At 37.8% G+C, this 72089-nt stretch overlaps 3 protein-coding genes across 6 annotated transcripts in view; 1 reads left to right on the forward strand and 2 right to left on the reverse strand.

The window, feature by feature from the left end:
- dlst (dihydrolipoamide S-succinyltransferase) overlaps positions 1-9278 on the forward strand; it is an 18017-nt gene extending 8739 nt beyond the window's left edge. Inside the window, exons 11-15 of the mRNA XM_059519475.1 lie at positions 5096-5226; positions 5768-5841; positions 7341-7424; positions 7797-7964; positions 8719-9278. Of these exons, the coding sequence (XP_059375458.1) occupies positions 5096-5226; positions 5768-5841; positions 7341-7424; positions 7797-7964; positions 8719-8853 (592 nt within the window). The 3' untranslated portion in view covers positions 8854-9278. The remainder of the gene's footprint in view (positions 1-5095; positions 5227-5767; positions 5842-7340; positions 7425-7796; positions 7965-8718) is intronic.
- A 3406-nt stretch (positions 9279-12684) lies between these two features.
- On the reverse strand, positions 12685-51389 carry rps6kl1 (ribosomal protein S6 kinase-like 1). 4 transcript variants are annotated; one of them, XM_059519480.1, is made up of 13 exons: positions 51326-51389; positions 49518-49616; positions 40476-40779; positions 34524-34648; positions 19798-19890; positions 19637-19684; positions 18860-18992; positions 16996-17259; positions 16039-16842; positions 14082-14171; positions 13890-13972; positions 13567-13662; positions 12685-12856 (listed from the first exon to the last, which is right to left on the reverse strand). In XM_059519480.1, the coding sequence occupies exons 3-13, from the start codon at positions 40609-40611 to the stop codon at positions 12734-12736; spliced, it is 1995 nt and encodes a 664-aa protein (XP_059375463.1). In that variant the 5' UTR covers positions 40612-40779; positions 49518-49616; positions 51326-51389; the 3' UTR covers positions 12685-12733. The 4 variants fall into 4 exon arrangements, with proteins under 4 accessions (XP_059375463.1, XP_059375461.1, XP_059375460.1 ...); XM_059519478.1 differs by adding an exon at positions 50351-50374 and having other exon boundaries at positions 16039-17259; positions 51326-51362; XM_059519477.1 differs by having other exon boundaries at positions 16039-17259.
- An 8274-nt stretch (positions 51390-59663) lies between these two features.
- Positions 59664-63008, reverse strand: olfm4.2 (olfactomedin 4, tandem duplicate 2). The gene is made up of 5 exons (XM_059519729.1): positions 62955-63008; positions 62679-62846; positions 61828-62040; positions 61607-61751; positions 59664-60546 (listed from the first exon to the last, which is right to left on the reverse strand). Exons 1-5 carry the CDS (start codon positions 63006-63008, stop codon positions 59741-59743), a joined length of 1386 nt encoding a protein of 461 aa, XP_059375712.1. The 3' UTR covers positions 59664-59740.
- Between the last annotated feature and the right edge of the window lie 9081 nt (positions 63009-72089).

Here is a 72089-nt window from a genome sequence, read left to right on the forward strand (position 1 = left end):
GGTATTTAATAGGTCAAACTGGCTTTTGGTTATTGAAAACATTAACCGTAACCATCTGTAATTAACAGCAGTAACTGCACAGTAAGTAGCCTACATTCAATACAAACACAGACGGTACAGACATCAGCATTTAGCTTTTGTTTTTGAATTGGGTTGAAACTACAGAGAACTGGCCTTAAATTAAAAGATTAAAGGTCCTGTGACATGAAACTTTTTTTTACCATTAATATGACTTCCCCTAGCCTGTATATGGTCCCCAAGTTTCTAGAAATGTTAATCGGTGTAAATCGAGATTTTGCTATCTTTCTCTGCCTTTGAGAAAACGGAAGCTCAAACGGCTGATCTTGAATCTCCTCTTTGTGACGTTGTAAAGAGAAATGTTACCTCCCCTTTCTCTGCTTTGCCCGCCCAAATATTTACATATAATTCAGTCGCAATGTCAGCACAGGCGTTACAAACAGACTTTTATGATATGGATTCGACAGCACCGGCACAAACAGTGAGTAACAGTGTTCATTAATACCTGATCTGTGATCAGTGATTTCTGATGTGTAGTTAATCATTCAAGTTCACACAGACTTTCTTTCTAAATCGTTTAATACTGTTTATGCATCAGTGAATCAAGCCAGTGACTAAACGATCAACTTCACGTCGTTTCTCTTAGTAGCATGAAACAAATCTGTTATTTAAATTGTGATTTAACTACAGAGAGCGATCAAAGAACGCTCCCTTTTTTTCGGAGCTGTCACACATCGCGAGTATATATTATCTGCACTCTTGCCCAAACTGCCGTTACAATGAATGACGCTGTTATGCTGCACAACAAAGCTCTTACTGTATTCATGTGTTTGCTGTTAGTTGTGGTGAAAGCATTTTGTGAGAGAAAAAGTGTTGCAATAGTGACGAGATCACTGCATTCACGCGATAAACAGACTCTGTCTACTCAATGCTGCTCATCACTGCAGCCGTTCATGTGATGGGAAAAGATCGAAAAAATAATTATGTAATCAACAAATCCACGATTCGTTAATCTCGACAGCTGTAGTATATATATATATATATATATTTGAGAGGGGTTCCACATGTAATACGCATTTCGAATGCAAAGATGTCAGCCAATCACAACAGTTGTCGTTTACTCAGAGTCTCACAGCAGACACGCCCCTTCAAACAGAGCATTCAAGCCAGAGGGCTAATATCAGGATATAAAAATGCTTTTTATTTCTAAATTTTAAATGTAAAAATCATACTAACAATATAAGCACACCTAAGGAAACATTAAAAAGCATTTAAAGAAAAGGAAATAATCCATGTCATGGGACCTTTAACTGTAACCATGTGAAATTAAAGGCAATAACTGCATAGTTCTACAGTCCAAACAACACAATCAACACACATTCAATAAGAGGTTTCTTAATCAGCATTCAGTATTTTAGTTTTTAAATTTGGTTTTAAATTTAAAACAAGGTCTTTACCAGTGAGACTAAATAAAAGTATGCTATATGAATACATTATTCCAAAATGTTAAAAACAATTAATGTTGGTGCGAATAAAACTAAGATTCAAAGTGTTTCATTCATCCAATTAAAAAATAAAATAAAAATTAAGGTAATGATTCACATCTATATTTTTGTTACTTGACCCAATGAAAAATAAATAACTATTGTCTCAAGTTAAAAAATATAGATGTGAATCATTTCCCTAAATTTATTTAGTTGGATGAATGAAACACTTTTTCAGTGTGCTACAGCAGGTGATTTTAAAATCAAATTCAGTTGATATAATTTTAAGGTAAAAAATAATAATAATAATAATCCTATACAAAACTGACGTTTACTTCTGGCTTTTCAAACATGTATGCAAGTTCTGCTTTACAAAAAAAAAAAAAATTCAGCTTTGTCACGGTTTAGTCTGCTTCATTTCTCATCCAACACACGAGAAGTTGAGCTGAACATGCCTTCACTGTCTCTGCGTGTGCAGGGACAGATACAGTACGCTCGCGCAGCTTCAGTGAGTGCTGGAAAGGGACTCTTATTTTGTGCAGTCGGCTGTTCACTTCCTGCTATCTGTGCCTCAGACATGAAGCTCTGCAATTCCAGTGCTGATCGGCTGCCTGTGTCCTGCGCACAGATTTCGAAATACTTCCACACAAATGACATGATAGTGAATGATTACGATGCAGTCTGTGCACGTGGGGCGCATTTCCGGAAAAATCGGCCAAAAAAAGATCAAAAACCGTCCGATTGCGTATTTTAAGCAAAAACCGTCTGGTTCCAATTTATGGCGGGTCAACCGGTGCTTCCCTAAATAAAAATGTATAAATAAAATTAATGATATAATTTTGTCTACACCAGTTAGTTGTCAAAATATGAACATTTAATCAGTGGATATCATAATGGATTTATGTAAACATACATTAAATATTCAATAAAAAATACAATACAATAATAAAAATAGTAAAAATATTAACATAGAATATGCAATATAATTCATATATTCATCAAAAAGAATTCAAAGTCAAAACGTGGCATGAGTGTTTTATATTAATTTATCTTTGAAGAACACAGACTGTATTCAGAATAGTTTTGATGTGATTTTGATTTCATCTTTCCTATAATGCCTGATGAAGCAGCGTTTCTGAGCACAGCTGCTTTGTTTACAGCCGTTAACAAGGAAACATTTATATTTCTGATGCTCCAAAAGTGCCTCCTGCTGGGAGAGAATTCATTAGCATTTTCTGCCTCTGTAGAGTTATTTGTTTTTTCTATCTGACTAACAGGTTTATGGACGTTGAATGTCTTTTCTGTGATGCATGTGATTTTGTATGACTATCGATCACAAGCTGTTTTACTGATTTTTTTCGGCGGTTGAATCACTTATTACAAGAAACATGATTCTTTTCAGTAAGTTATTGTGTTTCTTTCTTCCCCAACCCTTGATGTTCATGTTTATTCTGTGCTGTAAGTAGTAGTAAAGAGGAAGAGGTGATCGGTTCACACGAGGCTGCACATAGCTTTTAGCGATTATTTGATGGCTGGCGTGCTACAAATGATGTTTAGTGACGTTTTGATAAACATCAAACTAACTTTCCTCTAAAATTGAGGAATTGATATTTTCAACCCAGCCCTACGTGACACACATAGTTTGAGCTGCTTCTTTGTCTAGATATCTGATCCAACTCAATGCATTCAAAAAAATAAAAATAAATAAATTATAAAGTTACACATGCATACTTGTTTTTTTTTACTTGTAAGCCTAAAACGCACCAATTCCGGTAAACGTGTCTAAACGTCTGCCAGCTAGTGTGCAGTATAGAGACACATGTGTGTGTTGACAGCCCTGTGAAAATGTTGCTTATTGGCCAAACCTGATTAGAAGCTGCGCAATGCCCATCCAAATGGTTATAGATTGGCATCTGGCCTACAGGAAGAGATTTCTGAAACCCAATCTCCACTTAAAGCGCCGAATGTAAATATTTGGTCCTAATGTTGGTCAAAACAAAGATAAGAAGGGCAAAATGGGCTTTATTAATTTACAAGGAAACGTTAATGTCCACAACCTCCCTCGCTAACCCCTGAAGAGGACACTTTGAGGATTTCTCCCCAGCGCAAATGGCCGTATTAGCTTTCAGCTGCTCGGGGTTGGTGTTCTGCCGCTAATCTCGTTGGCATTGATGGGATGGAGGAAGACTCTGCCGGTCTGGAGTCGAAGGAGCGCGCTCGTCTGCGGCCCGCGAGCATCTGCCTCTCTGTCCCTCGAGACGCGCCTGCGGAGGGAGCGTGCGAGACGCCCTGAACGTTATGGGCTATTATGACAGGCCAATAAGATTTGAAGGCTCTGAAAAGTGAAGATTTTTATCACGTCTTCTCCCCTTTCTCTGAGAGCGTGTGTCTTGGGACGGTCCTAATTCCGTTAGCGGAGAAACCGGAGAGGATAAACGGTGTTAGAGACAGGAAAATAGAGAATTACAGTCTCGGCCCTTTTCACTCAAAACCTGGCCAGACTGTCCACAACATCCTCCATCAGTTTGAGTCGGGAGACGGACCGCTCAGACCGAGGAGCTCGCTTGAGGCCCATCAGTGCTGAAGAGGTTTTCCTGAGAGTACTCAATATAAAATAGAAATTAGGAATGAGTATTTTAGTGGGTGTGCGTGTCATGGCGATTAAATGATTTGAATAAAAATGTGCTGTTGATGAGAGAATTTTTTTTTTTTTTAATATTCCAATAAAGTATTTGTGTGGTTAACAGAAATATGATGAGAAACATAACAGATTAGAAATGAAAATATTGTATCAATGTTTTCAAAAGGAAACATCTAAAAGGAATATGATCGTCCTGTTCCAATCATATTCAATAATGAAGGGCTTTGCCGTTGACACACACAAAAAAAAAACTTTACATTGATATGTTTCTAATAATCTAAACTAGTAATTTTTCTCATCAGTTTTGTCAATATTTGAAACCATCGTGTTCACTTTAGAAGTTTCTTTCAAAAGCATTGATAGATTATTAATAATCTAATGTGTTTGAAAAGGTGACATTTAAAACCAATATGATTGTTTCCGATTTTCCAGTCATACTCCATAATGTCCGGCTAAAGGGAATGATATTGTTTCAGATAATCCAAGGATAGTCAGTAATGCTGGCCGTTGCTGAAGACTGGATGAGCGTCTGTAAAACTGAAGCCCTTCATTAAAACTCAACCAAACACATTTTCCTGATTTTAATTATCGAGCTGATTGCACACTTTTGAAGCCATAGTATTTCAGTAGATCGGTGCATTAAATCCATCATATTGCTGAATATTAATGATATTTTAAGTCAATCTCCCAAACGGAACGGAAAATATCTCAACCATTATAAATGCACTGTAACCTAGGTCTTTTAAAGTCATCTGATGATTTGTGCAAAGAACTTCAATTTCAGACTTGAGATGATTTCAGAAGACCTGGAAACAGTGGTGCAGTCACATGCACTGCTGTTTATAACACTTAAAGGTTGACTGTAAATCTCCATAAAGAGCAGCGTGAACATGCTGCTAAACATCTGCTTTTGGAGTTAGTAACTGTTTCTTGTTGTGTTCCTCCATGACAGCAACATCACAGAGATGAGGATGCAGTATAAAGATGCTTTCCTGAAGAAACATGGCATCAAACTGGGCTTCATGTCTGCGTTTGTGAAAGCGGCTGCCTATGCTTTGACAGAGCAGCCTGCAGTTAATGCTGGTACGTACACACACACACACACAGAGAGAGCTCAGCCTCAGCATCTCACCACTTCATGTCAAGCGTGTGTGGTTATGTGGTCGTCTGTTCGAATCTAAAGAACACATTTCACAGATTACCTTTCTGTCGCCCCTCCTCTCTTTCCTTCCAAACCTCATTGGCTTGGCCTACATAGACAGGCACGTTTAACACGGTTTCATCGGGACAGTGTGTGTCTATATTTGCCCAGAGCCTCTCCATTTCATGTTCTTCATCAGAGACTTGCATGTTCCTGCGGGTCGCTGCGCCCTTCAGAGTCATAGCTAACTAACAAAAGATTTGCTTCCAATGAAATAAAGGTTAACTGAAATAAACAATTCAGCTTATTTTATTTCAGATAGTTGTCTAAAATAAAATAATAAATCTTAATCTGAAATATGAAGACCAAAAAACTAATAAAAATGACGAACAACAAAATTAAATCTAAAACAAGACGAGAAAAAAACAAGTTAAGTATTAGACAACTGCCATGTACATTGAAATCTGTTGTTTTAATTTGCAGTCATCGATGACACATCCAAAGAGATCGTGTATCGGGATTATGTGGATATCAGCGTGGCAGTCGCCACACCGAAGGTAAATCCTACATTTATTCCTCTTGTGCAGAAACTCAGCAAGGACGCATTAAATCGATCAAAAGTAGTGACAGGGAAGACATTTATAATGTTACAGAAGATTTCAAATAATTCAAGTAAACGCTGTTCTTTTGAACTTTCTATTCATCTGTGAATCCTGAAAAATAAAATGTTTCCACAGAAAATATTGCCTACTGTATATCAGATTTTTTTGGCTGTCTGTTTACACTTTCCTTCACTTGTGACCCATCTCTGATTCATGTGTTCACACTTGCCATACCATCTGAAACATCACATGTGTTGTTGTCATTTACTGCCTCCACATGTGCTTGTGACCTGTGCTGACAAAATGAGTCACAAAGAGTAATTAAAAAAAGACATTCTCCGTTAAAATACCTTAAATTATTTAGGATTTGTTGGAATCTGACAAAAAATGACTAAGCTACCCCCATTTGATTTTGTTAGTGTTTAGTCCTCTGTCTTTTCTTATTATTAATTACTATATTAATCACAATACAGCTATTTTTTATTTTATCTATGCCATTATAAATTAGAACAGATGCAAGAAAAATAACAAAACAAAAAAAAACCTGTAGAACAAATATCCTAGAAGAAAACAAATAATGCATTACATTTCTAATTGTATATCTAAACTAAAGAATTCATGTAGATGTTAAATAACTTAATGTTAAGTGTGTTTATTAGAAATGAATGGAGTATTAAAACTAAAAAAGCAGTTTAGCGAGTGATTCCCTTTTTTTTCTTTTATTGTTAATTAACATTAATGATACCGATGTACTATACTGTGATGCACGGATCTAATGTAATGTTACACATCAGATGTTTCCCCCAACAGTTCGCCAAGTGTTCACTTAAACAGAATTTGTGAATTCTGAAATACTGTAATAATTCTGTATATGTGTGTTATCGTGATTGTGCGTCGTTACATGCACACACTTCAGATTACAGTCCTCTCAGAAAATGTACAAATAAAGATAATTTTAGATGTTTAATTACTACTAGGAACATTTTTTTCAAAAGCTCAAATCAGCCTGTGTAAATTTACACTCACTTTGCCAGCTCGGGTCACATATGACGTCATTAAACCGTACCAAAAAGCATACTAAAAGTACCAAATTGTCGCAGTTTTAATGACGTACAGAACGCAATGCCTCAGAGAATCCAATCTGTCTGTTTACATGAGTCGCATTGGCACATATCTGATTTATTTCCACATATGAATAAGGCCTGAAAATGATCTTGAAATACCCAAATGCATGTGCTTTTTTCCTGTTTTGGGTCACATTTGAGGCCTTAGAATGATTTCTGAAGATCATGTGACACTAAAAACTGGAGTAATGATGCTGAAAATACAGCTGCACATCACCGAAATACATTACAGTTTAACAGAGACAGAAGAGTGTTTCTGTGTAGAGCAGCTGTTGTGTGTGTTAGGGGTCATCTCTGGGCCGTGTGTGTGACAGCTCTGTCGTCTCTCAGGGGCTGGTGGTTCCCGTCATCAGAGGAGTGGAGGGAATGAACTTCGCAGACATCGAGAGGACGATTAACGAGCTGGGAGAGAAGGTGAACGACGAGCTGCTGTCTGAAGACTCGCTTATTCAGCTGCAAATGGAGCAACTAACCAGAAATCTTTATTTAGCTAAATATGTGACATGACCTAAAAAAACAGCGGTGGTAAAACTGATGTCAAGTGAAGGGGAAAAATCGAACCGTCTAATTTCTGAAAAACGCTGCGGTTTATTCCTCTAATGCTGTTTTTAAGCATGTTTCACATTCATGCACCGAGCAGACACTTTCATCCAAACAACACTAGTTCACCAAAGAGCCTACAATAATCAATGTACAGAACCAGATTTATGAGACGACCATTAGGAAACAAACGGTTTTCTTCAGGTCTGGCTCGGTCTGACTTGTTCTCCTGTGTTTTCTGCATAGGCTCGTAAGAACGAGCTGGCCGTGGAGGACATGGACGGAGGCACCTTCACCATCAGCAACGGAGGAGTGTTCGGATCCATGTTCGGGACTCCCATCATCAACCCGCCGCAGTCGGCCATCCTGGGCATGCATGGCATCTTTGACCGGCCCGTGGCCATCGCTGGGAAGGTTAGAGGTCACGCTCGCGTGTTGTCTGTGTCGTCACCAGTCGCTTCAGGAAATGAAAACCCCATTCATTTTCTCCATAGGGACATTTTTAATAATGATAATAACTGTTCAATACAGAGCTAGTGTTTGAGCTCTCGGGTTGTGAATTAATCGTGTGTGCTTTTAATGAAGCCATCCATTCCTGTTATTTAAACTTACGTTTTTTTTTAAGATGGAAAAAATACGTTATAAATAAAATACCTATGATTGTCCAAGCAGTCTCCACCAATCAGAGACGGGGAGAGAAAACCATGCCAGAACAGCCCTTCAGCCCCAGCCACTGTGGAAGTTCATAATCTCCACCCAAATTGTTTTTAACAATATAACAGTGACTTTTATTATGGGACTTTTTTTCTCACAAGATTATTTCTTACAACTGCCTTTTTTTCTTTGGATTGCAAGCTTATATCTCACAGTCACAAGTTTACATCTTGCTGTTCTGATGTTTGTTTTCGCTCAGAATTCTGTCTGAGATTACATTTATTTATAATTAATAACTTGCAATTATGAAGAAAAAAAAAGTATGAGTTGTAAGTTTATAACTCGTGAATCAAATTCTGAGAAAAGTCAGCGTTTCAAACTAGAAGTTGCAAGGAAAAAAATATTTGTACCTTTTTTATATTTATATTCCATGGTGGAAAAAAAAAAAAAAGTCCATAGCCAAGTCCCATGAAGCACAGCAGTGATGTGATGGAGTCTCTTCTGTCGTGTGCAGGTGGAGATCCGGCCGATGATGTACGTGGCTCTGACGTACGACCACCGTCTGATCGATGGCAGAGAGGCCGTCACCTTCCTCAGGAAGATCAAGTCAGTGGTGGAGGACCCTCGGGTGCTGTTGCTGGACATGTGAGCGTCACACACCAAACACCTCCTCATCGACCCACACCCATCTGTACTCTGGGAACGGACGAGGGATTGATGGAGTGGGGTCTGCTTTGAGTAGTTTCATGTTGAGTTGGTTTACCATGTGTATGTCCTCTGGGATTCACTCTATTATGGAGGAAAGCAGTTCTGTCATTGTATGTACAAGTCAGCGCACAAAACATGCCCTGAGCAATTATTTGTTTCTAAATGGGGACGAAAGGATGGTAGTATACAGTATATCATATTTAATGTCTTCAGCGTAAAACGATGGGAGCAGCTGAGCAGAAACACTATGTTCCAGTCAGTTTTTGTACACGAGACCTGGAGGCGTCCCAGACCATCAGATCCTGTCTGCCTGTGTAAAGAACCAAAACTATATGAGACTTTAAACAATAAAATCAATGAAATGCTCACGCTCTCTGACGTCTTTCTGTGTTTGTGTCCACTTCAAATCAAGATGATACAGGTCTGTTCACACACGCATCAGCATCTCAAGATCATTTTATTAGTTTGGATTAAATAATTCCTTCAGAAATGTAACCGGGCTGACATTGAGCAGGAGGCTTATAGTGAGTTTAATGCTGAACAATTGCTACAGATATCGTTTCTGAATTATTTGCCATGCAAAATCATTTTAACAGGGTTGACAAAACAATATAAAGAATATATAGAGAGAGAAGTTGTACTATTATATTTTTGTGAATATTTTGAATTATAATTTTTATATTGTTTATTTTAGTATTTTGAAATGAAAGTTAGAATTTTAATATTTTATTTCAGTTCATGTTTACGTCTAGTTACAGCTAATGAAAATGTCTGTGGTTTTAGTTTGTTAAAAATAACCCTGGTGGGGACACAACTAGTACTTTATGCAAACTAATACTTATTGAAGTTCTATTTTTGTTTTTATTTATGTTTTTGTTAGTCAGTTTTTTTGTAGTTTTTTTTTTTTATCATTTATTGTTTTTATCTATATATGTTTTATTTCAGTAAAATTAACTGGCAACTTGAAAATTTAAATATTTATTTCAGTTAATGCTTACAGTTCCAGGTTAGGTGTTTTTTATTTTATTTTTTTGTGGGTTTAGTTTTAGCTAAAGATAAAATAAATGTGGTGGGGACACAACTTCAAGTCTTTTTAATGGTGCATTATGCTGACTAAACTGTAAGCTATATAAAACAGGATAGAGGTGGATCTTGTACGAGTCCACACATCTTGCCTTTTTTCTTCTAATGTGCATGTCTACATTAGAAGAGGAATAAAAAAAAAGAGTTGTTTTGTGGAATGATTGAGTGAATGCAGACGCTGCGTTCAGACTCAGATTCACATAAAGCTAAGACTAGAGAAAAATGTTACTGATGCAGCTCATATGAGGTTAACTTTTCCTTTAAAACCAGAGTGTGTGTGTGTGTGTGTGTGTGTGTGTGGTTGTGTTTAACATGCATTCTGGGGTTCTGGAGAATATGAGAGTTAAGTTGCAGTGGAAAAATCTCATCCAAGTCTTCATGTTCAGGGCCGGATGTGGTGACAAGAGCGTCTAGTTTGGACACATGCTTAGGATGCTTTGAGGTCACTTGGTTTGTTATTCTCACACCTGAAAGATTAGAAACCATAAACCTACCCTGCTTTACTATTCCATAAACGTGGTTTATTTAATACTCTTTAAAAAAAAAAAATCAACGATCATATTAATAAAGAGGACATGTGTTACTACTAATCAGACGTGCATGTTAATACATTTGTTCTGACTGATAATATGCATTTTTTTGTGCATTCAGAAGCATTTTTAAGAAGGATGTACGATAAACTAGTAAGAAATGAGTGATTTTATTAAATGCAAATGCATTAGAAATGGAGATGACAGAACACATGACTGAATGGTGTTCATTAATATTGCATTTGTGCAAAGTAATAATGCCCCAAATGTGCGCCGATCGACCCGTCTGCTCTCTGCAGCTTCATGCAGGTCCATTTCTTTACGAAGTGAGGAAAACTGGGACAAAGAACTTCATTTTCCAGACATTTGAAGACAACTGTTTTCACTGCAAGCATGTAGAAAACTGCTGATGTGGAGACATTACTCCTGCTGCCACCAGATGGTGGTAAAATTACAACAATGAACCACAGATGTATAACTGTCCAGAGGTCTTTGGGACTTTTTAACTCCATGATCTTTCAGATCTTCTCGAAAGATTCACCCACTTTCATTGTTTCTGCCCATCAAATTAAAATATAGTTGTTTTACACTTCCATAAGTGATGCTGAAAATGAAATCTTGTTATCTGCACTTTCGAAAAACTCTAAGTCCATGTTCGGATTAACATATTATGGATTATGCATTACGGCCAAATAAAGATTCACAACCAATATTTTCAGGGTGGTAAACATTCATAAATGTGCTCTTAAAAAAAGGGGAAATTCAGTCTCAGAATGTAAACCTGTGCTCGTCTTTAATATCTGGAGGCATGGCTGGACTGGCCATTGGGCATACCGGGCATTTGCCCGGTGGGCCGACGTGCTTTTTGGGCCGATATATCTCTTACTCATACTTTTATTTATTTTATTTTTTTTAACGGCCCATAAAATTTGTACATCGGTGGCCCATTCGTTTTGTTTTGCTTAATTGGCGGCGCTGGGTTTGTGCCGGTGTAATGCATTGGTCAAAGTCAGTGTTAGTTTTTTTTTCTGACAGACCAGCCCATGAAACAAATAGATCAGCGGCCCATTGGCTCTTTTCTTGATTGACACTGGGCTGGCCCAATCACAACTTTAAACGAGTGAGCGAGCAGTGTCAGTGTGTATCTGTAAAAAAAGATGGAGAAGAAACGCAAGGAATGTGCAGATAAATAGCGTGAAAAAATAGAACCAGGCCCTTAAAGCAGACACTGTAAGCTGTGTCAAAATATATGTTTTCTGACCTTCATCAGCTCCTGTGGCAGATGATGATAGTGAGGACGGAGGATCAGGAGAGAGATGAGAAAGTGTAGAGCCTGCGGTAAGCATAACTACTTTCAAAACACTTAGGCCATGTCATAAGTGTAGATTATTACCACATCTGCATAGTTGACGATTACCGCAATTCACTAGAAATTTAATAAGAGGCGTTTGTAAACCATGTTTTCCGCCAAAATAAAAGCATGATGCAGTTTGCGTCAAAATAAAAGATCATGTGCTTATCCCTTTCAAGTATAGAAATTGGTACAACTAATTAAGAAAGTTTCCTTTATTTTTTTGTGCATTTGTTTTACAAAATATGGCTATTACTGTCATTGGATTAATATTATAACTATTTATAGGTGTAATGTAAATAGACACTGTAACTAAAAGAGGTTTGAATTTTTCTTTGTTTAATTTGCACACTGAATATGGGTTGGAGCTTTTAATTTTGAACTCTCAAAGTGCACCAGATTAATGAATGTAACTTTAAACTTTAAAGTTGTAACTTTCTCACGGGGGGGCATGCCCCCAAACCCCCCTAGAAGGACCGAGAACACACCACCATAGTTTTAACAAAAATCCTGTAAGAAACACTGGTATTGCTATGCCAGAGCCGCATATAGCTTGTTTTAGGATTCACCGCTGTGGAGTATAGTTCAACTGTATTAATAAATATAAAATTTTGACTTATTTCATCTGTTAACTCTCTCTCGTTCCTATACTCACTCATTACATGGCATTAGTGGTTTTAATGAATAGGAGTTGGTATGCATATAATTAAGGGCATGCAAAGATGGGTGGTGTTTATGATCATATAGTGGGCCGGTCTGGGCAAAAATGCCCGGGCCGATTTTTTGTCCCAGTCCAGCCCTGTCTGGAGGTGTAGCAGGCAGAAACAAACGGAGGGGATGAATACTTTCAGAAGGCACTACGGCGTCAGTGAAGTGTCAAGTGTAAGCCAAGGGATGGAGTTAAAGAAGGGATGACACTTGATGTCGCTCACTCCGCCGCCTCCTGATCCCAGACGATAACACGCATCGAACTGGAGCAGCTGCAGGAAACAGGAAGAGGAAAACAGCAGCAGCATTACTATACAGGAAATACAAAAATAGAATCGAAAGCAAGCATGAAAAGAATAGAAAGCATAGAAAAAGATTTGAATGCATTTGAATGCAGTGCAAACAAACTGCATTATTAATTGGAAGTCAACACACACAGTAAGGTCTCATGTCAAGCTAAAGATGCTGTCTAAAGTCTTTACTATCAGCTTGAACTTCAGAAAGAAGCTTAATAGCCACTATCAGACGACTCATGGATTGAGGAAAAGGCTCCTGTCTGGTACAAACCTCAAACACAAAGAGTTATGCTGCGTTCATGTTCGGTCACAATTACCATAATTATGCATTTCATTCAACTCAAAATTACAAGAATTTTATGAATGCTCCCATCTGACCATTGTGGCATCATGTAAACACAGAAATGGCATCGGCCTCAACATTTAAAAGCTGTTATTGAGCTACTGATACATATTAGCATTGGATGTCATTTTATTATAAACATGCTCTGCACACATTCTTCGTTTTCAAGAGCTTATAAAGGTGGATTACAGTAGAGATAAAGCATTTCCTGTAGGAAGCATTTTTTTATATATAGTGGTTCCTTAAATGTTTACAAAATCCAGCAAACCCAGCGCAGTGCTGCGTTGTAAACACTCAAGCTCTGTTCGTCCTGTCTATCAGTTTTCATTGAGAGAGCAGTTACCTCGGTGAGAAGCGAAGCGGCTGCAGTGCTGAGGAACTCTGGGATATGGAGCGGAGTATGAGGCTGAACGCCTGTAGGGTGGCACTGCCACAGGGGCTGTGGAGAAAACAATGGTCTCCTCTCAACACGATCAAGAAGACGTTTGTGTATATGTAATTGAAGCAGTAGATTTTTGGGAACTGCTATAATAACTATCTCTGTGTATGACAAAACACTAACATAAAGAAAGGGACTCTCATCCAACAATGTGAACAATTTTTAGTCATTCATAGTTAAGTTTTGAGTTTGTTCATTTTAAATCAGGAATAAAATTAACTGCTTACCGTGCCAGTAAGAAGCTCATATAGTAAAGCTCCAAGACTCCACCAATCACACGCTTCAGTGATTTTCGACGCACCTCCAATTTCTGCTCCAAATCAATGAAAACAATACAATTCTATATTACATCTCAAGAGAACAGAAAGTGTGATAGAAATGCACTGTTGGGATTTGATGTGATTGTAAAAACCGTTCACCTGGTGCACAGTACATCTCTTCCATTGCTTTTGGGTTAATTTCGGGCTGAACTTCTGTCCACAGTCCAAAGTACGTAAGACACGCCTCCCCTGTGTGCAATATGTTTGAGCAACTGTTTGAAAATACTAACAGACTTTCTTTTGTGAAACACAAAAAAATATATTTTTTCCATACAATGAAACTGAAAGGTGATTTACACTGCCGAGCACCCAAAGAGTAAAAAATGTTATAAATCAATGAGTCCTCTATTCCAAGTCCTCTGAAGTCACATGATGCTTTGTATGAGATAATAAATTTTAGTCATTAAAGGTGACATGTTATGCCCCTTTTTACATTATCTAATATAAGCCTCTGGTGTCCCCAGAATGTTTCTGTAAAGTTTTAGCTAAAAATACCTCACTGATCATTTATTATATAATTTTGAAAATGCCTATTTTGAGTGGAAGCAGAAACATAATGTTTATCGTGCCTGTCTCTTTAAATGCAGAAAAGGATGCTGCTCCCTGCTCCCTTTTCCAGAATAGAGTTGCATCATTACAGCTCGTACCTGTTTTGGTTCTGATTATCATGTTTATTGCACTGAAATAGTGTGTTTAAACCATATTGGTTTAAACTTCTGATATAGGGTTTTCTGAGTGCACCATTGGAAGCACATGGACAGAAAGCAGCTGTCACATCATGTGAGTAATAAAACTAACTTCTCATTCACACACAAGTTTACGTTAAAAACACACAAGTTACAAAAACAGTCAGTTACATCTGTGAAAGTTTTAGATCTCTGGTGCAGCAGCAATATACAGTACATAAATCAATAAATCTGCTGCTGTCTTGTTTCCTCTGAGGCTGGGACTCTAAACAGTGTTCAGTGCTCTTCTGCAGACAAAGGCAGAAACTTTCGCCATGGCGTTAGAACTGGTACACTGTTGTCGCTTGCAAAATCAAAATGACGGTGCTATGGGTATAAACTTACAGATTATGGGGCAGTAATATTATATTGAGATCCCTTTTCTACATCACCAAGAGAGCAAAATCAGATTTGCGTGTTTTCTCAGACACTTGTAGAAAAAGGCTTACCAAAACAAAGTTACAGGGTTAACCTATTTCACGTTTCCTAGGTTGGTAGATGCACCGGTGACCTGATTATAGCATTTAAAACCTGGAAATGTCAGATTTTCATGTAATGTCACCTTAATTACCTACAAATTTCCCTGTTTGCTGCACCTCTCAAGTCTCATTTGCAGTCAAATAATACCTGAGGTAAATCCAGTTTAGCAATAATGATGTCGATCCTGGAGTGATGGTAAGGCTAGTATTGGTTGTGGTAAATCTGCCTTTTTAATAACTGAATCGCTGCATTTTTACCCTTTTTGGATATTAAAGTATAAATCACAAATTATTTATTTTTATGGAAAAGATCAGTGTGAACATCTCATTTTCATGGGTTAATAAATGAAGACAAAATTCATTTTTGGGTGAATATTTCCTTTACTATAACAGATAACTAAATAAGATTTTACTTATGATTCTACTTATGTTAAATACCAATGCTCCCATTGTCAATGAAGTTTAAGAGAGTAGTCAATCCTCCCGGTCCACCTCTTTGCAGACTTCAGTTCCAGCCTGTTCTAACAAACCTGTCAGTAACTTTTTTAGTAATCCTGCACACACTGATTAGCTGTTTCTGGTGTGTGGAGCAAGTTACAGCTAAACTCTGCAGGATGGTAGCCCTCCAGGAGCAGGGTTGGCTACCCCTACTATTTTTTTAATTGTTAAGACAACTCTGATCACTGTCCTGCAGAGTTTAGCTCCAACTCCAATCAAACTCATCTGCCTGTAACATTCTAGCAATTCTGAAGACCACTATCAGCTTATTTAGGTGTGTTTAATTAAGGTTGAAGCTTAACTCTGCTGGACAGTAGAGGTCTAAATCCAAGACTAGAGTTAAAGGAGACGTACCACTATTACGGAGTAGAATATTTCGTGGGTTGAGGTCCTGGCACACAATGCCCTGCTCATGAAGACTTTCCAAGGCTAACAGAATCTGAGCCCCCCACAGTCGCACCTCATCCTCAGGGAGTCCCCATCTACCCCACTTCGATTTGGCACTGAAGTTCTTGGCCTTAATTTGGGGGTGATGGCCCAAGCCGTCCACCTTCACCTTCTGCTCTAGTTCAGTCTCACTCCAACAGGAACTGTTTGTGGTAGGTGCTGACAGGCAGGAGATCATGCCAACTTGTGGTTGTTTAGATGAAGAGTTGAAGAACTGCCAGTTCTCCATGTCCTCATTCCCAACCTCCGTCACCATTTCAACAGTGTTTACCCGAGAAGTCATCATTGTAAAGTCTAAAGAGATACTTTCTTGTTTTTGAGGTGTACATTCAAATGGATTGCGATGAGAACTGACTTTGCTCAGTTCAGCCATGAACTGTGAAATCTGTTCATTTCCACTGTGTTTACAGTTAGTGACACCTTGTTCATGAGGAAATCCATCACGTGCTTGGTTTTGCAGAGGTAAATGTGATGTGTTGGGAACTATTCGCACTCTCTGTGGAAGAACATCAACCGTGCTGCAAAGGGTTGGTTGTGCATTTTCACCAAATAAAGAGGCTGGAGTAATCTGAGATGCAATGCTGAATCCTAGAATATCTGAGTTTGATTCTGGTACTGTGAAACTCAGACAGTCCTGAGCAGGTTCCAAAGCATTCCAAGCTTTGTTCAGATCTATGCAAGAGTCAATGCGCTCAATGCGAACATCATTTCCTAGAAGGTCCGAAGTGACATCAAGAGGATCCCGGGTGTCCACAATCACACAGGGATGAATGGGAAGAGGAATATTATCCTGAGGTAAAGACTTGAGACCATTGGGCAGACCAACAGAAGGAAGCTCATTATCTGTCCTTGTTGCATACCAACCTAAAGAACCCCCCTGTTGGTGTCCTGAATCTTCACAGTAGGAGTGAGTTGTACAGTTCTCAAGACAATGTTTAGTTGGGCTGCCTGTACTCTCAAGAGGTTTAGTTCTCCCGTAATTCTCATTGAGGTAAATCTCCTGACGGAGAGCAGGGAGGGTGTAGCTATTCTTCAGATAGATTTTGTGCTGGTTGGGGCTGAAGCACTCTGGATGCTCCCTGACTGCTTCACTTCTGACCCTGTGGAGTCTGGAAAAGAGTCTTCCACCTGTAGAAAAACAAAGACGTCAAACTATATGCCATTGTGAGCAGGTGGGCCACACTTTCAAATGCTCTCCTGGTGTTCTGTAACTATGAAGAGCTTATGGACAGTCAACTTTTTAAACATCAGGGTGGACCAGGGTTCTTCAAATCTAGACCTTGAGGTCCACTGTCCTGCAGAGTTTAACCTTAATTATACACCTAGAGAATGAAAAGGCTGCTGAGTTTGATCGGGGTTATAGCTAAACTCTCCAAGATAGTAGACCTCCAGAACAAGATATGAAGATTCCAGATATACATATTTTTTTCTGAGTGTGTGGAACAAACAACATTCCTATGTTGGAACTCTGCAACTGCAATGCTTAACATTTTCCCTGAGTCTTATCTCTTGACTCTAGCCCCATCCCTTTCATTAGTACTGGTTTAGATACTCCAGAACAGAGGTAAAAAATTATGCTATGGAGGGGCTAATGTCCAGTAGAGCAGGGGTTCTCAACTCTAGGCCTCAAGGTCCAACCTTGATCAAATTCACATGCATGTATCTTTCTAGTAATCCTGAAGACCTTGATAAGCTTGTTCAGGTCTGTTTGATTAGGGTTGGAGCTAAACGCTGCAGGACAGTAACCTCCATGCACCAGGATTAGACACTCTTGTTGTAGAGCAGAACAGAGGTAAAAAAAAAAAAATTCTGCTATGGAGGGGCTAATGTCCAGTAGGGCAGGGGTTCTCAACTCTAGGCCTCAAGCTCCAACCCAAATCAAACACACCTTCCTGTAGCTTTTTAGTGATCTTGAAGACGCTGATTAGCTTGTTCAGGTGTGTTTGTTTAGGGCTGGAGCTAAACATTGCAGGACAGTGACCCTCCAGGACAGAAGTTGCCCATCCCTGGTGTAGAACAATGCTACACCAGTGTTTTGGGAACCACTGGTGTAGAGTATACTATTCTTTTGGAATTGTGTTGATAATAATGTTGGTATTTGTGAATAGGCTTTTGTATAGCCTAGACCCTATCAGATCACTATGTCTATAATCTGATGAGAAGCTGTCTAACCTCAAACAGGTTAAAAAAGGAGTGCCGCAAGTACTAAAACAGTGTATCCCAACCCTGTTCCTGAAGGTACACCAACAGTACACATGTTGGATGTCTCCCTTATTTGACCCATCCACTTCAGGTCTTATACTCCTTACCAACAGGCTGATGGGTTGAATCAGGTGTGTGTGATTAGTAAGAGAATGAAAATGCATACTGTTGGTGTGCCTCTAGGAACAGGGAGAGTCCTAGAAACACTGGACCAAGGCTTCTAAATGAGTGGTCTATGCTAGAGAATGTAGGGTCTTATATATGGATACAAAACGAAATAATGGCCTTTGGTGGTTGAGACACAAATACACTTTCATCTTAAGTGCAGACTGAAAACCCATCTGTTCAACAAGGACAATTCTCAAATTTATTTCATAAGATTGGGTTCCGCAGTGGTGTTTGTTCCTCATTAACTATGTAGGACATTTTTCCTTGCTATTATCACTTTTTGTATTGGATTCTGTCAAACTACTCTGAAACAATATACAATGTGAAAGTGCTACAGAAATAGCCTGAATCAACTCACCTTGAACATGTTCTAGATGAAGGAACACAGTGTCTTCACTGACGTAATATTTTAGCAGCTTCACCATGCAGGGCACTCCCTGAGGAATGATGGTCGACCTCTCACGACTCTCCCAGCTCGACTTTGGTAAACTCTGTCCAGCAAGCAGAAGTTTCGTAGTTTTACAGGTAACACACTAAATTTCATCTCTGTTCCTTAAACTAGTGAGCTGCTCCTTCAAACAGCCTTTTAAGGTAACATTAATGGGCTTATGATGCAAAGCCTACTCCAAAAGATAATATAACTGCATGAAGACTGTTACAGTCTGGTTCCAGAATTTATCTTTACAGAAAATTTAGATTTCTGGATTTTGAAGGTGAAAGAAAGGATTTTTTTTTTTTGTGAAAAAATAAAGTATTTAAACATCATTAGAATTATAGCATTATTATCACACATATCATTTTGTATTTCCTTTAGTCTCTGCTGATTTAAAATTTATTATTTTTTTTTGTCCCTTGTCCACCGGTCTCTGTGATATCTATTTAAGCTGTAGCTTAATATCACCAGATTATGTCTGGTTTCAGTAACCTGAGATGAGTTTGTACTCTGACTCAGGCACAGCAGCTTTTAACAGGATCAATCCAAACAGACTTGCAGTAATAACAGAAGACGTAAGTGTATTCCCAGAGCTGTATCCAGTTGGCTGGCCTGATTTCAGCAGGCACTCACACAGTGGTGTGGTCAGACTATTTTTGAATGGAATCCATATGATACAATACTTCTGTCTCAAATGCCTACCTTAACGATAAATGTCTCCTTGCTTATCAGACTTTCAACCGTCAGTACCTGTTGAAGACATACATTTATAACTAAAATAATTTAATATCTATTAAACATCCAATGACTTTAACCTCCTGGAATATAGAGAAATTACTGACTAGTAGTCATTTCATACATACCTTATCAATGATTCCAACGACTTTGCACTTTGCTAGATTCTCCACCGGTGAACTTAGATGTCTGATTGATCGAAAGCGCAAGCTACTATAACCCTGATGACCAGGAAAAGAATATGTGTCAAGAGAAAAATAAACAGACCATGGCCTGTATGTTATATCTGCCTGAATATTGTTTCATAGCAAAAGTCTGGTTCACACTGCAGCAAAGAACTTCCCATTTAAAGCCTGTTCACACCAAGGATGATAACAATAAGGTTTTAATAGTCGTTCTAATATTGTTAACAATGTTAGAACAATTCAAGAGGGTCTAGCTGCAGACTTGCACTTGCATTCTCAGACTTGCACTCTCAGACACTTGCACTTCCGCTAGTGACATCACTTGCAGTCTTTGTTTTTTATTTTGTTTAAATTTTTATTACTTCTTGTTTGAATTTCCCAACATTTTATAACAGTAGCCAGGTAGCGAAGACAAGAAAAAAGAAACTAAATTACAATGTCACTTGCAATCGCTACTTGCACCGTCCGCTACCTGCGACACTTGCGATCTACACAAATCGTGCGTGTTGCCAATGGAGGCAAGACGCTGTGGTGGTGATTAAACAATTAAACCAAATTTAGTACTATAACGTACAGGATCCTGCAATAAAAAGACAAGACCGGCAAATCCGTGGCCAGAACACCAGAATATGAACGCTTGCGCAAAGTCTCTCGTTAAGCGTTTTCCTCCCGTAGAAAAACATAAACTCTTAACATGGCTTAATGTATTAAGATGCTTCATTATTTTAATAAAAATATATATATCGTATTTTCCTCACATACCGCAAAATGTGGCATAATTGACTAAGATGATAAAGGCCAAACTGAATATGCTTCTCTACATTATTAAAATACATAACTAATATGTACAGGCAAGCAGGTGAGCCCAGAATAAACGCAACACGCAAAGTTTTGCGTTAAAGGGTTAGTTCACCGAAAAATGAAAATTATGTCATTAGTGTCATTAATAACCCTCATGTCGTTCCAAACCAGTGAGACCTCCGTTCATCTTCAGAACACAGTTTAAGATATTTTAGATTTAGTCCGAGGGCTCTCAGTCCCTCCATTGAAACTGTGTGCACGGTATACTGTCCATGTCCAGAAAGGTAAGAAAAACATCTTCAAAGTAGTCCATGTGACATCAGAGGGTCAGTTAGATTTTTTTCAAGCATCGAAAATAAATTTTGGTACAAAAATAGCAAAAACTACAACTTTATTCAGCATAGTCTTCTCTTCCTTGTCTGTTGTGAGCGAGTTCAAAACACAACAATTCAATGATATCTGGTTCGCGAACGAATCACTCATTGTAAATCTTCTTGAACCAGTTCACCAAATCGAACTGAATCGTTTGAAATGGTTCTCGTCTCCAATAAGCATTAATCCACAAATGACTTAAGCTGTTAACTTTTTTAATATGGCTGACACTCCCTCGGAGTTAAAACAAACCAATATCCTGGAGTAATTCATTTACTCAAAGAGTACACTGACTGAATGCTGTGAAGAGAGAACTGAAGATGAACACCAAGCCGAGCCAGATAATGAACGAAACATTGACTCTTTCTTGAGTCAAGAACCGCTTCTGTCGGACACGTCCAATTCAAGAACCGAGGAGCTGATGATACTGCGCATGTGTGATTCAGAGGGAGTGTCAGCCACATTAAAAAAGTTAACAGCTTAAGTCATTTGTGGATTAATGCTTATTGGAGAAGAGAACCGTTTCAAACGATTCAGTTCGATTTGGTGAACTGGTTCAAGAACATCCGGTTACATCGAGTGATTCGTTCGTGAACTGGATATCACTGAACTGTTGTGTTTTGAACTCACTCACAACAGACACGGAAGAGAAGAAAATGCTGAATAAAGTCGTAGTTTTTGCTATTTTTGTACCAAAATGTATTTTCGATGCTGACCCTCTGATGTCACATGGACTACTTTGATGATGTTTTTATTACCTTTCTGGACATGGACAGTATACCGTGCACACACTTTCAATGAAGGGACTGAGAGCTCTCAGACTAAATCTAAAATATCTTAAACTGTGTTCCGAAGCTGAACGGGGGTCTCACGGGTTTGGAACGACATGAGGGTTATTAATGACATAATTTTAATTTTTCGGTGAACTAACCCTTTAAGCATTTTTCCATATAGAATAAACTGTCTACAACTTGTTTATATCACTGTCTTTGTCCTTTAAGCTACATTATGTGTTTTATATATAATGATTTTCTATAGGAGGAAAACGTTTAATGTACAATATAACGCAATGCGTTATGTACTCGTCTGCTTGTCTGTACGGAGTTGATCATTTTAAAATGACGTCACAGGAAACGGAGAGTGCAAGTGGCGATTGCAAGTGACATTGTAATTTAGTTTCTTTTTTCTTGTCTTCACGACCTGGCTACTGTTGTAAAATGTTGAGATATTCAAACAAAAAGTTATCAATAAATAGAACAAAATAAAGAAATAAAGTCTGCAATGACATCGCTAGCGGAAGGACAAGTGTCTGAGAGTGCAAATCTTAGAATGCAAGCCTGAGAGTGCAAGTGCAAGTCTGCAGCCAGACCCTTCTCAAACAATTGGTCCCACTTTATATTGTCCCTAATACCTGTTAACGTACATAGTAACTAAAGGTGTAAATAGTATGTAACCACAATGTAAGTATACATTGGTACATAGTATCTAAAGCTCTAATATTTCTACACAACTACACAAATGTAACCCTGAGGATGGTTTGTATAATTACAAATATATAACAAGACATTGGTAACAACACTTTTTTCACTTCACTAAGTACTAGTGTAACAAGAATCATATAACTAAATTTTGTAACAACATGTATAAGAGTACTGGAAAAATCTGATCCATGGGGTGGAGATGGGTAGGTTTAGGGGTGGAAATGAGATCCTGGGGGTGGAAATGAGATCCAGGGGGTGGAGATGGGTAGGTTTGGGGGTGGAAATAAGATCCAGGGGGTGGAGATGGGTAGGTTTGGGGGTGGAAATGAGATCCAGGGGGTGGAGATGGGTAGGTTTGTGGGGTGGACATGAGATCCATGGGGTGGAGATGGGTAGGTTTGGGGGTGGAAATAAGATCCAGGGGGTGGAGAAGGGTAGGTTTGGGGGTGGAAATGAGATCCAGGGGGTGGAGATGAGTAGGTTTGGGGGTGGAAATGAGATCTAGGGGGTGGAGATGGGTAGGTTTAGGGGTCGAAATGAGATCCAGGGGGTGGAGATGGGTAGGTTTGGGGGTGGAGGTGGGTAGGTTTAGGGGTGGAAATGAGATCCAGGGGGTGGAGATCGGTAGGTTTGGGGGTGGAAATGGGATCCAGGGGTGGAGATCGGTAGGTTTAGGGATATGTAAAGTTGGAGGAGTTGGAACTCTAGTTGGAGTTGGTGCACCACTTGTAATACCAGTGTACTTACATGGTAGCTCCCCAAGAACTGGCTACTTAATATACAGTCGTGGCCAAAAGTTTTGAGAATTACATAAATATTCGTTTTCAAAAAGTTTGCTGCTAAACTGCTTTTAGATCTATGTTTCAGTTGTTTCTGTGATGTACTGAAATATAATTACAAGCACTTAATACGTTTCAAAGGCTTTTATCGACAATTACATGACATTTATGCAAAGAGTCAGTATTTGCAGTGTTGGCCCTTCTTTTTCAGGACCTCTGCAATTCGACTGGGCATGTTCTCAATCAACTTCTGGGCCAAATCCTGACTGATAGCAACCCATTCTTTCATAATCACTTCTTGGAGTTTGTCAGAATTAGTGGGTTTCTGTTTGTCCACCCGCCTCTTGAGGATTGACCACAAGTTCTCAATGGGATTAAGATCTGGGGAGTTTCCAGGCCATGGACCCAAAATTTCAACATTCTGGTCCCGAGCCACTTAGTTATCACTTTTGCCTTATGGCACGGTGCTCCATCGTGCTGGAAAATGCATTGTTCTTCACCAAACTGTTGTTGGATTGTTGGAAGAAGTTGCTGTTGGAGGGTGTTTTGGTACCATTCTTTATTCATGGCTTTGTTTTTGGGCAGAATTGTGAGTGAGCTCACTCCCTTGGATGAGAAGCAACCCCACACATGAATGGTGTCAGGATGCTTTACTGTTGGCATGACACAGGACTGATGGTAGCGCTCACCTTTTCTTCTCCGGACAAGCCTTTTTCCAGATGCCCCAAACAATCGGAAAGGGGCTTCATCGTGAGAATATGACTTTGCCCCAGTCCTCAGCAGTCCATTTACTATACTTTCTGCAGAAGATCAATCTGTCCCTGATGTGTTTTTTGGAGAGAAGTGGCTTCTTTGCTGCCCTTCTTGACACCAGGCCATCTTCCAAAAGTCTTCGCCTCACTGTGCGTGCAGATTCGCTCACACCTGCCTGCTGCAATTCCTGAGCAAGCTCTGCACTGGTGGCATTCCGATCCCGCAGCTGAATCCTCTTTAGGAGACGATCCTGGCGCTTGCTGGACTTTCTTGGACGCCCTGAAGCCTTCTTTACAAGAATTGAACCTCTTTCCTTGAAGTTCTTGATGATCCTATAAATTGTTGATTTAGGTGCAATCTTAGTAGCCACAATATCCTTGCCTGTGAAGCGATTTTTATGCAACGCAATAATGGCTGCATGCGTTTCTTTGCAGGTCACCATGGTTAACAATGGAAGAACAATGATTTCAAGCATCACCCTCCTTTTAACATGCCAAGACTGCCATTCTAACCCAATCAGCCTGACATAATGATCTCCAGCCTTGTGCTCGTCAATATTCTCACCTGAGTTAACAAGACGATTACTGAAATTATCTCAGCAGGTCCTTTAATGACAGCAATGAAATGCAGTGGAAAGGTTTTTTGGGATTAAGTTAATTTTCATGGCAAAGAAGGACTATGCAATTCATTTGATCACTCTTCATAACATTCTGGAGTATATGCAAATTGCTATTATAAAAACTTAAGCAGCAACTTTTCCAATTTCCAATATTTATGTAATTCTCAAAACTTTTGGCCACGACTGTAAAGTGTAACATTCTGGACACCAACCACAATTTATATGTAAAGCCTAACTGGCTGCTGCTGTGTAACATCAGAGTGTTATTATTATATGACAAATCTAATATAAAGTGTAACACTTTCTTTATTAAAAAATGCTTTTAGTCCTATTACACATTTTTACTTTCATTACCAAAAAGTGTTGTTACCAATGTCCTGTTACACATTTGTACTTACACATACCATTCAGTGGGTTGTTACATTACATTATAGCTGTAGATATTGTGTACCAATGTGTACTTACACTGTGGTTACATACTACAGTAGGAGGACAAGCTAAATGGGCTTTACCGCCGCATTAACTGAATTCAGTCGCGTGTTAAAATAATTCACTTAACTATATATATATATATATATATATATATATATATATATATATATATATATATATATATATATAGGAACACAAACACACAGATTAAAAAATATATATTTTCATTCTGGTTTGCTCTTAGCAAAAATAAATAAATAAAATCCTTCAAGTTCCATATGAGGAACGAAATGAGAACGGTCCAGCATTAAGACCGCATTAACGGCAATAATTCTTATTAACTGCTGTTGTTCTTGATTTTTCAAACTGTCTCCAATTATGCCTTAACTGTGTGAGTAAAAATTGAGTATGGTATATTTCAGCTGTTTTATGCGCTGGTGCCTCACGTGCACATATTCATTGTAAACAGCGCAGTTCAACATGAGCAGCGGTCTACTGTGGCATATTTTTGCTCATTATAATATTTTTCCGTCGATACTGAAACACATGTGAACCACTAAGCCTATTTTACCTAATAAATAATAGTTTAGCTGCAAATACGCAACATCACGAATATGGAAACATTTGGATGTGTCCAGAATGAGCGAGGTAAACCCAACAGGTAAGCTAAGTGGATATACTGTATATCAATTTATTGTATTTACTTATTTATTTCGTGTTTATCCCATTTTTTCATTGCATATGAAAATTTAAGAATAAAAAAAATCCTCCTACCGCCTAAAAATTCTCTTCACATTCACTTGTGCGCTCTTGCGCAATACCTTCCTCTCGCGTAGCTCAATTGTGGACGACGTAAAAGTGTTTGATATAAAGGTTGCTGTCCCATTTTAAACATGAATTGTTAATTTTAAAAAAAAATCTAATTATTTTGTTAGTTTCATGGTAACATGCAATCAAGGTCTTCTGTTATTTAGGATATATTTAACATTCACTGTGGCCTTTTCACCAGTTAAAACTTAAAATTCCATGAGATTTTAAATTCAGTTTAATAGTATTAAAAATTCAGATTTAAACTAGTATAAAAATGCATTAAATTGCTTAAATTTTTTCTATAAGTTAAAGTAGCCAACCTTAAAAATGTGTTGTCATGACTTTCATCGTATTTTTTTTTACAATCTGATAACAAGCTGTATTCGTTTTCCTTTTTTTTATTATTATTATTTTTGTTTTAGTTTATTGAAAATAAATTGGCTAAAATAGAAGCAGACACGTTTAAATTAAAACAACCACAAAAACATAACTAGTCTTGAGGGAAATATAGGTTTTATTATTTTTATAAATCGCAGATCTCACAGACAAACTTCTTAATATGATCACACATTAGAAATATTTGGTGAGATAAGATGTGCACGATAACATTATTAAGCAAAAATACATAGTACATTTATTTTTTGTCCCCCTCCAGTACCGAAAGCAGAACCGATAGCGTCAGATCTTACTGATACTACGGTCTTTCATAATTTAGCCCCGGGGCCAGTTTAATACTGGGTTTCGGTACACATCCCTACTTGTACCTGACTTATATTTATTCCTCTCACAAACTCGGATTTATTTTTTAGCGTGTTTAAAAAAAAAAAACATGCAACAAACAGAGAATAGGTGATGAATCCGTTAAAATGCAACTATAGACGCCGTATATATTTTTTCCTCTGACAAACTTAATTAATTTTTTAGCGTGTTTAAAAAATACAAAATAAAGAAGACATGCAGCAAATGAAAATAGGCGATTAATCCGTTAACATTTTATACTTCAGAGCAGAGCTTGGGCCTAATATAGGCTATCCAGGGTTTTTTTTTTTCATTGCATCAGAAAATGACTTTGTTCATCACATTCACTTCACGCGCTCTGGCACAGATCAAGCCTCCCGCGATGCTCAGCTGTGGACGATTTAAAAATGTTTGATATAAAGGTTGCTGTGATATTTAATACAGGAATTGTTCATTTAAAAAAATCGAATTATATTGTTAGTTCTAATTATATTATTAACACAAGTTCATTTAGACTATTTAATATGCCCTGTGACATTTTATCCTTTTTTACTTATAAACTCCTTGAGAATTTAAAGTTAGTTTAATAGTATTTAAATTCAAGTTTTAAAAAAAGGTTTTAATTGCTTGAATTATTTTTATTAATTAATAATATGTTATCATGTTTATTCTTGTAGAAAGTACGTGTTTATTCTTTAAGAAAATAAGGGAAAAAATAAGGGACGATCCGAATATTTGTTTTGCTTCACCTATTTATGTAGGCTACAATTATTAAAATAATAATAATAATAATAATAATAATAATAATAATAATAAAATAATGTCATTAAAAAATACCGTTGGCCTGAGTAATTTTGACCATTATAGAATTGTGACTTTAAAGATTAGTGATTTAGGAGGTGAAAATACTGTGAAATCACTAATGGCATGGATTTTAGAGCATAACAACTGAAGGTTTATGAAACATTAGCCAATAAAGCATTTCTTTAAACAACGGAACTTAAAGTTGTGAACAAAAATATTATTTCAACCATACAGCATGTGAATAAATAAAATGCATACTTTTCATAACATTTCATTATTCATAAAATGCATAACGTTTCTGGTGTTTGGATTTGTACTTCAATATAATAAGCTCCAAGTTTAAGATTAGCCCTAGACTAGTTTCTCTCTCTCTCTCTCTCTCTCTCTCTCTCTAACAGCATAAGCTCAAAGAAATACGTCTTCCTTCTGTTAGAAGGAATTTTTTTCCAGCCTTGCTAAATGTTGGGCTCGTGATCAATAAGTTGTATTCGCCTCAATCTGATTTAGTAAAGTCAAACCACAGACACTGAAGCTGCGTCACTGAGCGCGAGTCCCGCGAGCTGTGAGCCGGGAACAGAGGATACTGCTTGGTCTTAAAGCCTTCCGCAAACATCCACGATCACAAATAACAATGATTTTCGTAAAATAATGATTAATTATTAATTGATGAGTTGTTATTATCATTATGGTCTTGTGAAAATAATAATATGGGCTGCGAGAAAATTATGAATACAGATAGTAGTGCTGCTGAGAGCAGGCATATTTCAGCCCAGTAACACACCGTTCCTCAGAGCCAAAACACAGACCGAATTCTGTTCAGCTGGAGGGGGTTGGGTTTTGGGTAGTTATGTATGGCTTGTGGGGGTCGAGATAAAGGTGTGAATTGCTCTTTCATATGGACAGTGTCTTATGAGGCTTTCACTTGCTGAACTGGTTTATAAAGGACTGTTGTTTTGTTTATAGACTAAAAAATGGTCTGCCCCCACGTAAGATTTTTCTAGTTCTAGTCGTTCGTTTGTCATATTCAACTAATCAGAGGTTTATATTAAATTTATATAATCAAATATTAATATATTCCGTGCTCAAGCACATGCATTAAGTTTGCAACAAAGCACATGCAGAAGTAGCCTAATAATTGTGAAAAATGCGACATTTTAAATTATTTATTAATAAACAAATGTTTTCTTGTCTGCTGCAAGATGAAATTCACTGTGCTGGCTCTCTCCAATGAGAGAAATGCAACATTCACAAATTGCACAATTCGTTTTCGTTTAAAAAAATATTTCAAGCTTTCTGTAGATGTTTTAATTTATGTGATACACCACGATATTATGTTAATTAAAAAAAATATCAATTCATTATCAGGAAAAAATTAAAGTGATGAGACGGCGCCTCCCCGTCATTAATGCACATTAATAATTTTTGCACAAACACTTGAATATGAGCTTCTGGTTTTCACTCGCTTCAAGAGCGCTCCATCACGAGTACAATTCATGCCAACAGCCCATAACATAACTGCATATTCAGCAAGAATTAATGTTAAACATATTTAGCTATAGCTTGATCAGATGGTTACAATGACTGCAAGAGTCGAGCGGGATGTTAAGAGTTTGTCTGTTTCTTTTACTGATTATTTTCGGGTTAAAGCATGATTTAAAGGGGTGGATTGGGATTTTTGACATCGGACCTCATTTTTAAGTCAGCCTGGTTGTTATTCATCAGTGGAGACATTTTTTTTTTTAAATTATCCAGTCTTTATATTTGGATATATAGCCGATGCTAGGCTAGCGCGAGTCAATGGGTATATGTTAGCCAGCCATTAAAAACCGTTTTACCCGCTCCACAGTGCACCAAACGCAAATCAATTATAACACTAGACTATCGATGCAAATGTCCGTTGATAGAATAATGTTAGAAATCAAACTTACCTTTCATCACATTGCATTAGTTATAATTTGTTCCCTGTAATCATAAGCCTTGTCGACAGCAGCAGCGGAGTGATATTGATTACCTACAGTGTTGGGAAGGTTACTTTGGAAATGTAATAGGTTACAGATTACAAGTTACCCTATTTAAAATGTAATAGTAGTGTAACTTTTTTAATTACTTTAATAAAGTAATGTAACTAATTACTTTTGAGTACATTTTGATTACTTTTATAAATTTATAATGAATGTTAATTTGCAACTGTTAATCATCTTCAACCATTTTACACCATGCAGGTTTAACCTTACAGTAGTGCTCAATACTGTCAGACTTTCATCATTCTTCATCACCTGAATTAAGATGATCACATTTGAACATCCACCACACAATCAGACTTTAGTACTGCCTTTTACTTAGAGATTGATCTGAAGTTCAAAGCAGATTTAAAATCAAAAGAAATAGTTTATAGATATATCTATAAACTATTTCTTTTGATTTTAAAACTGCTAAATCTGCAGTATACTGTTTTTAAACCAAATCTTTGCATAACTACAGGCATCTAACTGCATCTAACAATGGTTTGGGGAAAAATAGTTAATAAAAAAATAAAAGCATATACATCAACTCAAATACGGTTATCTAATAAGCATGTGTCCTATTTTGTGTACTAAACTCCTGAAACATTGGTGTCTTTTTGAAACACTGCTGTCTCTTTGTATATGATATGATGATAGTTTCTCAAAATAAGTAAAAAATGCTCATGAGGTGACTGTTCTAGAGATTAATTTCCATGAGGGGCGGACTGGGAAAAAAATAGGCTGGGAAATCTCCCACTCATACACCCACAACCCATTCTGAAACATGGACAACCCTATTATTATTTTTTTGGACCTGACATGAAAAAATGTGAATCCTTAGGTTGGGGGACTTGCAACGTAATTAAGAGTTCTCTCCTGAACTGCACCTTCACTTCCATTATCCATCCATCTCTCTCATGACTTTAATACTGAAGATTTTTATTTGACTTTTACCATGTTTTGTAAGTGCAATTTTGTTTTTTTGGCAAATGAATTACCACTTGTATTTATTTTTACTACAAATTCCATAGTTAAACCACGGTTAGTGCCATACCATAGGCTATATTAATTTTCCTAAGGGTTGTGTTTTTGTATCCACTAGCTCCCCCTAAACCTATGATAAAATATGATGATTTATCTGCTAACTTACTACTGTAACATTACAAAAGATAATAATGACGTCGTTTATACAGTATTTTGAGTGATTGCGAGCAATGTGCTGCTGCTGCTTGACTAAGTAAACAAAGACAAAACTACATTAGCATATTTACAGATGAAACTGACCTGCACCTGAAACCCTGAACAGAAGTGTCTCTTCTCGGCTCCAGCTGTGCGCTTACACAGTTCACTCCGGTCTCTCTCACTCGCATTGATTACTCGGAGTCTGATCCAAACCGTTCGGCGGAGGCGCGGAGAGCGCGCGAGCCCAACCATTGCCAGTCACGACTAACCGATTCATGATTTATTAGAGATTTAATTATCGAATGGCGGATTCGGAAATAATCGCTTTAGTATATTCGGCCTGCAATTATACAATAACAATATTAAAGTAGAAGGCCAAATCGTCTGCCAGGCCACCGGGAATAGTCCCGGTTCTCCCGGTGTCCAGTCAGCGCCTGATTTCCACAGACACGCAGAACGTGCAGGATTCATATTCAGTCTTTTTGCGGATTAATATTCACAGACATCAGTCCATATCGGGTTTTGATTCAAGTGTACTGACCTACTTTTGATTTATTCGTCCTAAATGTGGCATATTGCGTCCGCGTTATAGGCTGAATTCCATTTTTATGACTGGATTCTACGAATGTGTTTTCCGCGTCTCGGAGATTATGGGTCATATGTCTTAGTGCAATTTGGGAAAGAAATAAGCTGTATGTGGATGTGTGTAAATATTCAAATGTAATCCTCTTTGTAATCGTTACAATTTTCATAAGTAACTGTAATTTAATTACTCATTTTTTCTTAGTAACTGTAACTGATTACTGTTACATTTATTTTGTAATTAAATTACGTAACGCCGTTACATGTAACTAGTTACTCCCCAACACTGATTACCTAGGCAACCGAGTGAGCCGGTCCACACATGACGCAAGTGTATTTACCTGCCGCTGGCACACTGATTATCACTAACATCACATAGCAGCGGCTGAGAAACTAGTTCCTTTAGGATCATTGAGATGAAATGTAAGTTTGATTTCTAACATTATTCTCTCAACGGACATTTGCATCGATAGTCTAGTGTTATAATTGATTTGCGTTTGGTGCACTGTGGAGTGGGTAAAACGGTTTTTAATGGCTGGCTAACATATACCCATTGACTCGCGCTAGCCTAGCATCGGCCAACTATCCAAATATAAGGACTGGATAATTAAAAAAAAAAAATGTCTCCACTGATGAATAACAACCAGGCTGACCTAAAAATGAGGTCCGATGTCAAAAATCCCGAACCACCCCTTTAAACAGATTCACACGCAATCGCTTTAGCAATAATGGATTCAAACAAATGTAATCTTACAGTGCTACTACATTATCAGCATGCTATCGGATTTTGAAATCTTGAAGAAGTTAATCGATATGTTTAGATAAAATAACTGACAAAAATGTACTGTTAATCTCATCACAAACAAAATGTTCATAGCAGAAAGCAGCAATTAAAGATTAAATGCTTTTAACATTATTAGTTTTGCATGTGATATAGGGAAAAAAGTTTACACAAAATAGCTTAAGCTATTTTTTATTATTATTATTATTTTATATGCTACGTTATGAACATAACATTTCAAACATACTGAAATACTTTATCCACGGAGTGAAGGCGGAGCGTGTTTCTGGTATCAGTGAGCATGGAGGGGAAGTTGTTGCTGCTCACACACTCTGCTGCGAGTGAGAGAGATGTTTCATCTGACGAAATTAAGACGACCGCAGGAGCACAAGCATGGCACATCCGCAAAAATCAACCTGCAGCAATGCTCGTTGATCGACTCGCCAAGCTTTACTTTTGTAGGTCGCATGGCAGTAAATAATTCGATAATATGACCATGCAGTCAATACAGATATTTAATATAAACATTAAAACAAGCAGTAAAATAAAACAACAAAAACGCACGCCAGGTCTACACCGGACACAAGTGGAGCGATCCAACAAAAGACAACAGAACACAGTGATGGATACATTGGACTCGATCCCCATCAGTGAACTGATGCTCGTTCTGTTTATGACAAAATGTTCTGACACTGTGTTCAGATGATTTGACACTATAGTGTGATGTCATCAAGTTTAGACACACTTTTCGCTGTGGGGCACGGATGACAACTCTCGTGTCTGGTGTAGACACACAGAAAGTGTCTGCTCTATTTACAAATAAGTTCTATAAGAAAAAAAAAAAAAACTAAACCAGCGGCATAACAAGATGGAAATATAGACTAGAAAATATATTAATAGGTCCTCCGTCCATGACACTGACTCACTGCTGAGCTGCCAGTTTAAATCTTAACAGCTCTTAACGCCGAGTGAATGGTTAGATGCATGTTGGGCTAGTATTAAATAAATAAATAAATAAAAATAAAGGTCTTTCCAGCATTAAGGTAATCACATTACTGTTTTTTTATCATATTGTTGCAGTTATAAATTTGACTGCAAAATGAATAATAAAGAACCATGTTAAAACTTGTTTTGTAAAATTTCCTCGTCATTTGAATATTGATTTAAAAATCGGTTTAAATCATAAATCAGTTTTTTTTTTTTTTTAGGCCATATGCTATTGCCCAACTTTAAAAGCAAGTAAAGAAGGCTCCCTTTAAAATAACTTCAGTTGTCAATTACTAAACTATTTTTTACGTCTTGTGTATTTTGTTGATTATAATGAAAGAACTTGAGTTTAATCGTGAGGACAGTTTATTAATCCTTCCATTTATTAGAGTTTCAAAGATTTAATCGTGCAGGTTTAATTTTATTCGTTTCTTGTTTTAGGCTAATTAAATAAATAATGGGAACGAAATTATACAGTGCTTCATGTTTAAACATGCAACAATTTCTTAATCAGTTTACAAACAACTGTTTTTTTCCCAATAAGTTAAAGGACAGGTAAGGAATAACAAAAATGCATGTTGTTTTATTAAAGGAAAAAATATATTTATATTGAAAATATAAATTAAAATATAGGCATAATATATGAAAATATTGACATTTTGCATATTAATCCATGTAGCCTACCCCCCTAAAATAGGCTACCACTTTTAATGCTCCGATGCAAAGTAAACCACAATTTCTTTTGAATAATATAATGCATAATTAATATAATATAAATAATACTGCACACCTTTTAAATGTGTCAAATCTAAAATATGGTTTAATACCATGTAGCTTAGAGAAAATATAAGCACAGGCTTAGGCACAGGCTTGACATTTATCCTGCTTGAATTCGTTCTAAGAAATGCACATAACTTCATAAGTACCAAACTTTCGTCTGTGGATATTAAATATTAAATATATTAAATATTTTAACTACATTGTTTTTCTTTCATTTTCCCTGACTGAAGCCATCAAATCTAACACATCAGTGAGGCAAAACTGACGTCTATTAGCGAAAATGTGCTTTGATGCGCTTGTTTGATAACTTGTGGTTAAAGCGCCACTCAGTGGTCAAAGGCTGCAAATGCACTTTATATCACCGCCGCGTCGGTACGTGCGGCGGTAAAAAGGGCCTTTTGAATGTCTACTTAGTGTATGTACACATCTAGTTACTATGTAAGTACACGGGTATTAGGGATACAATATAAAGTGGGACCGAACAATTCACTTTGAGAGTAATTTTCCCAGCTGATAAACAATCAAAAAACTGACAGCCAATCAGAATCCATCCAACTTTAAAGAGCTCAAGCATTTAAAGCATCATGTTGTTTCACAAAACATAAAAAATGGAAGGTTGAGGAAAGGATAGGATTCTCACTTCTCATCTTACTACTCATCTACATTAAAGTGTGGCCATAAAAGTAACAAACTCAAATCATAAGAAGAAAATCATATTCATTGGAAGCCTAAACGGTTATGATGTCATGCACACTCATCACCTACTCCTAAATGAGTGGATCCTTTAGCAATGTTGTCCTGTAAGTAAGAGATGAAGATCTCCTCGGCTCTCTTCAGATATTGAGTGGTCTTCCGTTTCACGGCTTCACGTCTCTCTTTATTGGGATCCACTGTAAGACAGAAAACTGACATGTTTTTGTTTTTTTCTCATGCAAATCTATTGAAGATCTGTTTAATGGAAATGATCAAAACATTCATTTCCCAGAATGTTCCCAGGATAGAATAATTTTTGTTTTCATTTTCCAAACCATAACAGTTCATGTTGTGAATTAAATTATGTTTCACTTTATTCACAAATGAAAATGTCTGTATAGATGGAGTTGGAGTCAATGAGTTGCATTTGTCAGTATTTGTTTGATATGTATGGCAAAATATGTTGCATATTAGGTTGGATTGCACCTGTTTCTTCCAGAGCTTTGAAAGCACTTCCTCTAATTACTGTACCTCAATGTTTTGGTATTGCTTTTTATATATATTTCAAATGATTTAACCACAGCAGCTGACTTTCTGTCATGGTCCTCAAACAATTTTGGTTAAAGACTCAGCTTAGGATGGTCTTTGTTCATTGGAACAAAAGCTGATCTCTAGTGCTTATTACAAGGTACATGTTCATGGTGCATATCCTTGTTTCTTTGACTTGGTATTTAATGCCAAATGATCGAGACTTCTCAGGGTTCCGCTTTTAGGGCCAATAACAATGGAAAGGATTTGAGTCAGGGGCGTAGCCATCTTTTCAGAAGTGAGGGGGACAGAAATTATATATATATATATACAGTACAGACCAAAAGTTTGGAAACATTACTATTTTTAATGTTTTTGAAAAAAGTTTCTTCTGCTCATCAAGCCTGCATTTATTTGATCAAAAATAAAGAAAAAAAATAATATTGTGATATATTATTACAATTTAAAATAATTGTCTTTAAATTTATTATACTTTAAATTATCATTTATTTCTGTGATGCAAAGCTGAATTTTTAGGATCATTATCACATGATCCTTCAGAAATCATTCTAATATGATGATTCATTATCAAAGTTGGAAACAGTTCTGCTGCTTAATATTTTTTCAGAACATGTGATACTTTTTTAGGATACTTTGATGAATAAAAAGTAAAAAAAAAAAAAAAAAAAAAGAAGAAGCTATGTTTTTAAAATAAAATATTTTGTAATAACAATATACACTACGGGTCAGTAATTTTTTTTTCTTTCTTTTTTTTAATAAAATCAATACTTTTATTCAGCAAGGATGTGTTAAATTGATAAAAAATGATAGTAAATAAAATATCTTATTAGAATATATATATTATTAGAACTTTTTTTTTTTTTGAAGAAATGCAGTTCTTTTTAACCTTTTATTGATCAAATATATTAGACAGCAGAACTGTTTCCAACACTCATAATAAATCAGAATATTAGAATGATTTCTAAATGATCATGTGATCGACTGATGTTACATGTGACACTGAAGGCTGGAGTAATGATGCTGAAAATTCAGCTTTGCATCACAGGAATAAATTATTTTTTTCATGTATATTCAAATAGAAAACTATTATTTTAAATTGTAATAATATTTCACAATATTACTGTTTTTTCTGTATTTTTGATCAAATAAATGCAGGCTTGATGAGCAGAAGAAACTTCTTTCAAAAACATTAAAAATAGTAATGTTTCCAAACTTTTGGTCTGTACTGTATATATATATATATATATATATATATATATATATATATATATATATATATATATATATATACATATATAGCATTACAATAGAACATTTCTGTAATCTATAGTCTACCGGTCAACAGTTTTTGAACAGTAAGATTTGTAATGTTATTTAAGAAGTCTCTTCTGCTCACCAAGCCTGCATTTATTTGATCCAAAGTACAGCAAAAGCAGTAATATTGTGAATATTAAGTTAAAATAACTATTTTCTATTTGAATATATTTTAAAATGTTATATAATTCCTGTGATCAAACTTGAATTTTCAGTATCATTACTCCAGTCTTTAGTGCCACATCCTTAAAAAAACAAAAATCATTCTAATATGCTGATTTGCTGATTATCAATATTTAAAACGAGTAAATTTTTTTTAGCATTCTTTGATGAATAGAAGAATCCAAAGATCAGCATGTATGCGAAATAAAAAGCCTTTGCAACATTATACAGTATATCATAAAAAAATTTTAAAAAAAAGTTTTTTTTGGAAAATAAATTATAGAAATTAATATTATTATTTAGCAAGCTTTAAAATCTCAAATTACATTTTGAAATATATTCAGATAGAAAACAGTTATTTTAAAAAGTCTAGTAAACATATTTCTGTTTACTGTTTTGCTGTACTTTGGATCCAATAAATGCAGGCTTTGTGAACAGAAGAGACTTGACTGGTAGTGGATATTATAGGCAACTTTAATTATTCTCTAATTTATAGCTTTTAATTGGCTTAAATAATAACTGCTGGACAATAACAAATAATAATGATTTTTTTTATATACTACAAACACGTATTTATCACATAATAAGGCAGAATAGTTTGCATACTGTAATAAATCTATGTCAATTAGCACTGTTTTGTTCATATACTGTATTTATCACCTGCTGGAGATGACTTGAAAAACCATATATTGTCGTATATTAATGTCTTTGTGTTTTCATAAGTTTCAGTTCTTCTGTCAAAACAACTGTTTTCATACAGCGATATGTTGCCCATATTAGGAGTTTCCTGTTATGACTTTCTGCGCCAGAGCGCGCTCCGGCTTCGAGTATAAATGAAACACAAACTGCAGGAGTGTTTAGCACTACGTTAAGTTCATCTTCTTCTGGGTCCGAATAAAATATCAGGTCACGCGCAGACTATCCTGTCTCTTTGAGTTTAAATCTTTATTTATTCACACCAGCTCTTGAAAACCTCTATGCGAACACATTTGACTGAACAAGTGCGGGGGTCCGGGGGACAAATTTCCATGATGATAAAAGTGGGGGTCCCCCGCGTAATCTACGCCCCTGATTTGAGTAAAGTAACCTTCATCAGACCACTTGAGATGGATTTACCCTAAACACATCATAAATATGAGATTTATTGTGCAGTGTAGTCAGCTTTAATGATTATAACTGGAGATTTTACAGCAGCCCAGACAGGGAGCTTGCGCTGATAGTAAGTGATTTACAGCTTTGGTGATTAGAAAGGCAGCACTTTATATGTTTTAATTTTTCCTAGTATGATTTTGACATTTGTTTTGTTCTGTCTTTGATTTTCCTTTGGCTTAGTTCCTGTTTTAATGGTTGCTTTGCTTCCTAAGTATGGTCTTAACCATTTCCTCCACACCGGTGTCTTGTTTATTCTGTGTATTTATAGCCCTTGTGTTTCAGTTCAGTTTTTTTGTTGGTTACTGTCTATGCATGTATCTACGTTAGATGTTATGCTCTTCTCAACTACTCTTTCAGTGTGGCAAATGTAAAAATCTACATTTCCACCCTAATTACTTAATTACCATTGAGGCAAGATGACGCTGTCTGCTATCTGTTCTCTTTGTTTTATGTTTAAGCTCCTTTGTGACTCAAATTGTTCGTGCACTGTTGGTGTATGACCATCAAATGGTCCTTAATATAAGGAGCTCGGTTGAAGTTTTATCGAGCACTATTATCCTAACACATTTATTCATTAAGGTTGTGAATGTTATTGGGCCTTGTATCCTGTCTATAATAAGTAAGTCTCTTTGAAGGGACTGTTTCAGAATATTTTAAACATGCAAGAGTCAAACCTCTCTTAAAACAGCAAAATTTGGATGTGACTGTGTTCTCCAATTTTAGGCCTATTTCCAATTTACCTTTTATCTCTAAATGCTAATGCAAATGCTAAGGTATTTAGATTCAAATGGTGTGTTTGAAACTTTTCAGTTAGGGTTTAGGAAACATTACAGTATGGAGTCTGTCCTTTTACGAGTGTTAAATTATATCTTGCTATCAGTTGATATTGGTAACTCTGTAGTACTTTTAGACTTAAGTGCAGCATTTGACACTGTAGACCACAGTATTCTTATTTCTCGTCTTCAGCACTGTGTGGGTATTAATGGTACTGCCCTAGAATGGTTTGAATCCTATTTGAACAATATAACTTTCTCAGTTTGTGTGGATGGGTGCTCATCCTCTAAATGAGTTTTGACTTGTGGAGTTCCTCAAGGTTCTATCCTTGCCTCCATTTTATTTTATTTATATACAATATATACTCCAGCTGAGTTCAATTTTCAATAAGCACAAAGTGTCGTTTCATTGTTATGCTAATGACACTCAAATTTATGTGGATTTTAAGCAAAATGACAACCAGGTTTTGAGGTATTTAACTGCTTGTCTTTCTGATATTAAATCTTGGATGTCTCCTAATTTTTTAAATCTCAATTAGAGTAAGACTGAGGCTAATGAGTTCTGACCTTTAGCTGTATCTACCAACATACAGCAAGTGCTGGGTGATCTGGCCGCATATATCAAGCCATATGTAAGAAAATGTTTTTGTGTAGTGAGAAAAAAAGGTGTTGTGTTTGTTTCTGTTTTGGCTTTTTATAAGCAAATAAATACAGTAGTTAAATCAAGTTTCTTTTAGCTTAGACTCCTAAGGTGAATATTTTTTTATTTTAACTTGTGCTGAGTTTGAGAGACTTATACAAACTTTTATCTCATCTCAACTAAAATGCTGCAGTTCAATGTGTATCGTATTAGATAATGACATGCCTGCAAACAGCAAACATTTTGACTGGCACTCACAAATATGAACATATTGCCCCTCTCCTAATCTCTTTGCACTGGCTGCCAGGTTTTTTTGTTTAAGGTTTTAAATGGACTGGCACTTTTGTATCTTTCTGACCTTTTGGGTTAACACACCCCAGCTGGATGTCTAAGGTTGTCGAATCATAAACTCTTTTTGGTCCCTAGATCTAGGCTAAATAAAAACAGTGACCAGGCTTTTGCCATAGCCGGCCCTAAACTGTGGAACAGCCTTCCAATCTCTATGAGAACAATTGCGACATAATCACAAAAACTAAAACCCTCTCTCTCTCTCTCTATATATATATATATAAACACACACACACATACACACACACACTCAAATTGTTGTTGAAAATTCTATTTTCAGGCTCATGCCACACAACAAGAACATCAGCACATGTGTTTTATTTGTTTTTAATTATATATTAAATAATTTTATTAGAATCTTTTTTAACATTTTATTGCTAATTGTATTTTTGAAACATCGATATGAATATGATTATAAACTCTTTTTATATAAAGCACTCTGAATTACCATTAATGTGATATAATATATAAAAGATTCTCAAAGTATGATCATTTACAAACTAAATTTTGTAACGGCGATTAGCCAATCAGAGCGCAATTTTTTATACTTTTAAGATATGATAGGCTCATACCATACAAGTAAGAATGCTATCTCCCTAATATCAGCACTTGTGTGTGATAGCAAATGTGAAATTAATTTTATAAAACACAAATTCAACAAACAAGAATTTAATTGAGTGAGTTAAATTTTATACACAATATTGTCATTTCCAAACAAAGCCGGAGCAAAACATCTCAGAGCAACACTGTAATGTTTCTTTCTGTTTTTTTTTTTTTTAACGAATCGAGTGAGCCAATGATTTAATGATCTATTTATATTTTTATTTAACTAAATTAGGAGTGAATCAAGGCAACGAGTTTGCACTTTAAGTCAACAAATTAGTTCTTATTGTGTGGTTGACTGAATACATGTGCACAAAAGTGTTTTTCAGCATCAGTGAAACTCCAGGTCCAAAAGTGTTTAAAAATTAGCTTTTCCACACTGTCTGTAATTTTCAGGCACTATATAATTTGATGAGATTTCAATTTTGTCATTGTAACAGCAGTCATATGACCAGAGGACGTAACAGTAAAGTGTTAATTTACCTTGAACTCCATTGAGCAGCAGATCGACCCCATTCTTATAGTAGCTGAATGCCGCCTCATAGTCTTCATTGACTTCTCGGTCCAGTGCCATTCGAATCTGTTGGGCTGCATCTAGCAGATAGTCTTTCTTTGCCATATTCAGTCAGCTGGAGAGAACAGGCATCCACAGGAACCAGAGCCAGGTGCCAGATCTGTAGTTGTGAAATCACATGTGAAGTGGCACATCTCTGGTTATTAAAGATCCTCCCAGCAGGCTCCCGTCTCTCCTGCATTCACACACATGTGAAGCGAGGCCAGTGTCCACCTGTGCAACACAGAGCCAAAATACACAATCACCACATTATGCAAAAAACATCAGCTTTTTACAGACATACATTCATTAGTTAAGGTGGTGCTGTGGTATGTACTATATGAAAATGTGCCACATATTGTATGAAACAGACACACGTCTGTTTTACTGTGTTCTCTCTTTTTTTTTTTATATTTTCAATATTTTTTATTAGAATCTTTTTTAAATCTTCTATTGCTAATTGTATTTTTAAACATCTGTTATGAATATGATTGTAAAATGTTTTTATATAAAGCACTCTGAATTACCAATAATGTGATATAATGTAAAAAATAAAATTGCCACAATTTGTTAAATTGATTTAGAATATATGGGAGCTTATTTCCACCATGGAATATAATAATAATAAAAAAAGGTAATTGTGACTTTTTTCTTATTAGAATTGCAAGTTTACATCTCATTATTCTGACTCTTTTTTCTCTCTCTCTGAATTCTTAGTTCTGATAAGAAAAGTCATAACTTCGAGATATAAACAAACAATTTCAAGATATAAACTCAAAGTCCTGAGAGAAAAGTCACAATTGTGAGACATGAACTTGTGATTTCCAGATAATGTAAAATTCTGAGAAGAAAAATGGTGGAATTTTGAAATAATCTATCATAATAAACGTCTCAGGTGACAAATGTAACCATGGACAAATGTAACCACGGTAGAGTTGTTGTAACCAACAACTCTACCGCTTCACCAGGAGTCGCCCCTGGGACGGTTCGACGGCTGTCTATGACATTATCCCTTACGGCCAAAGGCCTAAGCTACATAGCCAACTTACCTGTAGGGCCCTGGCCCGGGGAAGAGCTGAAGGCTTGGAATCAAAAAAGATTCCTTTAAAGGGATACGGCTAAGAGCCTGGCACTTTCCTCTACCAAGTCTTTGCCTGTCACACAGGGGCTACTGCTAGCTTTCGCAAAAACTTGCCGAAAGAGCTGTCCCAACAATACTCTAGTAGTGGCGCCCTGTTCTAGATAGGTATCAGAGGATACCTAGGTGGAGTGGTGCCCAAGATGAACGGGGCTTTAACCGACTCAAGAAAGGGCACGAAGCAGCCGCGCGAAGCCCTTACTATATAGGATTTTAGAAAGAACGCAGAGAACTAGCGTGCAAACTTACCACAGTGTGGATTTCAGAAAGTGTGCAAAGACTTCACGTGCACACTTACCATAACATGGATTTACAAATACTGTTCTAAGGAGGGGCTCTCGTGGAACTCTGATAGAGCAGCTCGTAGATGGAATGGCCCGGGAGCAGAGCAATTGGAGGACAGAACGTACAGATGAAGCCTCGGCCACGCCTGTACCATGGCGTCCAGCCCCCAATGGAGCTGGATGAGTCAGAGAAAGCCAGAGGGGATAGTGCGATGCTCTCTCGAGCCGCAAAACCGAATCCACCGAAGTCTGGCCAACCTCTCTAACTCTGCCTCAACACCTTGGTGTGAAGGCGCCATTCCCCGAGCCTCAGCCCCTGCCTCAGCAGGATGTCTGCTCTCACAGTGCGTCTCAAAACAGTATGTAGTACTGGAGCGCTCTGAAAGAACCGAGAATCAGTCTCCCAAGAGAGGAGGACTCCGAGCTCCGAGCAGCATGCTCATAGGTGACCCTTTCAGAAAAGGGGAGCGCTGCTAAACTACCGCGAGAATTGCCCACACAGCCCCCCATGTTGAGGGGGCTTGAGGTGTACAATAAATACACACCAGTTGGATGAAGCCCAAGGAACACCGGGGCTAATCATCTCAAGAAAGGGAACGAAGCGGAGCGCCCTTACAGTACAGGATTTTAAAAGGGCGCAAAATCTTGCGTGCACACTTACCACTTTACGTGGAGTTCAGAAAGTGCGCAGAGCCTTCTACCTGATAACCACAATATGTGGGAGTTCACCTATAGAGAGGCCTAGAGAGGCCTACTACCTGCTACCAGATAACCACCTCAAGTGGAAACTGAAAGTAATATGGAACTCGACTCCAGGGAGGCCTGGTGAAGCCTACTACCCGACAACCACAAACAGTGGGAGCTAGCTTTCTAGTGAAAACGCACAGTATGTGGGAGCTAAATCTCCAGGGAGGCCTGGTGAGGCCTACTACCTGGCAACCACAGTATGTGGGAGCTCGCCTTCAGAGAGACCTGGTGAAGCCTACTATCTGAAAACCACAATATGCTATTTAGTGGAAATGCACAGTATGTAGGAGCTAAATCCCCAGGGAGGGCCTGGTGAGGCCTACTACCCGGCAACCACAGTATGTGGGAGCTCGCCTTCAGAGAGACCTGGTGAAACCTACTATCTGAAAACCACAATATGCTATTTAGTTGAAACGCACAGTATGTGGGAGCTAAATCTCCAGGGAGGCCTGGTGAGGCCTACTACCTGGCAACCACAGTATGTGGGAGCTCGCCTTCAGAGAGACCTGGTGAAACCTACTATCTGAAAACCACAATATGCTATTTAGTGGAAATGCACAGTATGTGGGAGCCAAATCTCCAGGGAGGCCTGGTGAGGCCTACTACCTGGCAACCACAGTATGTGGGAGCTCGCCTTCAGAGAGACCTGGTGAAGCCTGCTATCTGAAAACCACAATATGCTATTTAGTGCAAACGCACAGTATGTGGGAGCTAAATCTCCAGGGAGGCCTGGTGAGGCCTACTACCTGACAACCACAGAATGTGGGAGCTCACCATCAGAGAGGCCTGATGAAGCCTACTACCTGATAACCACAATATGTGGGAGTCCACCCAGCCCCTCATGTTGAGGGAAGCGATGCTTGAGGTGTATAACAAATACACACTGGTTGAATGAAGCCCATGGAATCCAGGGCTAATCATCTTAAGAAAGGGAACGAAGCAGAGCCCGTAAGCCCTACCATACAGGATTTCAGAAAGTGCGCAAAATCTTGCGTGCACACTTACCACTTACGTGGATTTCAGACGGCCCCTCAGGGTGACCTGGCCGGACATCCATGAAATTCCCCACAGTGCTGTGCCAGTTCTGACGATCAGCCAGGCTCCTCGGGAGTGGGTGTGGGATGGACAACCGCAGAGCGCTTGCCTCCCACACGCGGGTCCGACTCCGCGGTGGGTGTCGCGCCCCCAGGGGGGCGGAACCCACGCGGTGCGGCCGCCTGCCGAAAGCCTGTGATCTTGGCCACCTATTACCTAGAGCACTGTAAAGGAAACTCACAGAGTTTGTTAGTAGACATATAACAACCAGCAACATAACACCCATAAGCAGGTAAAGCAAGGGTTACGTACTCACCCACCCTCCTGTACTGGAGTCCCGCTTGCGGGGCACCCCCTTCTGGTCCGGACTGTCAATAAGGCGGTTACTATGAACATAGAACCAACCAAAGAATCATAGGTCCAGGACAGGAGACTGTTATGTGAAAAACTTTCCACGTAACCTCGATCAGGTGGAGGGCTGGTGGCTACAGGGGAATTAGGCAGGGGAGGAAAAAAAACAGAAGTTAAAACAGAGGTTAAAAACATCCGGAGCTACTAGGTATCGCTCTGATCCGGGCGAGGACGCTGCCTCGTCTGAATCACATCCCTCAGACCCTGCTTACCTCTCCGTGACCCGCGATTCCCCTTGCCCCTGCCCTTAGGCGGGAGAGGAGCGCGAGCCGCAACACTAGCCTTCTGCGCCCATCTCCAATCCTCAGATCAAGATGGGCCAGGACCCCTTTGTTGTTCGGGCTCGGACCTGGACCTTCGCCTGTATCCAGGTCCTTCAGCAGGCCAGCCTGGTAAGCCTGAAGCACTGCCATCGTGTGCAGGGAGCCACCGCCTGACCTGCTGCCGCGTATGATTTGTCATTTAAGCGGGATGCATCCTGGAGGGGCTTAGATGGCAAAGAAGGAGATTTAAAAGGGAGATTTAAGAGAGGACGTTTCCCCCACAGAGAGATAGCTAGCCAGCATCTCTCTACAGGGGGCATCCTCTCATAGCCGTTTTCTTGCATGCCTTCGATATCAGCATAACTCGTATGCTGAAACCGATGGATGTGAGAGGAAAACGGCCTCTTCCATTCCTTTTCGACTTCTGCATGTAAGTCAGGCAAGAATGGAAGGCTCACCTGGGCTGGAGGGCTATGGTCAGACAAATAACACTCATCGAGGCGACCTCGTGACGTTACTTTTCTGGCACGCTTCCATGGCAAAACTAATTTTGCAGCTAACAGCTCCCCATACGCAGGGCAGGAGGATTGAGAAGGCTCAGCCTCAGCTTCTTCGCCACTCTCAGACATCTCCTGCTCTTCCTGGGTAAAACCCAGCAGAGCACTAACTTCAGTGCAAGAAAGGGTTAATGACAACGCATCTTCCTCCCGAAGTTCACTCTCGTTTGCCGCCGGAGAGTGTGAAAGGAAAACACCTCTCTACACTCCTCAGCGAGATCCACCTATGATCCCCACGAGCTCATCCTCCTCCGTGCCTCGGCAACGGTGGGTCCTGAGCCGCGGGATCCAGATGGCTGTCCCTCTTTCCTCGAAAAGAGAGACAAGCGAGAGAGGAGCTTTTTCACAGAAAAACGCTCGCAGTCCATGCAGATTGCCCCCTCGAGGACATTGCGCGCGTGCTCTCCGCCCAAACAAGAGATGCAAAGAGTGTGTGTGTCGTATAACACTGACACGGATGCACACACTGTTTAAACGCCTGCTAGTGGATGCAGTGACAACAATAATAGATCGCTCTTACCGTTTTGGTCGTTTCTCAGATGCACGCTTCAAAAAAAAAAAAGTCAATGAAGAAGAAGAAGATGAGTGACGGGTCCTACGGGCGCGTATTTATAGTCACGCTGGTAGTGATGTCAGAGGCTGTCGCCGGCCAACACGTTGGCGTTTTTCAAAGTATGCTTCGGACACGGGTGTCTTAGTGTCCCCTCAGAGGACGCAGTGTCTCATTCCCTTGACAGGGAACTCATAGTGTTCCTGTGGCTCAGTGGTAGAGCATTGCGTTAGCAGCACAAAAGGTTGTGGGTTTGATTCCCAGGGAACACACATACTGGTTAAAAAAATAAAATAAATGTATAGCCTGAATGCACTGTAAGTTGCTTTGGATGAAAGCGTCTGCTAAATGCATAAATGTAAATAATTCTGAGGAAAAAAATGGAACGTTGAGATATGAAAAAAGTCAGAATTGCAAGATGTTAACTGCAAGATATAAATTTACAATAGTGGGAGAAAATTTTAAAAAAGGTCTCAGATGTCGGTCACTCTCAACATCATGTCGGTGATGACCAACAAATTAGGATCTCGTCAGAGAGACCAATCTACTTCGAGTATAACTAAACAAGCCAATTGGCATGCAATATTTCGCTGCCACACCCTGCAGCATGGTTATAAAAGGCAGCAGGTGCACTGTCACAATGTGGTGTGGGATAGAAGTATGTAAACAAGGAAGATGATGATACAAAGTCTTTAATAATCCACATGGAGTAATCCATAAGGAGAAGGCAGAAACACACGTAAACGTCGACGAGACCGGACAACCTGAATGCAACTTATAAGGGGAACATTAATGAGGGTAATGACAAGACACACCTGGACATAACGGCACAATCAACACGAGACCGAAACTAGGTCACACAGACAACAGGACGAACAAAAACACAAGACAGTTCTGTGGTGTGACAGTTCGACCCCCTCCCAGGAAGTTGTGTTCTCACGCCAAGGAGATGGAGGGATGGACAAGGGCTGGCAGGAAAACCATACATGGAGGTTTGGGCAAAGGACAGAGTCCCGGGAGGAGGATGACCAACATAATCCAGGGAGGTGACGATGGAGGAAGGAGCCAGGAAGACGACAGGAGGGAGCCAGAGCAGTAGGAGGAGCCAGGCTGGAACCACCGTGGAACCAACAGAGGGAGGGATCCATGGTGAAGGAAGGGCCGACTGACAGCGGCAGAGCAGGTGGAGGAGAGGCCGAGGTGGAGACGGAGAACTGATGATCCAGGACTACACAGAGAATCAAGAGGGCCAAGGAACAGACGGGGATCTGGAAGGCCACAGTGGAACCAGAGCGACAGAGGAATGAGTTGGAGCTGGAGGACAGGAGGAGCCTAACAGAGCCAGAGGGACGGATTGACGAAGGGAAGCCAGAAGAGTGAAAGCCCGCGGAAGCAGATGGTCAACGACAGAGCAAAGCAGAGCCAGAGGAACAAAGGATCCCAGCGAAGCTGGTGGATTGATGGCCCACGGTGAAGAGGAGGAAGCTAGGAGCCATGGTGGAGCCACTGGGTTGAAGGGCCGAGGTGGAGTCCGGGATTCAGAGGCTGGAGGTGGAGACAAGGGATCCTCCAGCCATGATACTGATGGAGAGTGGCAGACCCGCAGCGAATCCAGCACAGCTGAGGGGCTGTCAGGATACAGCAGTGGTGGAGCTAAAGTGTTAGGGATTATAAGAGGAGTGCAGCAGGGAAATGGTGAGCTGGACTCTGGGTCCGGAAATGGCTGGTGATGTATGCGATGTCCACAGTCAGAGGTGATCCACAGGACACCAGCACCCACTCCACAAAGGTTGCAAAATTCCCCTGAGGAACATATCTGGACAACTGTGCTCTGCACACAGGCTGGTCTTGTAGTAAGTGTAGAGGCAGTAGTCTGGGTAGTGGGTTTGGATGGCTATTTCCACAAACAGTTCTGTACTATCCTCGAGGGAAAGGTTCCTCTGCTCCAGCAGGAGGAGGAGGTTTACAAAAATTTACAAAAACAGAAAATAAAATGAGGGGAACACACCGCTTGACATTTTTGTGGTCTGGACTTCTGTCACGGTGTGGTTTGGGAGGGAAGGACGTAAACGAGATGATACAAAGTCTTTAATATTCCACAAAGGGGTAATCCATAAGAAAAAGGCAGATACACACATACACATCGACGAGACCAGACAACCCAACACTGAACTGAATACAACTTAAGGGGAACGTTAATGAGAGTAATGACAAGACACACCTGAACTTAATGACACAATTACATGAGACAGAAACTAGGTCACACAGAGAACATGAGGAACGAAAACACAACAAGGCAGTTCTGGGGTGTGACATGCACCACATCAATTCATCCTTTTGCTTCAGTGCTGAGCGGTGGTGCATTACTACTTCTCTCCTGTCCCTCAAGTTATTGCAACCACGAGTGCAGGCATTACAGCTGCAGTGGTCACAGTCTCATGGGAAATTAAAAAAAAGATTGTCTTGGTACGGACACCACACCTGATCCCGTCTTTTAAAAAATTTCTTATAACCCATGTGTTTCATGGATGTGATCGTTACCTGGCAACTCAGAATGGTCACAATCGCTGTCTCATTTGTCTGGGCGTTCAGCACGCTGAGGAAGCGTTCGTGGATGGTACATGTTCTCTTTGTGGGGACATGACCATCTCAGAGTTGTATAAAATACTTTGGGCATAGTAAAAGTAAAAGACTCAGAAACGTAGTAAGGACATTGGTAAAATAGTCCATATGACAACTGTAGTTCAACCTTAATTTTACTTGGGAGTATCACAACACATGCACACAATTTCACTTCATGTAAACAACTTTTTACACAAAGCAGAATTGCATGCATGTGTCGTGATACACCCCAGAATGGAGGCAAGCCACAACAGACTGGATGAGGAGGAGAAGAATTGTTGAACAAAGTTGACGTTTTTGTTTTCTTTCCACACAAAAAGTATTCTTGTAGCTTTGTAAAATTACGGTTAAACTACTGATGTCACTTGGACTATTTTATTGATGTGCTTACTTTTCTGGACCTTGATCGTTGCAATACCCTTGTTGTATATGGGAGGGTCAAAGAACTCTCAGAATGCATCTATAATATCTCAATTTGTGTTCCAGAGAGGAGCGAAGGTCTTAAGTGTTTGGAACGACTTGAGGGTGAGTAATTAATGAAATCATTTTTATTTTTGGGTGAATTTTCCCTTTAAGGTTTACGTTGCTGCTATTTCTGCGGGGAGGTCGGGGTGAAGCATGATCTGGTCATAACATTCCTTAGTGGGGCCAGGAGGTCAAATCCTCTTGGGCCTCCCTTCCTACCCTCTTGGGATTTGGATTTGGTGCTGAAAGCCCTACAAACTGCTCCCTTCGAGCCTTTGGGGTCAGTTGAGTTGAAGTTTCTTTCTTTGAAAACCCTACTCGTGACTGCATTGGCCTCGATCAAGAAGGTGGGGGACCTGCAGGCATTTTCGGTTAATGGAATCTTGCCTTGAGTTTGGGCCAGCTGACTCCAGTGTAACACTGAGACCCCAGCCCAGCTACGTGCCCAAGGTTCCTACCACTCCTTTCAGGGACCAGGTAGTAAGCCTGCAAGCGCCGCTGAGACATTCCCTGAGAAGCATAGTGAGACACTGCATCCCCTAGAGGGCACTATCTGGAAAGCCTCAACATGACGACTTTAAATCAAATAGAGACTAATAATATCCCATGCTCAGGATACCATGCAAGGAAGCTTACAGAGAGCCTACTTCTCGTAATAGTACCCTAGTGGAGCTCCAGAGAGTGGAGGCCTCAGTAAGATAACTCACTCCAGCAAAAGAAGGTCTAGCAATGCTTGCACTAGCCAAGGATTTCAGTCATTCAGATTCATGCTTCAGACACCAGCCATGCCAGAAGCATTCTCCATTGTGTCCTCTAGAATCTAGAATCCATCAGAATCTAGAGTCTGAACAATCCGTTTTATAAAATGTAGAAAAATTAACATAATGCACTATGACTCACCTTTGCCCCAGAGATCTGTCACATAAAATAGCCATGTGATTCAGTGTTTCCATCTGATCAATGTCTCTCACGGGCCTCCAGTGCGGACAAAGCTTTTACCTGAATAAAACCAGACCCCAAAAAGTTCATAACCACCCTATATCACAGAATAACAGAGACTGTGTGAGATACAGTGCTTTCTGAGAATGAATGTGATCATGTAATGTTAATTCTTCTAACAAAGCACATCAGGACAAATTAATTTTAATTTACAGCGCTTTACACAATACAGAAGACAGCTTAAAATAAAGAAGGAAAAAGTGCTGCAGTACTGATAGCTTAATTCCTACCTAGGGATGGGACGATAACCGGTTTTATTGATAACCGTGATAAAATGTGCTGAAGGTTAGTAATATCGTTTAAAAATGAATTATCATTAAAACCGTGTTTGATTATCGCGGTTTTAATAACTCACTATTAAATCATGTCCAGCCAGCAACAGTCTGATGCAAGCGCAGCGCACAATGTTTTTTTTGTTTTTTTTTCGAGAAGGAATGGCGAAAGTCAGTGACTTTTCTATGCTTTTCTATGCTTCTACACTTTTCATTGTAAGGAAGGAAATGCCACAGAATTTAATCTTTCTTTAAATTAAGTGCATAGAGTTGCTTGTTTTATTAGTTGTTTGTTGATTATTAAATATAAAACTTGCTGAAATGTTTTCAGTGTGAGCATCAACTATTTTTGAACACTTTCATCTCGTTTCAACAAAACCGTGATAATATTGATAATCGTGATAATTTTAGTCACTATAATCGTGATATTAAATTTTCATACCGTCCCATCCCTATTCCTACCTAAAGCAACCTAGCCACTGTCCACTGCCAACAGACATGCAATGTGAAAGAAAACAGAAGATCAATACAAGATATCTATTTGTAACTCTCTCTCTCTCTCTCTCTCTATATATATATATATATATATATATATATATAAACTAAACTTACATTTTATATCAGCTAATCATTGCCATGGCAACATTACTCTTTTTCTAAACAATTGAGCTAAAATATTAAAATTACTAAACTTAATGAACTAACAACTAAATCTTAATAAAAATAAAAATAAATAAATAAATAAATAAATAATAACTCTAATAGTATAGAAATGATACTAGCACTGTATATGAGCAGTTGATAATGTGCCATAAAACACATCAGGAACTAAATATGTAAATAAATCCCCGTGCCATAAATAACATCAGTGTTCCCAAAACCTGTTCAGGCAGTTTTTGTCAAAGGATTTAAAGGAAAGTGAAAAGCAGCGAAAAAAACCCAGCTTAAGTTCCATTAACATAATTTACCAGAGCACTTAGTTTCTGCAAAAAAAAAAAAAAAAAAAAAACATAAATACTGCAGTAAATTACACTCACAAGTAAGCTTGAGACACAGTCATTCAAACATGATACACATATTAAATAGCTGAAAAACAGCTGATAGATTCGTCTTCCTCACGGAGATACCACATGCATTTGAATAACTGCTTTATTTTGTGTGGTATTAAAGGTTCAGTTAGTGTGCATACAGATAATAGATCAGACGCACAGCAGGAACGCAGTGATGGTGAACACACGAAGCCGGTGACGTCACGCCTGAGTCTGACCCCATCCTGTTATTTTACGGCGAAGAGAACACGATGATCTTACACTGCACATACTGTAACGTTACTAAACGGTACCTTTATGCTAGAGAATAGCGTAAATGACAGAGCGGATCAGCAGGCGTCACTAGCACTAATGGGCCTATATATTATATAAAGAAGAGAAAACCAACCTTGCGCGAGACTCCCCTTCTCATCCTCATCCTCCTCCTCAGCATCCGCTCTGCTCTAAACAACAAACGTTTCCTATTGGCGGAGCATGATATCACCCGCTGACATCACCACGACACTTCCCACTCAGGATGCGGTAATTAACTCTTAGTTATACAGAAGATAAATGCTGTAAATATTAAACCTTTGTGTAGGGCAACAGAACTTCAAAATATCAGCTACATGAAATGACAAAATAGAGCACGTATGTGGAACGAACAAAAAAAAAATTATCACAACATAACTGTGACTGCATGAACCAGTCTGACATACAAGAAGAGCTTCAAGCTTTTTCTGGTAAAATCTGCCTTTAATCATCTCTTGTCTGAATATTTCAGTCTGCTTTATTGTTTTGTTGTGCTTTATTCTCAAATTTGATGATATTGTCTGGAGGACAAAATTGACTGAAGAATATGGTAAATATCCTAGTTTCCTTTTAGACCAACATAGAAAACATAAAAATAAATAACCTTCTGTGCAAGTAAGCTGGGTACAAAGAGAGTGCTTGTTCCTCATACGTTGCTTTGATGCTATTACCTTGTTTGTGAGTCAGCTTTTTAATGCAAAATGCTGTTCACTTTTAACATGAAGAATTTCAATATTCCTGTACGTTCATGATTCATTGCATATCATACATGGAGTTCATAGATTTGTATATTTTTTGTATATTTTTTGTATATTTGTATATTTTTCACTATTCTGTTGGTTGGAAAAGTCTCTTTTTCCCTGTAATTATTTATATATATATATATATATTTAGATTTTAGATTTTCCAAAGACATTAAGACTATTTTTTTGTGAATTAAAAGCAAGCAGTAATGTAACTGATATTAAAACAACATTATAGAAGCTTAAATTTATTGAAAAAAAATAAAGTTTAATTAAATAAGCAGTTAACTCAAGCAAGAACATTTCACGGTCTCAGTATTGGCAGTTAAGATGTTCTAAAAAAATGGCATGTTATTTCAAAATACTACACAAACACCACAGGCTTATACATAGTCATTAACGAGTGATTTTTACCTCTATATTGATATTTTTTCTGCTCCTCTTCTTTGTGTCGCTACCTGATTTGTGCCCCTGATTTTTTTTTTCATTCATTCATTTTATTTTATTTTTTAGAAATGATACTTTAAGAGCACATAAATGGCAAAACTATTTTAAATGCATGCCCCATGCATTATTCATGTTTTATTATGAATTTATGTATCATAGATGGTCATGATGCAGAAAGTGTTTAAATTAGCAACATGACATATTGTAAAAAAGATTTTTTGTTGATGTGAAAAAAGAAAAAGAAAAAAACTTTCCTGCCACACCCCCCAGTCATTTTGCGCCCTAGGCAACTGCCTATGTCACCTATGCCAAGGGCCGGCCCTGCTCTCGTTAATTACTCTACGTACGTGAATCAGTGGGGTGAGCTAAACAGGTAGTTAATTGTTATGCTTACACGCAGGGCCGTCGCTAGTGGGTTGAAAGGTGGTGACGATTATAGGGGCCAATGGCTGAGGGGGGCCCCCAGCGATCTCAACCGACTAGCTGAGGCCAGCCTAAAAAGACGCAGTTGATGGGCCACTGCTCTGCGTCATCAAAAAGCTTATAATGTTCACATGTTTTAAGCATTGCCAATTTAAGCATTCAAAAGAGTTTAAAGCATACAATACAAGACTAAGTGCTCGCGTGCCGTGTTCGGTGCGCAATCAGAGAGCCACGTCTCATGAACAGCAACACCAAGCCCGAGCTCTCCTTCGCATCCTCCTGCACCTGAACGAACAAATACAAATCGCTGTTTAAACATGCGAACAGAAAAAGATGTGGAAAAGCCCAATTCAGTACAGGCGTGCGGTGTTCTGTGCAAACAGGGCACATGCAGAGAGATGCGTCTGAAAGCCCTTGAATACTGAATTTGTCTCTTCTTGCTCTTGTACCGATAAATACATACAAAATGATGTCAAAATACCTGTCTTGTCTCGGTTATGTCTTAAGTGAAAGTAAACAGTGGAGAAAGAAATCAGATCTGTATCATTATAATGGATGCATTGTCTCTTAAAGTGACCGCGCCTAATTTTCATTTTAATGTTAATCCAAGAAAATTAAAGACAGAAAATCACTTACTGCTCTTGAATTACTTAGTAGTTTTAACAAGAATTAATCCACAGCCAGACCGAAAATTATTCAGAACAGCAAAATAAAGAGAACTGTGAAATATTATCCAGAAAAACTATTCATACTGTGGACTACCAGTTAAATTGATAAAACTATTAGGGACCAAAAATTATTCAGACACTTTGACCTGACTATGATTTGCTAACGTGTTTTTGTCTTTAATTGCTAATTAACCACAGACTGAACAAAATGAAACATTGCTTGGTAATTGGTAAACAAAGTATTGATATTTATGTAAATAGTGTCACACTAACAGTTGTCTGAAGTGTTTTTTTTTTATTGTAATCCATTACATATCTCTCTAACAAAGTTATCTGATATTATCAAGATGAATTTGTTCTGACACAGTTTAACTCTGAGTTATTGTTCTATTTTATTACCATGTTCTAATCTATAGCAAATAAACTGTGACAATGTAAGAAATGTTGAAGCTATCTGACTACATTTTGGTTTGACTGTATATTAGATTTTACAGTGAAGACTATGCAGTGCTATTTTACATTTTATTGTTCGGTTTCTGTACTTGGACACCTACAAACTTTAACAAGCTTAAACATTGTGAAAATAGCACAAATAAATAGAACAAACATACAAATTAAAAAAAATAAAACAGGGCCCACTGGTACAACCACTGGTGTCAAAAGCATTCACATTCATTACTCAAGTAGAAGTTGTTATGATCATCAGCTGGAGTGCCCATGAACTCTTATATAGGGCACTCCACTCAGGACTCTGGCATCTCCTATTTCCATTAACCACCAGATGTCACCATACAATCACTTGGACACTATCACCCTTCATTCTGTTGCACCACACCCGAACTACATTTAAGCAGCACAATCACTCTCAGTCAGTGTGTTTGTGTTTCGTGTCTTTGACCTTTGTATTTCGACTCTGATTCACTGCTGCCTGCCCCGATCTCTGCTCGTTACCATTTATGATTCTGGATATCCCTGACACACCTGATGCCATTCCTGATTTCTGCCTGTCTGTCTGACCATTCTGTTTAATAAATGCTGCAATTGGGTCCGAACACCTCTGACTCTCTTCATAACAGAAGTATAGATACTAGGGCTTAAAAAAAAAAAAAAACTTTTGTAGAAGTTGAAGTATAAACTCAAGCTTTTTGCTCAAGTAAAAAAAGTAAAAGTATAAAAGTAAAAGCAATGTAAGGAAAAAAAATATCCATTAAGAACAAAAACTTAGGCCATGCCACAGGGGCCTATTGTGCACTACCTCATCTCTTAAAAAAAAAAAAAAAAAAAAAACATTTTTCTAAAGGCCATAGGCCATAATGACTATAATGTTATATTAAAATGTTCCTGTTGAAAAATTTGGGATGCACTAGGCTACCTGTTTCAGCCGCATATATGCCCATTGAAAATGAACGCACTTTAGTACAATGCAAATACATTAAAGAACTAGAGATATGATGACTAGTTGCCTATAACTATTGTAATGGTGCAAAAAGACAAACTTCAGAGGCATGTCATCAATAACCTTTAATGGAATGTAAATGTACATCCAAGCTTATTTCCCAAGTTGTGCTTCCCTTACTCTAAGGCTCATAAATGTATTTCACAATCTGGGTCATTATTTAATACAAAACCACACGTAATGTTTCTACTGTATCTGTGTCAATCTCTGATATTTAGTTAAAATGAGTGCTGTCTGTCACTGTCTTTAATCAGTCCTGTGAATTACTGTATGCTCATTCTTTATAAAGTAGCAACAATGTCGTTTGTAAAGTACAGTATTATGCAAAAGTCTTAGGCACATTAATATTTTCACCCCAAAAAATGTTTTTAAACCAGTTATTTATATATTTTGCTGTAGTGTGTCAGAAGGAAATATCAGTTTGGCATTAATATTAATAATAATCTAGTGCGATTTTGAATGCACAAGCAGTCTGACAATGGCAAAATGAATGTTTGGAAATGTAATCTGATATTTTCTACTGACACACTTCAGCAAAATATATAAATAACTGGCCAAACACCATTCTTTTGGGTGAAAATACTAACGTGACTAAGACTTTTGCACAGTAGTCTATGTATAAAGTACATATGATTAAATTAAGTATATTTAAAGGTACAGGTTGTAGGACCTGCCACTAGACGGCGCACTACCTAAACAATAACAATCGTGTGGTTTGATGACGCTAAGAAGGAGCGTGGAATGATGGGATTTGTTGTCTTCTACCCAACCGCTGACGGCCATCAATCAGACGGAAAGATAAATCATGGATTTTACGGATGATGTAAAGTTTTATGAATGTTGTGTTTGATGTCATAATTACAAACGCGAGTTCAACGATTTGCACGAGAAGATTAACTTTACATACAAAGTCAATGCAAAGACGTGATCAGACTATGGATCAGACGCGATGCACCGCGTTTGGCGTGTATGCCCCATAATACTAATCTTGTTGATTGTTATAATAGCTTACGTTTTCTGTAAAGATACGAATCAAAACAACTCACCTTTATTGATATTGATCCTCGCTCTTTCTCTCCTTTTTTCCCAAACTCTTCTTGGGTCGGTTTAATTGGCAAGTACGCTTATGTTTACGGGAGCTGTCCTTGTCGACAGAACCAGCGGCAGATGGTAAACAGTAATTATGTTCCATAAATAAGTAACACAATCCACCATAAAACGTGAAAGAAGAAGTAAATAAGGAACTGATTGAAGCAAGCTAGTGATTTGCTGGACGCTAGACACTACTTCCGCATTTGTCCACGACACTGTTGTCATGTGGTTTCTATGTCAGTAAAGGCGGTAACAAAGGGGAACTAACGTCATTGACAGGCGACTGCACTGCCCCGTGTCACTGTTTAGAATGGAAATTTTCTCACGATTTACAAGTAGTTGAAAACATTAGAGATATTGTTAGTAATCAGCTGGACAAAATATATAACAATAGCCTAGTGGTTTTGGAATATTTTTCTTCAAATATCTTACAAATTGTACCTTTAAAAAAGTACAATTTAAGTATGCGTTTGTTCATATGTTAGTGTTAAGGGCTTGATTGTCGCTGGAGGAAACAGCTGTGGTGTGATGAGCGGTGACTAACGAAAACTTTACAGTAGATGGGAAACCGACTGCTCCCTCGTGACCTTTTGTAAACTGTATTTATGACAAAGAACTGCACCGATACGGATATTCGCTTGTTTCATTTGAAATTTAAGGGATTGACTCTGAGGCGATCGCGAATTTGTGTACAGTTTATGGAGCTAAAAGCTATAGCCCCGCTAAAAAAGCCTAGCGATGCCCATGCTTCTTGTGTACATTTCGGAGAACCAGGACAAACATTTCAATTGATCGCTCAGGCATTTAAGAGGAACCGAAATGAGGCACCGAAATCTGCGTCCTTATTCGTTTTGGTGCATACCGATTTATACCCAACCCTACTTTCAAGAAATATATTTTTTGATAAACGAACCCAACACTGGCTATGTCCTTGCAGGAGTGTGATGTGATTTGTGTCATGTGCAGGTGCAATGGATCACATACAAACCAATAGGGTGTCGAAATGGTAAATGTTTATACTTCCCATCCGACCACAATCAAATTCACTCCATCCGGATGGCGCGATTTATCTGGATAGGGTTTTTTTTTTTTTTTTGAATGATGACAAGCCGGAATGAAAACAAGCCAAAATGAAATAGCAGTAACAAACCTATTTTTAAAATGTAAGGAGTAGAAAGTACAAATACTTGCGTGAAAATGTAAGGAGACGAAGTAAAAAGTCGGCTGAAAAATAATTACTCAAGTAAAGTATAGATACCCAAAATTTCTACTTAAGTAAGGTAACAAAGTTACTTGACACCTCTGGGTACAACCTACACTGGGGCCCGCTAACCCCTGCTACGGCCCTACTTACACGTCTGTTTGTTTTAATGTGTTTTTAAACAGAACTATTGATGTTGGATGCTCATACAGTACACATGGTCATACCCTTGATTTAGTGCTTTCTCATTGTTTGTTAGTATATGATTTTGCAATAGATGACCATGCTATCTCAGATCACAAGCTGATTACATTCAGAGTCCTGACAAATGTTAACATTACTTGACCTAATAGGACTGTTTGTTGGTCACGTATGATCACAACTGCTTGCAGTTTTCAGCTGTTTTTAAGGAGGCCTCCCAATCATCAGACTTAGTTTGTTATGAATGGAGTGATGCAGACTATCTAAATTATTTTAAAAATATCTCTGCTAATATTTTAAACTCTCTGGCTCCTAAAAATGCCAAGCAACACAAACCAATGGCTGAACCCTGGCTAAATGAGGAAGGGCCAAAAGAAAGTGAAAAAAAGATAAGCTTCAAGTTTCTTATGAAATACTAAGGGACAGTCTGATACAATAACAGAACATGGTGAAAACAGCAAAGTTTAAGTACCTTTCAGGTTTGATTGAAAATAACTTTTACAATTCAAGAGCACCTTTTTACACTATTAATGTGGCTATTAATCCTTTAGTTGGCTATGTGTGACAAATTTCTCCCTTTTTTGTGGACAAGATTGTAAGCTAGATTTTCCCTCTCCTTGTCAGGATCCATCTCTCCCTCCACTCTTTACCAGCACCTTGAGTCAGTTTGAGCCTGTAACTCTGCCTGCTCTACAAGATATTGCAAGACAGCTTAAACCCTCTGGATCTTCCTACGATATTCTTCCTCCTAGATTTTTTTAAACATATATTTGAGGTGATTTGGCCTACTGTTCTTAAGATTATAAACAGCTATGGCAATGGTTCCAGATGACATGAAGCACACAATTGTACATCCACTTCTTAAAAAGCCTAATTTATATCCGACAGTGCTGACTAATTTTAGGCCTTCTGTTTTCAGTTTTCTGTTTAATAACAATATTTTCGAAGTGTCCCAATCAGGTTTTAGGAAAAGCCATTCTGGTTAAAGTTCTGGATCATATTTTACTCACTCTTGATGCTGCCAGATCTCCTGTGTTAGTGCTAGGCACTAGAAGGCAGCATTTGATACAGCTGACCACTCGGTTTTGATTTCTTGTTTGGAGCACTATGTGGGCATTCAGGGTAAAGCGCTCAAATGTTTTTCAATCTTATTCTAAAAATAGAAGGTTCTCTATTGAAACCTCCAGCAAATAACTCCCACTGTTACTACAACATGAAACTGTTTTACTCCATTCAACTTTAGGCAATCACTGATAACCGGGGGAAATTTATTGACATCTTTGTGGGATATCCTGGGTATGTGCATGATGCGAGGGTGCTAAGGAACAGCCCTGTGTATTCTTGCAGTATAAGTGCATCCTTGGGGATGGTGGTTATCCTTGTCTGAGTGCACCCTTCTGCCTTATCATCCCATACAGAGAGCCTGTGCAGAACCCTGTGCTGTTTGCTCTACAGTAGCTCAGCAGATGCATGGTTAACACAATGAGTTTTCTGGAATCTAATGCTCACATTTGAAAACAAACGTGTCCTTCCTCGCAATGTATCCACTTTGGGGAAGTCATGGCCTAGTGGTTAGAGGGTTTAAGTCTCGGGCCGGAAATACCCTGACTGAGGTGCCCTTGGGCCAGGCACCCAACTAAAACAAAGCCCAGATAACAGCCAACATGGCTATAAAACAAAAGACCTGTGGTAGGTAGGGAAGACAGAACAGAACAGGGCTTAGCTGAACTGAAACAAAACGAGAATCCAGAACAATGGACCAGCACATGATAGAAAACACAAGGGGAATAGATAGGAGAACAAAGAAAGAAGGTAACGAGGGAAAGCAGGTGAGGCAAATATCCAATAATCAGGTAACAAGATGGGCAAGGTTAGACAATTGACAGGAGAGCACATGGCCCCAATAAACCGTGCTCACTCAAAGGCCATCTTGGGCACACCAGAACGTGGTCATGCAGCGGTTTGATACAGCTTGAGTTCCCTGATGGGTTACAGTTTTCTTTGTGGAACTCTGTGTTTGATAACCTCATAAAATATTAAACCTGAATTCAATATTATGTGTACAATTATTTTATGTCATCATGGTATTTTAAATTTTTTGGAAACATTTTGACTAAATTTTTTATTATTTAAAGTTTATATTCTTGATAAACCTGAACCACTATGATACATAAGATTATAAAATGCAAGAAATTCTGCTTGTGTATAATTTTATTGTAATATTTGCATTTCCACATGAAATGGATTACATTGTCAAGTCATTTTGAAAGCAGAAGTTCATCTAAGCAACCTTGAACTTGACATTGTAATAGACATAGTAACCGTTGTTGAACATGTAAAGCCTCTGATCGGTGGGGTTGTAGTCCAGATACATGTAAAAGTCCTGGAACTTCTCAAAGCGAATGCTAATGTAGCTTTCCTCATTTTTATTGGTGTCATAGGTGTAAAAGATCTCCTCTGTTTGAGTGTCTACTGACCTGGTCGCGTACAGGACTCCACAAATCATGAACGCGTTTGTGACAGACTGCTTGTAAATACTGGTCTGCCAAACCTTCTCTACTTCAAATAACTGTCCATTGATCTTCCCTAAAACCAGTTTACCCTTCGATCCCTCCGTGGCGTAGGTTACCCACAGGCCGGACTCATCGGCTGCAAAGTCCAGGTTCTGGTTGGCTGAGTAATGATATGAGAATTGGGCACTGGCCATAGGAATCACCTTATACTCAACTTTTACACTGGTCATGTTGAGCTTTCCCATAGCAAAAGGGCTTCTGAACTGATAGTACAGGGTGTTTTCCCACACGATGTAGTTGTTTCCAGTGCCTCGCCAATCATAATTATATTGGACATAAAGCTGATGTGTCTTATAGCCCTGTCTCGTGATCAGTTTGTAGTAGTCAGAGTACTGTGTGATTCTGCTGACCAGAGTGTCAGTAGAGCCGGAGTACCAGTACATGTTTTCAGAACCAGGCAGGGGCTTTGAGTCTTTGCCCCATCCTCCATACTTATAACCTGCACTCAGATCTGCATTCAGCTGGCTGACGACAGGCTTTCCCAATCTGAGAATACCTCCATGCTTACAAGACCCTAGGAGAAATAAGTGAAAACAGTGAATTCTAAAAATAAAGTTAAAAATAAAAGTTAATTTAAAATTTGTTTGTGCAATATTTTTATACCTTATAGAGGGCAATGGACGATTATGTTACATAAAATTGTTATATACACTACTATTGATATTCTAATAATATGTACAGCAGTAGACTTCTGAAAAGTCCCCTTTGAAGTTTTAGTTTTAGTTTTTTAGTTAAGTGTAATTTCACAAACTAACTGCATGTTTGTAAGAAACAAATCCTTCAAGACGTTTTAAATTTAATCCATTAAATCACATGAAGAAACATGAGTCATCTACTGTACCATAGATCTGGATCACCTGATGGTGAGGACATTTTCAGCAAATTTAATTTTTAGCTGAGCTATTCCTTTAAGTCCTGACCATACAAGCTTGCACTTCTAAATGCCACACCTATCTCAACATCCAATTAAAAATCCAATGCTTACAGAACAAGTCTTACCCTACTTTTTTTTCGATAGTTTGTTACACATAAAGGTACATTACAATACAAAAGAAAAAAAAAACTAGGCTACTTTCGTTTGTGTCCTTCTTGTATAAAGTAAGGAAGCATAAAATATACATATGTAGATACAGGCTACATGGAATACATAAAGTAAGGGCAATGCTTCCATATTTCACTAGAAAAATTCAGATTTCCAGGATTTCAGTAGTAATGGGAACTTGGAGTCAGTAACTAACAGACATTTCAGTATTAAAGTTACATAATCTGACTACACTCTTTTTTTTTTTAAGAAGAGTAATAAAAGCTATTTAGTCTCAGTCTATGACTTAAAAGCCTATGACCTGAATTATTTATTTAAAAGAGCCTGAGATAACAAACAGCCCCTATTCTAGAATATTTAAATGAATATTTCCAATAAATAAAATGGAGATCTGTTATTATTCGTATATGTGTGCAATACTTACAATTTTATTAAAATACATTTTCAGAATTATGTTTGTCTCTTTATACACAATGTAAACTTAAGTAAAAAATTTCCTCTTAACATTCACAGGAAATGAGTGTTAGTCTACCTATTTCTGCATTAGAGAAGTCATCCTTATCATCTTGGCATTTCTCCAGTTTCCGCTGAAGTTTGGCGAACTCGATGCGAATCACTTCTAAGTTGCTGCGGTCGTAGCTCTCCAGTTGGTCAACGATTAAACTCATATTGCGAATCTTTCAAAGAAAACAAATTAGACCCATGCAAATACTACAATGGCATGATGTTTTGTGTAAGTGAAGGAAGCTTCACCTCAATGTAGAGACTCTCGAAGGCCGGTGAAGATGAGTTCAGAGATTCTTTCAGTTGTGTGACCAGAGCCTCAAACTCTCTGAGCTCAATGCGGAGCAGCTCAAACTCCAGTTTGATGTACTTGTCCGGTCCACTCTCCAGACTCTCCACACGAGTTGTCAGGTTGGAGAGACTGCCGAGAAGAACTTCCAGCTGAACCTTCAAACTACTGATCTGAGCATGTGAAAAAGAAATGATAAGAATTACAGCAAATGAGAAAAAGGTGATAATATAGACCAGTGCTTCTCTACTGGTGGGTTGTGACAAAAAACATCTCAGACTGCCACAAATCTGAAAAATAAAAGTAACCATGTACTGTAATCATGTATTGCAACAGCAAAATACATAAATTTAATTGACTTCTAACAATGAGAAGGAGAATATGTCAAAGGTCATTTGTCCAATCACAAAATCATGTCGTTAAATCAGACAGATGAGCATGGACAGAATATGTGATGCACTCAAAACCATCAGCAACACAGGATCAGAAAACAAAAAAACAAAAAAACACGATGAGGATGAACATAGTCTGTGCAATTAAAAAACCTACAGGCATTTAGGCACCAAAAATATGAACAAGAATTGAATCACACTTCTGCTCATTACAAAAATATTAATTGTGCTAAAATAATAAAAAATAAAATAATACAAATCAGAAACTATATAGCCTACTATACTGAAAGGGATAAAAAAAAATCTGAATTATTAAAACTTTAACAAAAATTTTAATCCTTCATGGCTCAGGGATTCGAGTCAATATAAAATTGACATCCTGAGCAAAACTTAATCTGGACTGTATGAACATACTATACCTTGATGATCTGGAGCTTGATCTCTACAGACAGTTGATTTGAGGTGGTCTGCATCTGCTCCACACGGTCTGCTGGGAATGAAGTATCAGGCAGGAACACGTAACAAACACACTGTCCAAACTCCCCGATGGAGCCTTCCACACTGCCAGAGCCCCAGTCTTCTAGGGACTGGACAACAGGAAGAAAAACAGCATTATAGCTGAATTCTTTTTTACGCCTGAGACCATTCAGCATTGAATCAAAACGGATAGAAATGAGGGTCAGAAGGACTCTTACCAGCCAGGAGTGAGCAGGAGCCACAAGAAGCAGTACAAGCAGCAGGAGATCCATCTTTTCTAATTATGTTTCTCTTTCTCAGCTACAGCCTTATATACAACATGTTATCAGTACTAATCTGCAGCACATGTCTGTTTCTCATCTGTATTGTGGTTGAAATCCAACGAATGTATGATGATGTAGCTTATGCACACAGTTCATGTTTGCTTAAGACATTTTATTGGTGGACAACATGAGATGGTGAATTATTATAACACGCAAATTCACAATCGACCTGAGAGGGAACGTGGTTTACAAAACCTGTTAAAGGTATTACGTGAAGTATTTAAAAAAAAACTTGCCATGACTGAGTTGCTGGTGTGTTCTAGACTTCTATCCATCTGTCTGTCCATCCAGTCATCTGTCCATGCAAAAACTAATGCATTAAACTCTTTGGAGTGTTTCAACTGACAGTACACTCACCCACAAAACATTTTCAGTAAAAAAAAAATATAGCTGCAAGCAGCGATTACTGTGGTTCAGGCGCTTCAAGACCTTTATTACACGGATGCTGTTGGGGTCTAGGCCAACCCCAAATGTACGGCTGATACCGGAACATATCAGCGTTGGAGAATATGCTCTCTCTCTCTCTCTCTCTCTCTCTCTCTCTCTCTCATACACACACACACACACACACACACACACAAACAAATGGAATGGTTAAATAAATATATTAACCATATAAATCATGCTCTCTCTCACACACACAAACATGCACACACATTTTGTCGTGGATATAGATATTTGAAATAAATGACAGGTAACAAAATGCTTATTACAGGTCTCCATATATGATTTTCAGGTGTTGATGTGATCATAAATAGTTGTTTAGATATAGCAATTTTTATGATTTTTTTTCCTCTTATAGTGCCAACAAGTGGCTAAACTTTGCTATATATATATATATATATATATATATATATACAGGGTGCGATTTGCTGGGGGGGGATGTGTGGGATTTCCCCCTTTCTGGTCAATATATCCCTGCCTCTGCTTAATTATTTTTATCCCCGGTGGGGATAAATTTATACCCCCTCAAATTGACCAGTGCTACTACACTAATGGCGAGACAGATCACAAAACTTATCACGGATCTGTGGTTTGATTAAAGTCAATTTTATTTTAAAATGCGCTACTTTGGCTGATAAATATAAAATATAAAATAAAAGGCATTTATCTCAAAACAAGGTTAGTGCCCCATGAACCTTTGGCATTTATATGAGCATATACTATCGCTTAGTACAACCGTAGCTGGTTTTAAGTCTACCATGTATGGTTACGTTTAATGGCTTATATACTAACTGTCAATGCAGAAATTGCATTGAATTTTTACTTCCGGCACCAGCTATGGGCGGGACTGTGATGCTCTATAGCTGCCGTGCAGCCTCACCACTCTGCAGACTTGCTCAATGTCCTGCCTATAGGCGAACTAGGCAGCCGCCTAGGGCGGCAGCTCAGCAAGGGTGATAAGAGAGAGAGAGAAAGCAAGAGAAAGAGAGAGAAAGAGAGAGAAAGAGAGAGAAAGATTTGTTTATTTGTTTGTTTTACATTAGGTTACAATTATCGCACTTATATCAACAGCATTTTTCCCCACTCCATTAGTATAAATTAAACTGCATATTACGGTAATACCGTCAAAGAACTGATCTGAAAGCAGTGCTCTTCCAGCGAACGCTACTTTTTTTTCCCCAACACACAGTCCGTTACTGTCTGATGCTGAATACCAAAATAAAAACCCTCTAATACTCATATTACAAAATAAGAACAATAATATATGCTTGCTGCATCTCTACATTCGAAAAGCTATAAAAATAAAAGTTCTAGAATGCACAGACTGGTTCCACCTCAGACAGAAAGTACAGTGTCAGCTGCATGCTGCTGCATCTACTTTCAAAAATCTATACAAATAAAAGTTATAGATTGTACAGACCACTTTCACCTCAGATTGAGAGTACACCACAATGTGCACACTTGGAGTTTATAATTCGATGATGAATATCTTTTGATCTATGACAGATTATGGTAAACTCTTTTTAATAAGGAGAATTTCCTGAAAATAATGACATCCACTTATGAGCATGTTTCGAGAAGTTACGAATAAAAACTTGTAGCATTGGGCCTTTTTTTTCTTTGCTGTGCCATATGTGCCCCTGTGGCCCCGTCTGATTGAATGTGTTGTGCTTTATGAGGAATATATATCTATCGATCTGATTGACTGATTATGGAAAATTTTGGATTATTAATCGGAAGAATTTTCTAAAAAGAATGTGCAATTTTTCAAGATCTATGCACGTTTGGCAGGAGTGCAACCTCTGATTTATATATATATATATATATATATATATATATATATATATTATTAATAATTAATTTATATTTTATGATATATGATGTTTCATGAGGTTACGAACGAAATCGCCATTACAGATACCTTTGATGTTTTTTTTGTTTTTTTGACATAGCTCCTGTGTAGTTTAATGCGTGTTATAACTTCATGAGGAATATCTTTAGATAATGACGGATTATGGTGATTTTGGGCTCTTTTTAATCAGGAGAATCTAAATAATGGTGTTTATTTGTGTTTTATGAGCAAAAAAAATAAAGCCCAGAAATAATATTACTTACATTCATTAGAGCTGAGATATTCTAAGCTTTTAAATAATTTTTTGGTTATTTCATTCAGGGGTTACTTACTAATTTGATTATTTTTCATGCAGGAGGTGTTCTTCCACTTTCATTTTTATTTTATTTTTTTAAATTATTATTATTTTTTGCAGCCATCAAAATTAAAATATGTTTATATTTACAAAATATATTTAATCTTTTAAATTATTTTATTTGTACTTTTGTTAATTAAATAACAGTTAAGATTAAATATTTTATTGTAAAACATTTACAAAAACTCCAACCAATAATATATTTGTTATTAAATGATTAAACTTTCATCTGAAACATCACATGGTTTTCTTGTTGTGACTTTTACTCAAGTTTAAATATTTAATAACCATTTTTTTTAAAAATGTGTCTATTTTGTATTTTTTAAGTCATCAAAACAGTTGGATCATAATATGAAAGTATACTTTGATTTTTATTCTTAGTATTTTTTTCATTTATCTAGATTTCTCACAATCCAAAATTATGATTCAGTGAATTGTGATGGCTTTAAGACCTCTTCCAATAAAGCAGTGTCAATTTTTTATACTTTGCTTTATTCCATGAGCAAGCAGAGTACGAACAATGTTTAAGTAATGAAATCTGAAAACAGCAGAAGTCAACAAATTAAAATGGGGGAAAAAATACCAGAAAATAAATTGATAAATTACTAAAGTGACAAAGTGGCACTTCTCCGGGTGTGTGTTCACTGTGCACTTTGGATGGATTAAATGCAGATCACGGATTCTGAGTATGGGTCATACTTGGCTGTTATATCATCTCTCTTTTTTTCTTTTTTTTTTTTATAAATGAATCCATATATGATATGTTTTATAAATATTACTAGTCATGATAGTTTTTTGTAAAATTCAGTGAAATGAGCCATTGTACTTATCGGAAGCCAAAAATCATATCTTTGAGGGACATGGAAAAAAGTATTGGATTATAGGAAAGTCTTAGAATAACTTTTATGTTCCACAGAAGAAATAAAATCCTGCAGGTTTGGAAAGACATGAAAATGAGTAAATGATTACTCAGTTATTACTTGATTATGAAGTTCTTGATTTTGGTGAACTATCCTTTATGTAAAATACAAACACATCCCATATTCTCTTATTTAGAGGGTAAGTGTAATGCAGAGATGTACTTAATGAATAATTTTTTTTTTTTTTTTTTTTTGGCAGATGTCAGTTGAGGCGACATACTTATCACGCGTCAGTTGAGGCGACGTACCCTTCTCACACTTAAAAGTACACGACTGTCGACTTCGGCAGGTAATCCTGCCACATTCCACTCGCCATAGACCATGTTTATAATGAGAATAATGAATGAATAATGACGCACCATAAGTGAGCGCAGGAACGCACTGAAGACATCTACAGTGGATTCAATCATTTTCCTCCACAAAAACATATAGGCTTATCCTAATCTCTGTGAGTAAAGGATTTTCAAATGATAACTAAATATTTATTGAGTCTTAAATGCATAATGCGGACAGAGTATTTTACGATAATGTTGGCATTATTCTTTTATTAAATATCATCTGCTAGTGTGAAGCAAATCCAGTGGAGCCTTTATCTTAATTTTGTTATTGCCAAATACCCATCTTAATTTAAAATTTATCTTAATTTAATTTGTTAAAAATGACTCGTTTTTATTGGAGCTCTGGAGAACGCAGTTTCTCAAAGCTGAAACTGATTAAAAAATTATCTCCGAAGTACAAGTTAAACTCGAGGACGCAATCAAAGCGTTTGCCGCTGCGAAAGCCCGACGCGCACGCTTCTGAAATGTAGGCTATTAGTTGTGTGAATGTATGTTTGTGTGTATCAGTCAAGAAAAAATCGAAACCTCCAGTACTTAAGAGTTAAAAAGTTGTGTGCATATGTTTAGTTTTATTCTGTACACTATTTATTATAAAACAGAAATTATATGCAGCTGTTGCATTGTGTAGGCTACTTTTTTCACGCTGCAGTATGAAAAAAAAAAAAAAACCCTTCTGAAACCATGCGTACACGTTTTTCTTTTTTTAGTGTAATTTAAAAGATTTTTTTTAGTGTAATTTAAAAGATTTTTTTTTTAATTGTTTACAGGCATCTTAAGTATACCTAAGTGTGAATGTGAGGTGGGGGCGGCACGATCATGCTCTGCCCTAGAGCGGCATTTGAGCTTGCACCGGCCCTGGTTACAACTCACGACACTTGCGAGACGGTTGAAGCTGGTCCGCTGAGCAGTGGAGTTACTAACTTGACGACTTTGTCGCTAGATCTAGCGACTTTTTTCCAAAAAAGCGACTAGCAACAAATCTAGCGACTTTTTGGGCAATCATTATTCAGTCTCTGAGACTCTCTGGTGCTGCCGCACGAGCGCAAGGTCTCTATTTCCCAGCGCGAGCGCAGAGAGGAGCAGCACTTTCAGTTAAAAAAAGATATTCTGTTGCTTCTAACGCTATTTTACAAGCAAGTATAGCCGACATCAGTCACAGCACAACCACAGATTTTATCGTATGTGTATTTGATTTCATTAGTGCAGATTAATGTTTGAGAGCTGGTTATGTAGTCTTAATGGACTGCGTTTCAGTCATTATAATATTCATTCCGTTGTCTGACAACAGAAACATTCAAATATGCAACCCCTGTCAAAAAGTATGGAATCACCTCTCTCAGAAGATGTTCATTCAAATGTTTAATTGTGTAGAGCAAAAACCAAGCACATATATGCCACAAAACAATTTTCACTCAACAAAACAATATTCTGGCTGTATAAAACACTTAAAACAACAAAGAAAGATAACTATAGTCAATTACAACTGTTTTTACAGATCAAACAGAGGAAAAAAATATGGAATCACATAAATCTGAGGAAAATTATATGGAATCACCATGCACTTTGCATTTCTAAAACAAACACCTGTATCTGATTACAACTGCTAATTAGTCTGCAGTTAAAAACGAGTGCTTGCACACATTAGTGATGTGTTGAACCAAGATGATTGACATAAATCATGGCTCCAACACGAGAGATGTCAGTTGAAACAAAGGAGAGGATTATCAAACTTCTCAAAGAAGGTAAATCTTCACGGAATGTTGCAAAAGATGTTGGTTGTTCCCAGTCAGCTGTGTCTAAAATCTGGACCAAGTACAAATCAAATGGAAAGGTTGTAAAAGGGAAGCGTACTGGTAGACCAAGAAAGACATCAAAGCGCCAAGACAGAAAACTTAAAGCAATATGCATTGAAAACAGAAAATGCACAACAAAACAAATGAGGAACAAATGGGCAGAAAGTGGAGTCCATGTCTGTGACCGGACTGTAAGCAATCGCCTAAAAGAAATGGGATTTACATACAGAAAAGCCAAACGAAAACCATCATTAACATCTAAACAGAAAAAAACAAGGTTTCAGTGGGCTAAAGAAAGACAATCTTGGACTGTGGTTGACTGGATGAGAGTTATATTCAGTGATGAATCACGAATCTGCATTGGGCAGGGTGATGATGCTGGAACTTTGGTTTGGTGCCATTCCAATGAAATTTATAAAGACAACTGCCTGAAGAAAACATGCAAATTTCCACAATCATTAAGGATATGGGGTTGTATGTCAGGTAAAGGTATGGGAGAGGTGACAGTCATTACATCTTCTATAAATGCACAAGTTTATGTTGAGATTTTGGACACTTTTCTTATTCCATCAATTGAAAGGATGTTTGGTGATGGTAGCATCATTTTTCAGGATGATAATGCATCGTGCCATAGGGCAAAACCTGTGAAAACATTTCTACAGGAAAGACATATAATGTCAATGGCATGGCCTGCCAATAGTCCGGACCTCAATCCAATTGAAAATCTGTGGTGGAAATTAAAGAAAATGGTCCACGACAAGGCTCCAACCTGCAAAGCTGATCTGGCAACTGCAATAAGACAAAGCTTGAGACAGATTGATGAAGTATACTGTTTGTCATTAGTTAAATCCATGCCTCAGAGAAGCTGTTATAAAAGCCAGAGTGCAACAAAGTACTAGTAGTTTTTTTTATTTGGTGATTCCATATAATTTTCCTCAGATTTGTGTGATTCCATATTTTTTTCCTCTGTTTGATCTGTAAAAACAGTTGTAATTGACTATAGTTATCTTTCTTTGTTGTTTTTTTAAGTGTTTTATACAGCCAGAATATTGTTTTGTTGAGTGAAAATTGTTTTGTGGCATATATGTGCTTGGTTTTTGCTCTACACAATTAAACATTTGAATGAACATCTTCTGAGAGGGGTGATTCCATACTTTTTGCTAGGGGTTGTAGTAATAAAAACAGTTATATTGAGAATTAAATTAAATGGCTAAATTAAAATGCAGTATGTGAGCATAGGGAGGCAATACAATACGACGCACTTACGTCATAAATATGCTAATTAGCGCATGGCGTCATCTAGTTCATGTTCTCATGATTTACTTTTATGAATTAAAATGTTTCAAAACATCCCCCCCTCTGTTTTTTTCACAAATCGCACCCTGTATTTATTTATTTATTTATTTATATATATATAGATATATAATTATTATTTTTTTCATTAAAAAAAGCTAAAAAAAAAGTTGTTGATACATTTTATACATGGCAACAATCCGAGATACACGTTTTTTTTTCAGCTAGATGCAGAATATTATGGGAAAAAGCATTTTGATTGTGACCTGTATTGTTTTGGAGATATGAGCAAAAATGTAAAGTACTTATTATAGCACCACCTCTGATGGAGGTGTGTGTGCACCTGTGGTGGGGGAGATTAGGGACCATCCTGCCAAATTTGGTGTTACCAGTACTTACTGTTTTGACTAGCCAGACACTTTTAGGACAGAAGAAGAAGAAGAAGAAGAAGAAGATCAGTACGAAAACAGTAGGGTTCCAGCTCCTTTAGTGCATTATTTTTAAGAATTAAGGATATAAACATGCTCTCAGAAATATAACAGAGTTTAGGGTAGCATGGATTACAGTATTGAAGGGAGTGAAATTATTTGCTTATGAAATTAATTCCTTGTGAAGGCAATAAACTCAGGAACTCAAACTAAACAGATGCCATGCCGCACACAAAACCATAAAACAATAAAACAGATCTGGAGAAGAAATCTTCAAAGAGAGCAAACAACACCTATCTCCCCCTTCCTCCCTCTCCTCTCCCCTTCTGCCTCTGACTCTCACTCTTCTCCCCTAAAAGCAAGAATATCTATATGCCATGCTGTATCTTGTTAATATGTTGTTTTTTACACTTCATGTTTTGTATCATTTCAAAGGTCTCTATGCGATTGGTAAAATGGTCTCAATTTCACAGTAGTCACTTGTATTATGAGAAATATTGAAAATGTTTGTAGATTTATGTTCTGCTGAGGAAGGGCTGTGTTCCATTTTAGGGTCTGTAGCAATGCTTCCAAGCCAGGTGTGACCCTGGGGCCAAGGGAACCTAACAAGGTCTTTATGTTTTTACAACTAATTTGAAGATTTCTTTGTGTCCGGTCTGAGAATATAAGGGGAAGTGACAAAACATTACTTTGGGAATCTGTAGTCAGAAAACCCCCATGCAGTGTGTGAGAGTCTCTGGAGCTCTATTCCAGAACTCTCGCTGCTGTGTGCCTCTCTGCTGTCAGGTATTTTTATTTTATTTATTTATTTAACCTTTATTTAACCAGGAAGTCCCTTGAGATATAATCTCTTTTTCGAGGGAGACCTGGCCAAGACGGCACACCAGTTACAATTTAAATACAAATACAACATAGTCAAAACAACCAAACAAGCATCACATAAAAAGGAACAGGTCACATATGGCAGTTACATTTTTGAGTTATATGGCATTTTAACATGGTCTTGAATTCATTTAATGGGACTAAAACATTTAGATGTAACAAGTTTTGCAGATTATTCCAAGACCATGGTGCAAAGTAAGAGAAGGCTTTCCTCCCCAGCTCAGAAAAACCCTTGGAACCTGGTAAGAGAGCCACCTGGTGGAACGGAGATGAAAACTGCTGGAATTCTTCTTAAGAAGATTACTTAAATATGTCGGCAGTATACCTAACATGGCCTTGTATAGAAAAATATGAAAATGAAGTTGTCTACGTAGACTTAGTGACGGCCAACCAATCAGTTCATACAACGTACAATGATGAGTACGGGAACCAGAGTTAGTTATAAAGCGCAGAGCACTGTGATACACAGAATCTAAAAAGTGGAGAGTACTAGAGGCAGCATGCATGTAGACAACATCACCATAGTCCAAAACACTCAAAAAGGTAGCCTGCACAAGTTTTTTTCTATCTAACAGGTTAAAACAAGCCTTATTCCTAAAAAAAAACCCCAGTCTTTCAGTTTTTTTACAAGCTTTTCAACATGAACTTTAAAAGAAAGTTTGTTGTCCAGCCAAAAACCTAAATACTTATATGATGTAACATTTTCAATTAAGTCCCCATTTAGT

Source organism: Carassius carassius, chromosome 31 (assembly GCF_963082965.1).
Source record: "Carassius carassius chromosome 31, fCarCar2.1, whole genome shotgun sequence".
Lineage (NCBI taxonomy): Eukaryota > Metazoa > Chordata > Actinopteri > Cypriniformes > Cyprinidae > Carassius > Carassius carassius.

Coding starts and splice junctions, on each gene's coding strand:
- rps6kl1 (XM_059519477.1), bottom strand. CDS start 40,611: ATGGCAAAGAAAGACTATCTGCTAGATGCAGCCCAACAGATTCGAATG. Junction 19,685..19,797: donor TCGTTGGAATCATTGATAAG/GTATGTATGAAA, acceptor TGTCTTCAACAG/GTACTGACGGTTGAAAGTCT. Junction 13,663..13,889: donor ATGAGCTTCTTACTGGCACG/GTAAGCAGTTAA, acceptor TTTTCTCCACAG/CCCCTGTGGCAGTGCCACCC.
- olfm4.2 (XM_059519729.1), bottom strand. CDS start 63,008: ATGGATCTCCTGCTGCTTGTACTGCTTCTTGTGGCTCCTGCTCACTCC. Junction 62,041..62,678: donor TCAAGCTCCAGATCATCAAG/GTATAGTATGTT, acceptor TCACATGCTCAG/ATCAGTAGTTTGAAGGTTCA. Junction 60,547..61,606: donor CTTCTCTAATGCAGAAATAG/GTAGACTAACAC, acceptor TATTTCTCCTAG/GGTCTTGTAAGCATGGAGGT.